At 39.6% G+C, this 71,152-nt stretch overlaps 6 protein-coding genes across 7 annotated transcripts; 4 read left to right on the forward strand and 2 right to left on the reverse strand.

Annotated features, from left to right (window-relative positions):
* Window positions 1-288: 288 nt before the first annotated feature.
* On the reverse strand, window positions 289-16,613 carry LOC146510277 (hexokinase-2-like). The gene is made up of 10 exons (XM_085175302.1): window positions 14,030-16,613; window positions 9,039-9,201; window positions 7,709-7,857; window positions 7,510-7,629; window positions 7,038-7,133; window positions 5,684-5,783; window positions 4,305-4,488; window positions 3,976-4,131; window positions 3,665-3,898; window positions 289-1,805 (listed from the first exon to the last, which is right to left on the reverse strand). Exons 1-10 carry the CDS (start codon window positions 14,087-14,089, stop codon window positions 1,667-1,669), a joined length of 1,401 nt encoding a protein of 466 aa, XP_085031428.1. The 5' UTR covers window positions 14,090-16,613; the 3' UTR covers window positions 289-1,666.
* A 2,667-nt stretch (window positions 16,614-19,280) lies between these two features.
* On the forward strand, window positions 19,281-24,981 carry LOC146510278 (tripartite motif-containing protein 16-like). The gene has a single exon (XM_085174120.1). It carries the CDS (start codon window positions 23,042-23,044, stop codon window positions 24,719-24,721), a length of 1,680 nt encoding a protein of 559 aa, XP_085030246.1. The 5' UTR covers window positions 19,281-23,041; the 3' UTR covers window positions 24,722-24,981.
* Window positions 24,982-25,116: 135 nt separating this feature from the next.
* On the forward strand, window positions 25,117-33,355 carry LOC146510279 (E3 ubiquitin/ISG15 ligase TRIM25-like). The gene has a single exon (XM_085174741.1). It carries the CDS (start codon window positions 31,088-31,090, stop codon window positions 32,768-32,770), a length of 1,683 nt encoding a protein of 560 aa, XP_085030867.1. The 5' UTR covers window positions 25,117-31,087; the 3' UTR covers window positions 32,771-33,355.
* Window positions 33,356-33,414: 59 nt separating this feature from the next.
* On the reverse strand, window positions 33,415-36,921 carry LOC146510280 (tripartite motif-containing protein 16-like). The gene has a single exon (XM_085174742.1). It carries the CDS (start codon window positions 36,565-36,567, stop codon window positions 34,903-34,905), a length of 1,665 nt encoding a protein of 554 aa, XP_085030868.1. The 5' UTR covers window positions 36,568-36,921; the 3' UTR covers window positions 33,415-34,902.
* A 767-nt stretch (window positions 36,922-37,688) lies between these two features.
* On the forward strand, window positions 37,689-41,198 carry txndc15 (thioredoxin domain containing 15). Of its 2 annotated transcripts, none has more exons than XM_085174743.1 (6): window positions 37,689-37,908; window positions 38,330-38,646; window positions 39,162-39,308; window positions 39,680-39,843; window positions 40,541-40,683; window positions 40,818-41,198. In XM_085174743.1, exons 1-6 carry the CDS (start codon window positions 37,818-37,820, stop codon window positions 41,012-41,014), a joined length of 1,059 nt encoding a protein of 352 aa, XP_085030869.1. In that variant the 5' UTR covers window positions 37,689-37,817; the 3' UTR covers window positions 41,015-41,198. The 2 variants fall into 2 exon arrangements, with proteins under 2 accessions (XP_085030869.1, XP_085030870.1); XM_085174744.1 differs by having other exon boundaries at window positions 37,692-37,908; window positions 40,541-40,671.
* Window positions 41,199-41,968: 770 nt separating this feature from the next.
* Window positions 41,969-57,911, forward strand: LOC146510282 (pterin-4-alpha-carbinolamine dehydratase 2). The gene is made up of 4 exons (XM_085174746.1): window positions 41,969-42,245; window positions 43,097-43,228; window positions 55,860-55,940; window positions 57,613-57,911. Exons 1-4 carry the CDS (start codon window positions 42,147-42,149, stop codon window positions 57,706-57,708), a joined length of 408 nt encoding a protein of 135 aa, XP_085030872.1. The 5' UTR covers window positions 41,969-42,146; the 3' UTR covers window positions 57,709-57,911.
* The last annotated feature ends 13,241 nt before the right edge of the window (window positions 57,912-71,152 follow it).

The following is a 71,152-nucleotide window of genomic DNA, read 5'->3' on the forward strand; positions in this document are numbered from 1 at the left end:
GCAGCGTGCTTTTAAAAACAGCAGATGAAAGTGTCTGAATGGCCTTCAGACAAAAAAAAGAAAAGCTAAAGCAAGTGCCTTTACTGTAGTAACTGAAACATAATCATTTTAATAATGAGAGGGAGAGCAGCAGAAACAGGTGGAAACCTATGCTGGAGTGTCTCAAACATAAAGCTGTGTTTTAAAAATGTTGAATGATTTTTCTCTCTGACGGATTCTTTGCTTCTTTCGTTTGCAGCAGTGTTTAGTGTTTGAGTGTACGTTTAGATGAGATGATCTTTCTGCTGACATCAACAACGTCCACCGTCTCTTTACTTAAGCAGTCTGTGCACTGTGGCATTTCCTCACATATTCTCTTTGGTTCATGATGTTACTTCATTGAGGTCAAAGGTCACTGATTTCACCTGTTCAATCATACCTACTGGCCAATTTTCCAGCCTCTTATTTGTCAGATAAGCATTAGCACAGCGAGGCTTCTTCGCAGTAGTTTCCTTCTCACCTTTTTATTTGTCATCAGCACCACAGCATCAGTAATGAAAACACACAGGCTTCACTCTGATTGGACGGTTTAACATTTTTATTTATTCACTGGCTTTAGTGCACATTGTGCTGCAGCTCTTCTTCTGTGGTTTTTTGTACATAAACTCTTTATTCCCCCTTTTTTTTTAAAAAGAGGAGGATTTTTGGCACCTTCAAAACACATTTCACAAATATTCTTGTCTCCCTCTTTTCTGCATCAGACTGAAGCATCTGTTATCTTTTACTTGGACACAAACAGATCACTGATGTTCAGGATGACTGGAAATCTCACCAAGCAGCAAATGATGCATTTCTCTGATAATTCTTAGTCTTTTGTTTTTTATTTATTGAGATTGAGGAAATTAAAAAAGGCAAATTATTTATTCCACTCTTTCTTGCCTTGTACCACCATATGTGCTGACAACTGTCACAGATTTATGTTAATAAAAAATAATCTTAAAAACGTGACATTTCTCAGGGAAGCTCTGAATTGTTCCTGTCCCTTTAGCCCGATTTTCATCAACATCATTTTCACACATTAAGGCTTGTAAACTGTCCATTTTTTTAACTTTAAAATATCCTGTTATACAATCAGAACATCAGCTTTCAGTGGTTATTATTATTATTATTATTATTATTTAACATTACTGAGTTATACTCACAGTGACACACTGAGGAGGAAAACACTGTCTTTAACCAGCAATAGGGGGCCCCTCAGCCCCCCCTGGAGTGTACGCCCCTTGCTGCAGTGATATAACAACCCTTATTTTTAGGAATTGTTGCCACCACAAATCCCCCCGAAGCTATTCCCCTTATTAATAAATAGGTTTTTAATGGATCAAAATCTCCATAGCGATCTATAAAATGACTTTAAATCGCCTCCTTTTGACACATCGTTTACTTTTTAATACCTTTTTCGGTGAGCCTTGTGTAAGTTTTTGTACTTTAAATACTCTGATCAACATATTTTTACTTCTTTTCTAATAAAATCTCAACATGATAAAATACCGGAAGATTCGCTCCACCTCTTCACATTATATGAACAGTTGCAGTTGCACTGAGGCATAGATTGGTCAAAAATACATTATTGACCCTCTTCCTTCTCCTCCTCCTCTTCATTGTCCTCACCGTCGCTCTCCTCTAGTAGTCAGGACTGGTGAGCCAGCCTCTGTGCCACAGCTGTTACCATGGCAGCGCCCTTCCCGCTGCTGTCCTCTGAGATGAGGAAGGTGATGTCACATTGAGGGGCGAGCAGGCACATCGCCTTCTGGAGCTTACTGCTGAAGCTGGAAAAGGAAGGAAAGAGAGAGGGAGGTGTTTAAAGGATAGAACTGCCAGATTTCGCCGTTTAATGAGTTGCAAAAAAACAAAAACAAAACAAGAAATGGATTTCACTAATCTACACAAGGTCAAAATTATAGCTACAGGCTCAAATCTATGCATACACCCAAATGTGGTCCTGAAGGTACTACAGTGTCTTTTAAGTCAAGGCCTATCGATATAGTGATAACAATTGGTAGTTTCTCTTTGCCAGAATAAAAAGGATTTGACAGCAGATACTGGATTGACCGATACTCAGAACAATGGGAAAGTCTATGAAAGTTAGGAAATCTAGGTTGGGATGTTCTCTTGGAGCCATTTCTAAATAACTGCAGATTCAGAGATCATCAGCTCAATGTGTCTCCACTTTGCTGAGGGTCTGAAACAATATGCAAACTGTCCCCCTCAGAAGAGGGAAACCTGGTCAGGATGTTCAGGAACAACCCAACAACCACCAAACTGCTGAAGCACCAGCGTCACTGTCCACAGTGAGGTCAATTTTATATGTCCATCAACTGAAAGGGTGTCGACCAAGAAAGAAGTTCCTCCTTCAAGCTTGACTGAAATTTGCAGCGTCCCACATGGACAAGCGCTTCATAATACAGCCTAGGACTACCCGTATCATTCCCCTGAAATTAAATGGAATTTTATTTTAAATTACAATTTAGCACAAATTCTATTCAAAGCAAAAAATAAAGAACTGCCCGGTAATATTCTGAGTATGTTTTTTTTTTGAAAGAAGGAAGTTATAATTTAAGGGGTTTTTGTAACTTCAAAACAGGGAAGGTACGTACTACAAGAAAAGGCTTTTGTGTTTCTGTTCATGGAGTGAAACTATGGAACAGTCTGAATATGGAATTAAAACAATGTCCAAACATAAAACTGTTCAAAAAGAGTTATAAAAATATGATCTCAAACTATAAAGAAAAGGAAAATATTGAAATTAAGTGAATGTCTCTATTTAAATTTTTTTTTTTTAAAAATTCATGATGTAATATTATAGTATATAGTATATCGGAAATCGGTTCAATATTTTTATTACAAATTATATCAGTAAGGAAGCTGACTAAATATTAACTGATAATTTATGGCAAAGGGGTGGGATTAAATAAGTGTTAACTTCTTCCCACTCCCTTTCAACATGTAAATTAATCAGAACGTTTTTTTTGTATGTATTTTGCATAGTATTTTTTTTCTCTCTTATTTTCTTTTCTAAACGTACCTGTATATTGTTCACATGTTGAAATAAATTACGAATCAATCAATCAAAAAAAAAAAATCGAATTATATTTACCTAAAGATATTTAAAGGTGGACATACACAATGTAAAATTACTTACATAGTACATATATTTATCCAAACACATCAAAATTGTTTACGGGATGAATAAAGGAGGCTAATATTAAACTTGTGGAAATGCCTTCCAAAAGCCCTGACGCCAACCCTACTGAAAATATGGACTATGCTTGAACTATGGACTATGAACTCTAACTCAAGAAAAGTGATCAAATATTCAACCAGAGTTATGGAAGAGGCTTGTTGACGGCTACTAAAAGTGTCTGATCAAAGTACAACTTGCTAAAGAAGACTTAACCTAGTATTAATGGGAGTGTATGAATATATCTGAACCTGAATGTACAGAATAGTGCACTCAGTTCTTGTTTTTAAAGTCATTAAAAGTGTACTCTGTACAATCTTTCCAAATAATGTTTAAGTATTAAAGAAAAGACTATTAGAAAAAGACTGGTTACTTAATATCAGTAAACCAAGTGAAGTTTGGTTAAATGTTCAAATGTCTTTGCTCTGTTCACCAAATGCCTCTTACGTGGGGTGTTTTCTGTACACTGTCCCGTCCACCCCGACAGTGGTCTTTAGATGGTCCAGTTTGCGGTTGTTACGGATGTGGTTGACGAGGGTTGCCAGGGCGGCAGCACAGAGATGGGCAGAGCGTGAGGAGATAGTGTAGCAGACCAGGCGCACCACAGACGCGTCGATCGGATCCCAATCCAGACCCAACTCAGTCAGAATCTTCATGGCGTTCTCCAAACCGCTGTCCGGCCTGAGCACCAGACAAAGTGGTTAGATAATAAAGACCAGGAGAGACTGCTAGAAACAAGGAAAAAGCAAAAGACTCACTCCTCAATCTCAGAGATAAACTTGGTCTCAAACTGTTCTCGGGTCCCCAATGCCTCCGATATCTGTCCTTTAAACAGCAGCTTGTCCTTGGTCATCTTCACCAGCACCAGTCGAACGATTTCTCCCAAATACATGCCGCTGATCATCTTCTCAAAGCTACAGGAGAACGCACATAATCAGGACAGAAACTCTCACAAACATTAGCTATCAGTTTCTAACTTCTGCTGTAGCCAAAAATTATTGTATAGAAGTTGTATGAAAGACTTATCTGAAGCTGATCACATGAACGGGAGAGGTGTGTTATGATTCTGAATAGTTGTGAAACATACATGTGCACGCCAGGGTTGATGGAGGTCTTGTCCACCTCCACGTCAAACTCAGTCAGGATGTCATCCAAGGATTTGTCATCCCCAAAGCCGCCCCACTCCGTGTTGATGCACATCCGTCCGTCCTCACCCTCAATACCCTTCACATTCGTCATTTCCTCCATGTAGCAGGCGTTGGTTCCTGTACCTGCAGGAAAATGTTGTTTAGATTATACCGCGAAGCATTTAGCAGCTTAGAAGAGTCAAAATCATAATAAAAGGGAATTATTTGCTACTCCAAATTGACCCCAAAATGTCATAAAATTAAAATATAATTTTATGATATTTTAAAATATAAAAATTTAAATCTAGGTCTTGGAGGAAGCCCTCCAGATATAGCAATGAATGTTTGGCCCAAATATTGCAAATATGTACATTTGTGGGCCACAGCGTTCTGTGACTCCTTCACCAATGGGCAGATGTCACTTGTCATTCAGACTACATCTGGCTCAGACAGCAGCTGCTGCATCTGTGTAAAAAACATTGTAGCTACTGTGACATCATTCTCTGTTGTTCGAGTAAATTTGGGGGCTTGTCTGGGATTCTGAGCCAAGAAGCATCATAACCAAAGCACAAATCATACTCTAATATCACTATTTCTGGGTCTAAAACTTGCTATTACAGTACTACAAATAACATCTACTTTATAATACTATAAAGTAGATCCGTGAACTGTAGCTTTTAATGTAAGCCTGGTACTTATTTTTTTCTTTAGGGACCATCATTTAGATAATTTTGTCTTCAGTGAGATTTAAAAATGGTGACTGAGAAGAAAAACCTTGTCAGGAAACTTTTTACTGAGGTGAAGGGGTCAAAGGGCCATCTTTTCAATGACTTTTATCCAATTTGCCTTCTTCGTAAAAACAAAGACATCTCCCCTTGCTGGTGATTAGAAGGACTGCAATTCTATTTTTAAAACCCAGAGGCTGAATCCATCTTGTGTAAAAAGACTTTCATGTTTTCATGTTTGTGTACTTCTTGCCTTCTTGTGACTGTGGCTCTTTAGGAGTAATTTTTTTCTGCTTTGCGTCTCTTTGTGGTTGTTTTGTGTATCTATATAGCTGCTTTTATGTCTTTGTTGTGGATGTTTTATCAATTCAGTAATTTATCTATGACCTCAATAAACCGACTACTCATCATCTTGTCAGTGTGTTCGGGGGGTGCAGGCAAACACAGCTCAGTCAGACAGATGTGAGGTTTATCTGAGGACCGTCCCACTCTATTTATAAAGCACAACAGCATGGCTGATTAAAGTGCTGTACAATAACGGCAAACAAAGACAAACACAGACAAACACAGACAAAGACATCCCAGAGTTCTTTACTTATTGAAATTATGGTTACCAATGATCATGCCGATTTCACAGCTCTGGTCCCTGTAGCCGCAGCTCATCATCGTTCCCACTGTATCGTTCACCATGGCAACCGAGCCAATATGATAGTCCTGCAGAGAAGAAGACAGGCAGACAGGTGCATTTATATCTCGCCTATTCACAAATATCCTGCCTACACAGAGAGAGAAAGTGCCACGCTGCTTTTAATCTGCACCTCAGCAGCATTCACAGAGAGATGAAGTGGGAAGAATTACTCGCCGATTCAAATATGAGGCCCACAAACAATTTAACATAACATTTTCTGTCAGCACATCAGCATGTGGTGCTACTGATTTTATCCCTTACAGTTAAGTCCACGTCTTTTTAGACAATGACAGATTTCTTTTGTAGCTTTGCTTCTGCACTCGTGGCTGGTATACAAGCTGCTAGTGATGGTAAATATGATTCTTTTTACTGAATCGAATCGGGTTTTTGAGTCATTTGATTCACTGAGTCAGTTGACCAGAGAGTGCAAAAAATGTACATTTTCACTCAAACTTAATTTGTTTCTCTTTTCATGTAAATCCTACTGCTAAGATGAGTGATTCTAAAAGAAAACAACTATTTTATAGAGCAAAAAATAGCAAAAACATTTCTAAAATTAAGCAATTTCCTATCAAAATTGCTTAATAAACATTTATTTTGTTTATTTTTATTTTATTAGTATTTTCCTTAAATGTGTCAAATATATATTTTCTCATCTAAATGTCCACTGAGCTGTGAGCCAGGGGGCGGTAATGCGCCTTAACATTGGTTGCCTACCAAGGAGAAGAAGAAGCTGTGAGCCAGGAGGGAGGGGGTGAGTAGCTCAAATGTGCTGTAGCATGTTAGCAGAGCGATTCTACTGTGAACCGAGGAGCTATTGTCTTGATGTGAGCTTCTACTCAGGGTTTTTTCTTCCAGTTCAGAGCAGAATTTTTTTTGTTAAGATACTGGATGTTGTGTTTTTCTCCACAATTTTAATTATAAGATAGATATATTGCTGCTAACAGCAACAGGGATGAGTCAGTGAGTCAGTTGGGCTTGTGAATCATGATTCACGAGTCAGTAAAGTGATTCTCGAGTATTGAACAATTCGTTCATGATTCGCGCATCACAACAAGCTGCAGTTATTCTGATGCTCGAACATCATGAGTGAGTTAGCATCAACTGAAACAGCAATGAGATACAAGTCTGCTCTGCACTGTATGCAGTGTCACCGAGTGTGTGTGTATAAAGAAACATTGTGCTGAAGGGTAAAACACTAAAACGCTGCAGCTGGAAGAACGGCTCTGCAGGCCAGAGCTGAAACACATGAATGTGATTTCTGGTGTTTTTGGACCGACCCCTCTCCTTTGAATGGCCTCTTTCAGTAACTGGACCACGTCTTTCCCCTCCACCCCGGAGCAGTTGAAGCCTTTGGTCCAGCGGATCAGAATGCTCTGTGCAGAAAAACACAATTTACAGAATCTATCAGTGACATCGCCGTGAACATGAGGACTGACTGCAGGAGGAGGCACAGAAACCCCGGGGAGAGTCCAGGGTCTCTAAGGGTCACCCTTCTTGGATCTCTGTGGTATTTTTTTAGGTTTTGTCTCTTTGTTTATGTTTTCTGCACTTTTGTGATAGTTTTCTGTCTCTGTGATTATTTCTGATAATTTTATTTTCCTTCTAAAAACTCATCTAAACCACCTTTAAAACCATGAACAGCCTAACCAGCTACAGGCTACACTGCTGATGTCTCCTCAAACAGCCAAAAACACACAGGTCACTGTTGTGTATTTACACTGTGTGTGTGTGTGTGTGTGTGTGAGAGACCTTGTCGATTTCCAGCTGTTCACAGGGGAAGGAGAAGGTGAAGCCCAGAGGAAGAGTTTGACCCTTCAGGTTATGAGATTCAAGGAAATCTCCGAGACAGGTGGCGATGTGGTCGAACAGCTGCACAGAGACAGACGTGAATTTTGGGGATTTGCACGCTTCGTTTGCTTTGATTTCCTTCAGTGTGTATTTGTGTCACCTGTTCTCCGGTTCCCAGCATCATGTCCTGTGGTATGGTGCAGATCTGACTGCCCATATTCAGAACCTCCTGCGCCTCCTCCTCCACACGGACGTGAAGCACACGGAAGTTTGTTCCTCCCAGATCCAACGCCAGGAAGTCGCCTTTCTCTGCCGACCGCATGATGAAGATTTAGTTACAGGAAGCCATCTTTAAAATATGATTATAGCCTTTATGATTATAATACTGTCCTTTTATTTCCCTGCACAGGTCTCTGACAATCTAAAGTGGAGGAAGTTGTGAATTACTCTGAGTGTTTTCATCATTGCTGCAGTGCCAATGCAGACATGCTGTCAGACCCCGTTCACCTCCCGGCCAACAACTGTTCGATCTGCGAATCACTGAAAACCCTCCCACAGCCATTTAAGCTTTAACCGCTTAGATTCACCACATCAGCAGCTAGCTGTCTAGGGTTCTTCTACTGTAGCCACGTGAAGACGACTGAAGCCTTAAACATTAATCTTTGCACTGATACAAAAACCCAATCACTGCATGTGGCAGTGGGGAGTCAGCTTTGTCCCAGTGTGCACATAAAACACAAATATGTAGGACTGCTTTTTTATCTGCACAATATCTAAATTAGAAACAGCCTGTCAAAAACTAGTTCATGCATTTATTACTTCTAAGCTGGACGACTGTAAAGCTTTATTATGAGGATAATAGTTCCTATAAAGCCTCCAAACGCAGCAGCAGGAGTACAAACAGGAACTATAAGATATCATCATTCTCTCATACTGGCTTCTCTTTACTAGCTCCATGTTAAATAGAGACTGAATTTAAAGTCAATCTCCTCGCATGTAAAGTCACAAATGTCTTAATTTTAAGAGAAACAGTCACAGAGCTTAATCATTAGGACACATCTGGACTGTAGCTCCAGGCCTCACGTGGTGTGAGCATGTGTAATAATGATAATAATAATGGATTGGATTTATATAGCGCTTTTCAAGGCACCCAAAGCGCTTTACAATGCCACTATTCATTCACTCTCGCATTCACACACTGGTGGAGGCAGCTACAGTTGTAGCCACAGCTGCCCTGGGGCAGACTGACAGAAGCGAGGCTGCCATATTGCGCCATCGGCCCTTCTGGCCAACACTAGTAGGGTAAAGTGTCTTGCCCAAGGACACAACGACCAGGACAGAGAGCCTGGGGATCGAACTGGTGACCTTCCGGTTGCAGAGGCGCTTCCCAACCCCCTGAGCCACGGTCGCCGGAGCAGCCGGAGGGTAAACCACACAGTTCTTTTTTTTATGTTTTATTGTTTTTGACTTTTATCTGAAAATGTCCTTACCCGTCCCATCAGGCGTGGCCCTGACAAAGGTGGGCAGCATCTTGACGGGCGCATTGTGGTGCGAGTGCTTCTCTAAACCTCGGATCAGATCCTTCTTGAGCCAAGCCGAAACCTCCTGCAGCGTCTCCGGAGACAGCTGGAAAGGCTGCAGGTACATCTCCACCTGCAGAGGGAGGCTGTGTCACGTGAACAGCATAAAGACATAAAGGTGTTCAGGGTGTCAACACCGCCCACACGTCAGTGCCCTCGAGGGAAACCCAAACGAGGCAACTGCGTCGTTGAACCACGTTTAACCACAAGATGGCGACAGCCCTGCCGATGCAGCTCCGTCCTGACGAGATGAAACAAATTCTGAATTATCAGACCCTCAGTCGGAGTTCCTGAAGCTACGTGACAAACAAAGAGGTTCTCAGATAAATGTGATCATAGTGGTTCTGAGTTTTATGTTTGTTACTTTAAGAAACTTTTAAAGGTCTAAAGCAGTAATCAATCTGTGTGGCTGTGTAGAAGTTTAACTTTACGTTTAGAGCTCATCTTCTCTGCTGTATCAAACGGTTATCAGTGTTTAAATGATTGATTCACAGTAAGAAATGAATCTGATATAAACCTAAACAGCAGCCACGGTTGGAGATTCTCTTTCTCTGAGTTAAACTTTGTCCCAGGATCAGATGCTGCCATGAAACAGGGATACAAACGTGTCTGCCTCCTCTTTGTCTGTGACAAAGTTTATTCTCCTCCACTGTCCTCGTGCCTTCACATGCTCGTTTCTGGGTTCCCCCCTCCCAACAGACGAGGCTGACTTCATTCCTCCATCGAGACTCTGACAAGTAAATGTTTAGCCGGGAGGACATTCAACATTTGGAAGTGAAACTAAAGTTTTATGTGCTTCATTCAATTTAAAATAAACTTGAAACCACTGTGGTTCAAAAGTAACCGGACACCTCCTAGCTTAATATTTCTTCTGTAGCCTCAACACTGGCTTCTCACAGCTGTGCCACAGGAAGTGATGAAGATGAAACCAGTCGCTGGCACTGTGGCTGCACAGCGAGTCAGGAAGGAACGATAAGAGATAAGATAAGATAAAACTTTATTAATCCCTCGGGTGGGTTCCTCTGGGAAATTTGGTTTCCAAAAAAGCACAGCACTGACAGAAGTTACAGAGTTACAGAATATTATATATATATATATAAATACAAAGACATATATAGATAAAATATACAAAGGGGATAAATAGAATAAATAGGAATAAAAATAAAAATACAAGTGAATTGCACATTTCGAGTATGGAGTCTATTGCACCGCTGATTATTAACAAAAAGTATTGCACAAAAGGTAATTGCACAGTGAAGTGAAGAGGCACTACAGCTTAGTTGTTAAGTTGTTGTTAGCTAAGGTGTTTCCTGTCGTAAAATGGCTCAGGGTGTTTCGGGTTTGGCTACCACTTTTGTGGCAGTCGAGGAAATTCAGCGCTCAGAGGAAGCGGAGAAGCCAAGCCAACACCACGATGACTGAGTTAAACATATTTTCACTCGGCGATTCATGTGTTCAATTCATCGTGTGGCTCAGGTACAGCTATTATAGCTATTATACGTTTTTGCTTTGCTGATTTTCTCGGTGCCTTTCTATTCTCTCACATAGAGCCTACGTGTCTGTGTAACAGCGTTTGTGCTGTATGTATGTATGTAGAGCGCATACATGTTCTGGACAGGTTCTGCATACTTTGAAGCTTCAGTGAGACACGGCAGTGAGACCTGCTGGTTGACATGGAGGCCTTTTGAAGCCAAAAGTGTGGATTAAACGTTGGAGTCAAAGCTGTGCCGAGTAACAGACTAATTAATGTGTGAATTTTACTCACTGAAACTGAAGCACGAACTTCAGAATGGTCTGAAACAGTAATATTAGTCAGAGAATCTATTAAAAATGCCCCAAACATCGTAAGCGATGAAGGCTAGAAGCTACATGTGGACATGTTTATTTCTGACAAAAGGTTTTAACACGGCAGTTTCTGACTGACTGCTGGAGCCTGACATGGACGGTAGAGGAACTGCAGCACTCCTTTATTCAGCTCCAGAGGTTGAGCCGTGGTCGTTCTGATAATTATTGATAAAACAAATGATTCTGCAAAAACAAAGCTCCGTAAGTAAAGTAAACGCTCCGGAAAAAAGGAACGCATTCCTGGAAGATGAAATCCTCGACTTGGAGACATCGTTGTGAGTTAACAACCTGAGGGTGGATGTGTTCATGACTTTGCTCTTAGTTCATGTTTAACATTGGAGCCATATTTTTTCTGTGGCGCTGGTCTCAGAGTTTCCCTCATTTCTGTATTTCCTGACTGAGAATTTAAATCTTCTCGGAGGTCTTCCTTTCCTCTCCATCTTATCTTTAAGACTTTGTGGCACCACATCACCCCAACAGGGCGCTCCTTTAGGCTTCCCACAATGCACTGAGTGTTTGTTCTATACACCAGTCCGAATTTAATTATTAGTTCTTATTAATATCTGGCTCTCTTCTCTTCTTTTCAGTCATGTTTTCCTCCCCTCCCTGAGCCTGGTTCTGCTGGAGGTTTCTTCCTGTTAAAAGCGTTAAAAAGAGTTTTTCCTTCCCACTGTCACCAAAGCACTCGCTCAGTGGGTTTTCTCTCTACCTTATATATAATATAAAGCACCCCAAGGTGACTGTTGTTGTGATTTGGTGCTATACAAGTAAAACTGAATTGAACTGAGTAACAATTCAGAGAAATTCCCTCAAATTTTCAAGAGTTTGGAGTCACACTTTTGCTGTGGTCTTAGAGTTTCCTTTATTTCATTGTTTTCTGACTGTGAACTTAAACTTTTTCCTTAGATGTCCGTTATGGTCCCGAAATACTATTTCTAATATTCTTTTAACTCCTCATCTGGTGAATACTCAGATTTTTCTTCTGGCACAGATACTTTAGAGGATCAATTCAACTTTACTGGCTGACTGATTTCATCCTGGAACAAACCGGTGTTTTTTATATTAGTTTAGTCACGTTTGGTTTGTTTTGCTTATTATTGTCAGGGATCAGTCGCCAGCATCGTGGACCAGTAAACCGAAGGTTGCTGAAACCTTTAGTCTTGGTGACTGTCTTTGGCGATCATCGTGGGAGTCATCAGAGCCTCGCCCTTAAAAACCTCATAAAAAGAAACAAACTCACAACAGCGATTGTGCTGCTTGTCACGAACACAAGTGAGATGGAAGTTTTGTGGAAATTAGGAGGTTTGGCTCTGATTTCTTATTCATGAAGTTGCAGCTGAAAAACGGAAAGTTGTCACTTTAAAAATGATGAAATACATAAAGTCATGATTAAAGTTAGTAAACCAATGACTGACCATAAATCTGACAAATGAAAAAATATGATTCTTTGTTCCTGTTTTTTCCTGACCTCTGTCAAGATTTCACTCAGCTGTAAAGAGGACTTCACTAATGGTCTGCGGCAGCTTGCAGCTACTTTCTGTTCTTTGTGTGCTTTAAATATTCACCTGCTCTGTTTACGTCTGTGTAACGAGTGTTTCGTGCTTTCGTGTGAAGATTATTATACTGCTGTTTGCCACTCAGGGAGACGGGAATGTTGGTTTTTCATGTGATTTTAGCCCCATTTTTATGCCCATTTTCATTTTTTACACTGCTGTAGACAAACACAGATATTTAAGCACACATACTTTATGGACTCTCCTTTCTTCAATGTCCAAGATACTTGGTACCAGGCTGTACGAGTCTTTGAGTGGTCCTGAGAGCGCTGGCTTCATTTTCCAGCCCTGAAGCCTGATGCTGAACCTCACTGAGCAATGCTAGCAGCTGTGGTAATGTGTAAGACTACAGCTGGATCATTTTTCACCGAAAGAAGAATCCCTGTGACTTAAGCTAGCCTGAATTTTCTGATGAATTCTCAATAAACTTTGGTAGCTTTGCTCAGCACATTTAAAGTGTTAAATTCTTTAGTTTCTGACAAGTTATCTGCAAAGACAAGATATCATCATCATCATCATGTGATTCAAGCTTTTGGATTTTCCCTTCTGAATAGTGCAATAAGAGGCTAAAACCATAACGTCAGACTGAGCAAACATGCAGGAACCTTTAAGGTGATATTTACTTTAAAAGGTATTTTATAATTACTGTTAATAACCAATAAAATACATTTAATTGGTTTTGTATCTGCACAGGGACTTTTTAATGCTGTATTCTCATTAATTAGCATGCCAACATGCAGAAATAAAACATATATCCTGTGTTCACTGAACCTTATCATGTTGATCGTAGTGTATATATATGCAAGTGTATCTTCCAAAACTCATCTTAGATGTGTGACTAAATCGCAATCAAATGTACTAAATAAATTGCCTAGACCAGGATTATCAAGCTCTATATAACTAATCTCAAAATGAATGGTGACATGTACGTTACATGTACATGTCGCCTCTGTCAGTGCGCCCCAGGGTGGCTGTGGCTACAATGTAGCTTGCCATCACCAGTGTGTGAATGTGTGCGTGAATGGGTGGATGACTGGATATGTAAAGTGCTTTGGGGGTCCTTAGGGACTATTAAAAGCGCTATATAAATACAGGCCATTTACCATTTACCATTTACATTGTTGTGCAGTGGGACTTTGGGATCACTGGAATGTGTGGTCACATAATTAAATAAATGTTCATGAGACAGCAAAGCTAAAAGTGCCTGTAATTATTATGTTGTTGTATAAAATAAATATCTAGCTTGCAAAGAAAAACTATAAAATATGTATTCATGATTTATGTGTTTGGTGTTTATGGCGTGTGACTTTATAAAGTGATATAAAGAATATAAAAAAACAACAACATGATAAATTAAAACAGACTTCTGTGTTTTAAACGTGTACGAGACGAACATATGCTGCAGGCCTGGCAACAACTGCCTGCAGGTTGGGTTTTTGCTAGTTATCTATCGAATACTGTCTCTACCACAAAAAAACATACATACAACAAGGTGACACATACCTTACTGAGCACGTCCGGAGGGATGCCGTCCAGGTGCAGGGTGGCGGTGTCGCCGCTCATTTTGGCTTTCTTGGTTATCTGAATGTTGGACTCGCCATTTGCTTGTGTGATAAAATTAAAGAAATAAAGATAATATGACGTCTTCTGAGACTTTGCCCCGTTGTTGCCCTGACAGGTTTAAAAAAAAAAAATCAATCAATGATTTTTAAGTTGCAGACTAATTTTCCCAGAGTCAACGCTACAGCATCTCACGTGCCCGTGAGTTTATGGTACGTGTTGGTGGTCTGCATTTATTTGAGCCGTGCCATAACCACAATGATTGTTCGTGAAACCTGACTGGTCTTTTTCTGTGGTTACTGTTCATATAAAATGGGAAAGTAAGGATGGACTCTTTGCCTCTGAAAACAACTTTGCTGCATGTCTAATTTGTACAACACTAAAAACATAAATGAGAGGATATCAGGGCTGTAACAACCACAGCCTCAACTGTTGGACCACAGTTTTCGTTGATACAGTTTTGGGGATTTTTTAAAAAGGGAATTAAAACACTGGGGGGAAAAAAGTATTTTTACCACACTCACAATCAACTGATCAAGTGGACGCTTGTTGCTATCCAGCACCCAAAATATGTGTAAATTTCTACTTACTGAGGAGCAAGTTGAAATTTTGAGATACTTTTCTTTCAGTTGCATGAAGAAGCTTGCAGATGAATCAAATAATCATTAAAATAAACTCCATGGCTGAAACATGTTACCTGAATGATCTGTTTAGATTAAATCTAGCATGCTAACTTTTCATTAGCAGCTCCACGGGTCATGTCACAGGCAGATTATGTTTATTTTATTTCACAGAGGTAATACACAGTAATGAACACGAACACTGAAGTTAATTATGTAAATATGCCAAAAAAATCTGTTTCAGTTTAGAGTCAGATGGCAACCTCACGCTAATTTGGACAATGTATATTCTGCTGTGGTTTGCTAGGTGTTGATAGGCAGAATTGATCTCAGAAATGGTGCTGCGGTAAAAATGCAAAAAGTTGCACCTTTTGAAACATTGTGGTTTCAGCAGTTAGACACAGCTTTTCATTTAACAGTGAACTGTTTCTGTTTGTATTGCACTTTTTCCAGGTTTACTGCGCTCGGAGGTTAGTTCATGATTTTTAAGGTAACACCTTTATCTCTTTCACCTAGCATGAGCCTCAGTGATCCTTTCACGAGGGGAAAAATATGTTGTTCCCCGAGAGGTATCAGCAATCGATTTCACAGCAACTGCCTGCAACTACTTACAATTTTACAGTAAAAGTCAGAAAAGTAAAATTTTGCTCACTGTGATAACCCTCAGAAGTCATTATTAATAAACCTAACACTTCGCTATTAGAAAACATACATCTTATCCTTTTTATAAAAAAAAATCTCCCAAGTCTTGGAAATCAGCAGACAAAGTAATCACACTGTCAGTCCAACATCCAATGAGGTTTATTGTAATAGTCATTCATTCATTAAGATATTTTTATCTGTTTTTATTATGTTATTCTTTTATAATTAGCTCTTTATAGTGCTTTTTCTGGTCTCGATGGCCGTCTGCGTCCAGAATTGTTTGAATTCGCTCCTTCAATTCAGCAAGGTGAGGGAGTCTTTTGGCCCGTGTTGACCTGAGAACGTCACACAGGTGCTGCAGACGCGTCCTCTGGACATCCTGTTTTACTGACATTTGACCTATACGATTCTCTGTGCACCCCACAGACTCAGAGCCAACAACCACATCACGTTCACGTTCCTTCCACACTCTGATGCGTGGGGTGAACTTCAGCAGGCCGAGTCTACGTGTCTGAATGCTCAGAGTTGCTGTCCTGTGACTGGCTGATGGTTTTGTGGTTTTTTTTATTTGCTTCCTGCCTCTTTCTCTTACAGCATCCAGAAATTGAGTAAATCAGCAAAGCACTGAGTTACACTACAGCAGGGATTACTCTAGTGACCTCCTGACTCCTCTGGATTAGGGTTTTTGGGTGGAGTAGCCTCTGAGACCACATTACAAAGTTAAAAAACAAAAACAAAAAAACAGCTCCCAGGTAAACCTGCAATGCTTCACTGCTCTTCACACCTGTCAATTCTTAAACGACGCCCCATATTTTTCAGGTGACACATCATCAGTGACATAAGAATGTCACTGATGGCTAACCAGCTAAACAGACTTGTTCAGTTAGAACAAGTCTGACTAGTTCTAACTGAGCCAAAGGTCCCAAGCAGCGCAAACCCCGTCAGAGTGACAGGGGCTAGCGAAAAAACACAAAACAGCAGCTCGGGGTCCTTTACCAGGACGCAGGGGGTCTCAGGGGGAGTGGATGGGCAGTGAAGTCACCAACCAGCTGCTCGCAATGATGCAGATACTGGTGGAAACTCCTCATCCTCTCTGCGTAAAAGCCACGAACAGTGAAGCGAACTCAGACTCACCTCTGCGTCTCACTCCGCGCCCTCAGGCTCACAGCTTTGAACTTCCTCAATGAATGAGAGGCAGAGAGAGCGCGTGAGCTCATTTTGGAAACCGTTTACACCCACTTCGTGACGAAACACGGCGACCTCCCGCTGCTTTACGAGCAGATTTACAGCTGCATAAAAATCCTGGGGTTGTGCCAGAGAGTTTCCGATGTTTCTGTGTGTTAGATGTGGAACATCTTTGCTGATGTCAGTGAACCCACTGTAGTGATCTGGAAATATGACGGAGACATATATAAAGACTAAAAAACAGCAGTTTCTGAAGTTTCTGAAGTTCTTCAATCAGTCACTAAAGTGAAGGTGAAGCCGATGTGGATACACACACAGAGAAATTATTAATTATGTAAATATGCCAAAAAAAAGCTGTTTCAGTTTAGAGTTAGATGGCAACCTCATGCTAATTTGGGCACTGGGGGAAATTTCACCTATTTTTAAGGTAACACCTTTATAAAGGTTTCTGACTTTCATGATGTTTAAGGTAACACCTTTATAAAGGTGTTACATTGTTCAAATGTGCAAAGTATATTGTACTAACATGATAGTATATTGTTAGAACAATAAACTTTTCACGTTATAACGTGATATACTTCTATTTTTCTTTTGCCTGAGTGGCAGCTCTACGCTTCCGTACCAAATAAACGAGAACAAAGTAATATTATATTTGAGAAAAGACACCTGCTATCTTGATGATGGAGGCTTCATAGACCGGTGTCGTGCCAAAGTAGTGTCACGGCCCAGCGGCACGAGGTAACAGAGATGGACACAAGTGCAGAAACCAAACCGGAAGCGAGACGGTAAGTGAACACAAGGTTTATTTCCCCCCACAGTTAAACACCAGCAAAACAACATGACGCCACCACACTAGAGGCGCGCAGTAAAACTAAGTTAACTAAGTGTGACCTAGACAACTCTAGGGTGCAGCTGAACAGCTGAGGCAGTGGAGAGGTTGAAACTGGGCTATGAAGTGGCCGGGGCACTGTAATGAGAGGAGATCACAGTCAACGGGATCCAGCAGGCAATCGGCGATCCTCCACAGTTAAACTGAGTTGCCTTACTTGGTTTCAGGTGGAGGGGACAGGTGGGGCGGAAAGCCCGGATGCGGTCGAGGCGTGGAGAGACAGGCAAGTGAGTGGCGGGCCAGTTGGCAACGTCGTACCAGCAGCAGGTGGCCCAGGTCCAGGAAGGCGGGGATGAGGGAGGCAAGACCTCCACTCCAGGAGCTACCTCTGAGGACAAGAAAAACAGGTAAGTTGTCACACGGGTTCTGGACAAAGCAATTACTTGACTTGACCACTTGACTAACATGGGAATAGCAGATACTCAGGCGATGAACGGTTCAGTGTTGCCAACTCCTCAGTAAGGAAAATCGCTATTGGCTGTCCTAAAAGTCGCCAAATGACGTCATCACCTAATTTGCATAATTTGTCATGCTAATGTAATTGTAACCTACTTTGTTGGAGAGAGAAATAACATCGTGGAAGAGACATAAAGTGAGTAATAAACGTCCTAAATGCAGTTAGAATTTATATTTAGAACTACAAATTAAATTTCTTTTAGCAATTATTTTTTTTTGATGTCACAATTCCAACCCTGCTCCTTTATCCCGGCCTGGACCGGCAAAAGTGACCCGAAATAGGCACTCTGATGGAGTTACTTTGTGTGTGAGAGTGTGTGTTTATAAGTAGTTTTAAACCTTGTCATCCACAAAACAGCATAACAGTAAAGGAAGAACTGACTGCGTTACAGTCAGTGCGGGAGCAGCGGCTTCGCTCATGCGCGATTCATTTGCCGTTTGGACGCACAGGTGTGAACGTCTCCTGCCCTGATAGCAGCTGGGGGAGGACTATCCTCCGCTTGTGAGCGCTTTGGCACGGGTGAGGCGCCCACGGCAGCTGCTGCTTGTTGAGAGTATCGCTTTTCACTTTTTGACGTGAAAAGCGATACGCGTTTTCACGTCAAAAAGTCGTCATAAATAAGTCTCCAGTAACACCAGAAAAAGTCCACAGATTTGTCGCTAGTCGCTTTTTAGAAAAAAAGTCGCTAAGGGGTCTGAAAACTCGCTAAATATAGCGACAAAGTCGTTAAGTTGGCAACACTGGAACGGTTGAGTGCGCAGGTCTTATATGCTGCCGGAATAATTGCCTACAGGTGATCAGCCAGGGAGGAGCAACTGATCTCCGCCTAAAGGAGGAGGAGCCGCTGTTTGAGACCTGCAGGTACCCACCCAGACCATAACAAGTAGTTACCCCCGGCAAAAATTGTTTCCCCATCTACGAGAGCGCGCAAAGTAGGAGGAGCCACTTGCCCAGCTCCGTTCTGTACGCTACTTGTCACTGATCTGCAGTCGACGAAATAAAGAGTAAAAGCTGGAAAACAGCAGACTTGATGAATTTAATATTAGTTTTGTGACATTGTAATGTACTGTGTGAAGACAATTTACCTTAAACTGTACACTGAAATAGCCTGCTGGGGAGGGGTACCGATTTTATCAGGCTGTGTGGCATCAGCTGCCAGAATGTGTGACTCCCCCATCTGTAATCCACATTGGCGTTGATATCACGAAGGGTATATTTGCAAAATCAATCACAGTATAACCAATAACTACAGTAACTTTGGAGAGGATTTCTTCTTCACAGCAAAAGTTATGGAGGGGTACAAAAATTATCAGGCTGGTTGGCATCGGCTGCCAGAATGTGTGACCCCTCCTCAATAATGCACATTGGCGTTGCTATCACGAAGGGTATATTTGCAAAATCAATCACAGTATAACCAATAACTACAGTAACATTGGAGACCATTTTCTTTTTTTTTCGACTTCTTAATTTAACATCTACAAATATATATGTAGATATGTGTGTTCTCAAAAATGTGTGCCATAAGAACACTAGCTGCGGACCTTTAGTGTCAACGATGTACCAGCGAAACAAATAAACACGTCTTCTGGTGGTGGGCTTTTCACACAGAGCTGGTGGAACCACCGCAAACACATCTCACACTGAATCTGTAAAAAACTAAATAAATACAAATTCCAATATTAAAATATCATCTATGGGAATTGATCATAACATTTAGCAGTCTTTCTTGATGTCATTACCCATTTATTGTCAGTTTCATGCTCTTCTTCCCCGCGGAAATGACAGATGTTTGTCAGATCATCTGTTTCAAAAAATAAAAAAAAATAGCACACAGAGTATACTACCTACTGCACCTATTACTTCATTCAAACAACTATATGGTTTGTTTCTACAGCCATCATGATGAAAATGAGAGTGGTGGCAATTTGTAGCCTGTGTGTGTTTATGGCCTTTTTTTTGTAGACGGAAAGTCTATTGACTCTTTTTGCAAGATCTTTTCAGCAAACTGAAAAAGAGATTCTAAGATGACTAAATAGGCTAATATCGTAAATGTTATTTCATAGAATTTTTTTTTCTGTGAATCAATTTCTTTATTCTATTGTAATAATAATAATGTATTGCATTTATATAGCTTTTTGGGGCCCTCAAAGCGCTTTACAATTCCACTATTCATTCACTCTCACATTCACACACTGGTGGAGGCAAGCTACAGTTGTAGCCAACGCTGCCCTGGGGCAGACTGACAGAAGCGAGGCTGCCATATCGCGCCATCGGCCCCTCTGGCCATCACCAGTAGGCGGTAGGTGAAGTGTCTTGCCCAAGGACACAACGACCGAGACTGTCCGAGCCGGGCTCGAACCGGCAACCTTCCAGTTACAGGACGAACTGTCTTTGAGCCACGATCGCCCATGTGTAATTATCTTATATTCCTTTTCTTGTCATTAACATTTATTACAACACAACATTTCCAGTATACTCGTATATATGTATGTATTGCGGTTAGGACTCGTATTTTCAATGCAAAGACTCCACATGAGGTAGCGTCCACTTGTTTTGGGTGTTTGACTGTGTCACAAATCCACCTTGAGACGTTGCATCCTTTTATTCGCATAAATGTCCTGAAGGACAAGTACAATTAAAACAAATAACATGTTTTTAAATTTTGGTGACACAGAAAGGCGAACAGTATGGAGAGCTTAAATGTCTGTTGAACATCAAGTTAAGAACACTGACCACACTGTTTTGTTAAAATCATAACTTTTTAAATGTCTACAACGCACTGTAGACATTTAACATTGTCCCATGGACAATTACTTGTGGTTTTGTTTTCCTGTCTCCATGATATAGAAATCACTCACTCACACAGTACACTTGGAAGGGATGTGGAGGAGGAGCAAAGGGGGAGCAGAAGCTTCTTTTAATTTTTAACAATCCGCAAACCCTTTTGTTGAGCTGCACAAGCAAGTAATATACACTGACTATAAGCACATTACAATAAGAATTTAAATAAAAAGCTGTCATACTAATATCTGAAAAATTGATTTATAAAGACCAGAAATTGAACAGTTTTCAAAAAATTCTTCAAATATGAGTTCACATATTTTTGCCAAAGACTAAAGTACTTATAGAATTGACAAATTCTTTGCCTTGGTCAGTAAGAATCCTTTTCGGGGCTTCGAACTGGTGGACAAATTTTATGAGACAGTTTGTCACTTCCCCGGCTGATTTTGACTTTAAAGGGTATGCTTGTGGCCATTTTGTAAAATAATCACTAAAAACACATATGTATTGATGTCCGTTGTTGGTTTCAGTAAGTTTCCCAATAAGGTCCATCCTAACCAGTTCAAATGGCTGAGAGACCTTAAAAACAAAATCATAGTTAAGTTAATAATACTGAAATTACACAGAGTGCTAGTCTACTGCTCTAATTTTTTCAAGTATATAATCAGTAGGTTTCTAAGTAATGAAAACATTCTGTGATTAAATGTGATTATTTGCTATGGTCGAACCTAACCTTTATCGGAATGTGTTCCGCTGGTTTTTTAATTGTTGCAGCACATGCCTGGCAAAGTGCGCACTGGGAAACCTAATCAAAAACAAAAGCAATTCGCTAAGAAACTCAACAGTTCATGATCAAGGTTTACATAACTTAATTTGAGAGATACAGAAACATTGCAGTGTTCATCTTAAAATAAGTTAACTGTAGTAGAATTACATAAAGTTTGTTTTGGATACCCACCCAATTATTTATGTCCACTGACATCCCTGGCTAGTAGAACCGCTTTGAAATGGTTTCTCTTGTTTTTGTTTGCCCGCAATGGGCCCCAGTAGGACTGGCATGAAAATCTGAAAAAATTGTGTTTGCCTCATCAGCCCCACAGACTACTTTTGTCCTCTATATTCACCTTCTCTGGCTGATGTCTACCTATTTGGCTGGTTGACAGGATATTTATACCCATGATGACTTCATGTCAGGTCAGTTCAGTTCAGTTCAGTTTTATTCACATTTAGTTCAGTCACTATGAGGAAGCACTTGGCAACAGCAGGGAGATAAAAGGAGGAAGTTTCCAAGAGAACCAAGTTCTGGGAGGAGCAGCTCTCCACCATGACTAGCTGGGGGTGAGGAGAAAGAAAAGAGAGGAGAGAAACAAGACAAAAGGCAAACTACCGAAGAGAGTTTAATAACTGCTAAGTGTTAAAAATAGTAGTGGTGCAGAAACCCAAAAGGAGTGAAGAAGAAATGCTCAGTGCATCATAGGAAACCTACCTAATTTTAAGGTGTGGAGAAATATGACATGAAGGGTCCCTACACTAGTATAATTCATTTGTAGTTGTTTGCATTTTATAATGAGGAATGTGTGGCTGTCTACGCCTGTGATGGATGTGTCCCTATGAAACCCAGTTATGATTTCTAGAAAGAACAGCACTTTAAAAAACAGTTTTAATTGTTATGGGATAACAAAGCATCTTTTAACCATAATACATTTACCTAAACAGAGATGTGAAAGTTGCATTCTAATAAGGAATTAGGTCCATATTTGTTATTTACATGTTAAATGCTTGACCTGTAATCTGTATGTTCTGTATGTTTCAAGCCAGACTTAAAAGAACTCTTCAGCATTAGTGATGTCTCACATCAACTGTTAAGCTTATTCTAAACTTGTATTGGCTCCAGTCTATTCTGATCCATTGCTAGTATTCATAATTTTATAATGGACACTAAATGTACTAAAATTCTTATTCTTTGACAATTACAAGTCCATTTTTCCTACAAATTTGAGTCAATTTAATATTTCTCTAAAAAGGTATAAACAGGATCAACGTTGAATGTTACTAATATTTAGTATTGCTAATTGTATTCCTAGTGAATTCTTAAGTAACAGTTTCCAATGTAAACGTACAATTACAATTCTGTTTTCATCTGAAACACTTTCAGTTTCACACCAACCTGAATACTTCCTTTCCTGGAATGAAGCACACCTTTTTAAGCTCCTCCCTGTTTATAGACTATTTACTTCAGACTTTACTGATCTGCCGGTCATGTGATAAGATGCAAAACAAAAAAATTTGCAAAGAATTTTCATCTGCTCAGGTCAGTGTCTCTGCATGAAACAGCTTTTTTCTGGAAACAGAAAGTAAGACGTCGTTTGAGCGGAGGAGACATGGCGCAGCAAGTAATTGAGCTGTATCGAGAGAAACTGAGGTGTTCCATCTGTCTACAACTTCTAAAGGATCCAGTCACTATTCCCTGTGGGCACAGCTACTGCATGACTTGTATCGAAACCTGCTGGGATGAGAAGGAAACACACAGCTGTCCTCAGTGCAGGCAGACTTTCACATCGCAGCCTGTCCTGGTAAAAAACATCATTTTAGGTGAGCTAGTGGAAGATCTAAAAGCAGGACTCACATCTGCTTCATCTGGTTATGCCTATGCTGGACCTGGGGACATGGCCTGTGATTTCTGTTCTGGGAGGAAGCGGAAAGCCTCCAAGTCCTGCCTGGTGTGTATGGCCTCTTATTGTGAGCATCACCTTCAGCCTCACTACAACGTAGCTCCATTAAAGAAACACAAACTCATCAATGATGCTTCAAAGCTGCAGGAGAACATCTGCCCTCGCCATGATGAGGTGATGAAGATCTTCTGCCGCACTGATCAGCAGTGTATCTGTTTTCTTTGTTTAATGGATGAACACAAAGACCATGTCACAGTGTCAGCTGCAGTAGAAAGAGCTGAGAAACAGAAAGATCTTGAAACAAATCGACAAAATGTCCAACAGAGAATACAGAACAGAGAGAAAGATGTGAAGGTGCTCCAAGAGGAAGTTGAGGCTATCAGTCTTTCTACTGATAAAGCTTTGAGGCAAAGTGCGAAGATGTTCAAAGATTTGATCAGTCTCATTCAGAAAAAAAGCTCTGAGGTGAAGCAGCAGATCAGATCCAAGCAAAAAGCTGAACAGAACAGAGTCAAAGAGCTTCAGGAGAAAATGGAGCAGGAAATCAGAGATCTGAGGAGGAGAGACACTGAACTGCAGCAGCTCTCACTGACTGAGGATCACCTCCATTTTCTGAAAAGCTACTCCTCACTGTCAGATCTGAGTGCATCTACAAACGTACCCACCTACAACAATCTTACTCTGCAGTACTTTGAGGATGTGACTGCATCTGTGTCACGGACCAGAGATAAAGTGAAGGCTCTTCTCAGTGATGAATGGCCAAAAATCTCAGTTGGAACGACCAAAGCTGATATTTTACTGCCTCAAGGAGAACCCAAAACCAGAGACCAATTTTTGAAATATTCTTGTCAGATCACTCTCGATCCAAATACAGCACACACACTGTTGTCACTGAGTGACAGCAACAGAAAAGTGACACTGATGAGTAGAAACCAGTCATATCCAAGTCATCCAGACAAATTCCTTGATTGCTGGCAGGTCCTGAGCAGAGAGGGTCTGACTGGACGCTGTTACTGGGAGGTGAAGTGCAACGGGATGGTTGGAGTAGCTGTTGCATACAAGGATATCGGCCGTAGAGGGACCAGAGAGGAATGTGGATTTGGATTGAATGACAAATCCTGGGCATTAACAGTTTCAGACAGGAGTTGTGAATTCAAACACAACAATATTTCCACTCCCATCCCAGGCCCCCTGTCCTCCAGAATAGGAGTATATTTGGATCACAGGGCAGGAACTCTTTCTTTCTACAGCATCACTGAGACCATGAATCTTCTCCACAGAGTCCAGACCAGGTTCACTCAGCCTCTCCATGTTGGACTGTGGCTTGCACAAAGTGCTGGACACAGTGCTGAGGTGTGTGAGCTCAAGAAGAGAATAAACACAAAATAGTGAAATTTGATGCTCTGCCTTTTGCCGTATGTTACTTGTTGAGATGTGTTTATCTATCCTGCACCTGCTAAAGATGAATCTTTATGGATATAAGTGTATTCTTTAATTCCTTTGATTTTCTTGTTTTCACCAGCTATTCAGGTAAAGCCGGTCATTTGGCAAAACAATATTCATTTCTTATATATTTTATATTTAACCACTGTTTTGTTGTAACATTAGCAGAAAAAACTCCCATAAATATAAATTCATATGAAAATAACTTCAGTGTATTTAAAATTACAGAAAAAAAATGATGTTTGCATTTTTGACTTACTTTTTATTTCTATACTTAAGTTGGTGGATTGTAAAATGTTTAATTTCAGTTATGTTTTCATGAGGATTTTTTATTTACTGCTTTTTGTGAAATAAAGTGAGCAATGTACACTAAAGTTTCCTGTTCCAAGAAATAAAATATCACTAACATGATGAATGGAAGTTTTTGTAAAGAGACATTTAAAGTGAAGCATTCAACAATTTCAAATAATGATGAAATTAAAAAAAAGTATAACCTTAAAAATGTACAGACAATACCAAGCCCAGAGGGTATCGAGACCAAGACAAGACCAACACAAAAAAGTCTATAAACTGCAGCCAGATGCTGCTTCGTTTACAGGTGTCAGGCATATTTATGTGTTTTTGCGATGCACTCGCACAGCCGTCCTCACCGCTGTCTACTGTCTCACTCACTTACTAAGAAGACAGACGCATGCTCCACTTGACTGTCGCGTCTCTCACCCTCTCTGTTTTTCACATATTGATATTATCCTATATCCTCGCACGTGATTGGCCACAATATGGAGGGATTGGAGCATAGCTGAGCCACGTGTGAGAGCTGAGCAGCGAAAGGAAATTAAGTGAGAAGCCGGCTCTCGCTCAATGAGAGTCGACTCTTCTGATTCACTACAAAGCACTCTCTAAGCACGGCTCTTAGAGCTGATGCTTTTGTGCATGACACATTATTGAACGTTACGTTGTGTGTCATGGATACTGTTGACTCCAAATCTCCTTACCACTATGTAGATCTGAGACAGCAAGACCGAGACAGCAAGACCAAGATAAGACCAAGGGATCCGAGACCAAGACAAGACAGAGACCAAAGTCCGTCTAGACCAAGACAAGACCAAGACCATGTAAAAGTCTCGAGACCAAGACCGGTCTTGAGACATCCAAATCTAACTGTAGGTCTACACTAATTTAAGTGGAAGAATATGGATGTGTCATAATCCTGGGTTTTTTGACCCAGCATTTTGAGTTTTAGCTTATTTTGATGTTTGTGGTTTATGTTTAAGTACTTTAGGTTCTCTAAGTTCATTTCCACTAAACCTAAGTTTCCATTATAGTTTATTGTTTTTCAGATTCTCCTTGTGTCTTCTGCCCTTGTGTTTAAGTTTCCCTCACCCTTTGTGTTTTATGTTTGTGTGTCTTATGCTGTCAAGGTTGTTTTGTCATGTCTGCATTCCATTCTGCTTCCTGTTTTACTGTGAAAGTCTCTGTCCAGTATGCACTGTGTCTAGATTTCTTCCCCTTGTCTGGTTAGGTCTGATTTGCCCCAGCTGTGTTTCCACCTGTTCCCCATCCTCTCATTATATTTCTGTGTATTTAAGTCCTCTGTCCTCCTTTTTTCAGTGTCAGCTTGTCTTTTGTGCCATGTCTCCATGGTCCAGGGCTCTTTGTATCTATACCAAGTTTCATGTTTAGTTTTTCATGTTTATTTATTTTTTCCCCAGTTTCGGTTATTGTTTATTCTCGTCTTTGTTTGCCTTGTGCATTACTTTGTATTTCTCCATCAGCCACTTTAAACAGCTCGCTTTTTGTCTGTCAAGTTACATTCCATGTTCCATTTTGTTTGCACTTGGGTCTACTATTCATACTTCACACAGTCAGCTACTCAGCTAGACTGTAACAAGTGGTGCTTGTGTTTTATAATTCACATGCAATACTGGGTCCGTGGCGCTGCTGGAGACCACGTGATCGGACAAGGTGTTTGCTGTCAGTCCCACTTCGACAAGCTGATGTGAAACCTGCGCTGCCAGTATTTAGTTGGATTGCGCTCTTGAACATCCGCTCCATCGCAAACAAATCCTTCTCTCTGAATAAGCTCTTCACAGGAAAAAAAAACAACTGGATTTTCTGTTTCTCACTGAAACATGGCACAGGGATGGCAAGTCTATTCACCTAAACAAACTGCGCCCTGCTGGCTGCTCTTACTTGGGCGCCCCCCATTTACGTCGCCGTGGTGGAGGACTTGCTGTCGTCTTTAAGGACAGTTACATATGCAGAGGTATGCAAACTGAAAACTGTTCTTCTTTTGAGTCGAAACAACTAAGGTTGGCTCTACGAACATATTTTATCTTTGACAGTTTGACATGACAGTTTCAGTCTATCACCCTCCTGTCTCTGCTACTGTGTTCTTAAAGGATTTTACAAACTTCTAATCTTCTATTATCCAGCTGGAGAAAGTTTTGATTCTTGGGGATTTTAACATTCATATTGACGATGCCTCATCAAACTCTGCAGCTGAACTTTTATCTGTATCTAATTCTTTTGACTTTGTCCAACATGTCTCTGGTCCAACCCATTTAAAAGGCCATACCTTGGACCTTGTCTTTTCCTTGGGCCTCAACATTGGCAACGTGTTTGTCGAGGACGTACTTTTGAGTGTTCATAATTGTCTTTTTTGAACTCAACTTTAGTTCTAAACAAACACCTTGGAAGTTAAAAACTCAGACGCATAATAAATGAGACTACTACTGGCAGGTTCTCCATCATATTTGACAGTTCTCTACTTTTTACTGGAAATGATGTAAATATTCTTATTCAGTCCTATAGATGTTGTAAAGACTCACCTTTCAGTACACTCACTTCACCCGATGCACCTAGTTTCTTTTCCTCACCTTTGATTGGGTGTGGTGCTTGCCCTTAATTGCACTCACCTACAGCTAACTCCTTCTTCACTCCCACGTGGGGCGGCAGCTGAGGTGAGTTTCTGTTCGAGTTTCCTGAGTTCATGTATTGTGAGTTACTGAATGACTTAAATCACACTTTATTTCCTTTCAGAGTTAGCAGTCCATGTGCGTCTTTCCTTTTAGAATAGAAGAATAGAATAACCCTTTAATTGTCCCACAAGGGGAAATTTGGTTGTAACAGCAGCCAGAAAGACACATATACAACAAACAGGACAGAAACATACACAATTTTTCTTACATATTTACATTAAGGACAATGGTTACTATAAACAGAGTACTGTACAGTTATCAAATTAAATAAAAATTACTACAGATAAGAGGCAAAGCAGGTTGTAGTGCAAATCGGTTGATTCAATTATTGCAGTTACAGCGAAGATGTAAACATCTGTTTGTTGGGAGCAGTTCTGATTGTACAGTCTGACAGCTGCAGGGAGGAAGGACCTGCGGAAACGCTCCTTCATGCATCTAGGATGCAGCAGTCTGTCACTGAAGGAGCTCTGCAGTTCAGCAACATTTACATGCATGGGGTGGGAGACTCTATCCATCAGAGATGTTATTTTGGCCAGAGTCCTTCTGTCTCCCACCACCTGCACTGGGTCCAGGGTGCATCCCAGAACAGAGCTGGCCTTCCTGATGAATTTATCCATCCGCTTCCTCTCAGCTGCTGATAAACTGCTGCTCCAACATACCACACTGTAAAAAATGACAGATGCCACCACAGAGTCATAGAAGGTCTTTAAAAGCGCTCCCTGTACTCCAAATGACCTCAGCAGGTAGAGTCTGCTCTGACCCTTCCTGTAAAGAGCATCAGTGTTGTGGCTCCAGTCCAGTGTATTATTCAGGTGAACACCCAGGTACCTATAAGAGTCCACTATCTCAATGTTCACCGGTGTCAGTGTGGTGTGTCTGCGTCTTCTCGCTCGTAGACCGCGAAGGCCGGGTACTCCGAAGTGTGCAGCCCCTGAATTGGGACACAGCTCGAGTCTTGTTAGACTTTACCTCAGCCCTTGACACAGTTAATCATACCGTCCTGATAAATTAACTGAGAGACCTGGTTGGGATGTCTGGCTCTGTTCTAGACTGGTTTTCATTCTACATGCCATGTCGGAATCTACAGAGCTGCTGTGTGGAGTTCCTCAGGGCTCCGTGCTGGGACTTATTCTGTTTTTAATATACATTCTTCCTTTAAGCCAGATAACACGGCAGTTTCCTGATGTATCTTATCATCTTTTTGCTGATGATATTCAGCTATTCTACTCATTTAAGCCTTCTGAAGTTTATAAGCTCTCCGATCTGACTGTTTAACCAACATTAAACAATGGTTGAACAATAATTCCTTACAGCTAAACCCAGAGAAAACAGAAACTTGGATTATTGCACCAGACAGTGCAATAACTGATATTAAACAGCGACTAGGTGATTTAGGTTCCTTATAGAAGAATAACCTTAGAAATCTAGGTGTTATTTTTGATCAAGCATTTTCTTTGGAGGGACATTTAAATCAGTAAGAACCTGCTTTTTCCACTTGAGGAACATTTCCAAACTTGGATCCATCGTGTCAACAAGTGAACTCGAGATGATAATTCCATACTTTTGTCTCTACAAGACTTGACTACTGTGACAGCCTGTTTACTTGTCTAAATGAGAAAGGGCTAGCTCGTCTACAGGTTGTTCAAAACTCTGCAGGGAGGCTACTGACCTGCTCGAACAAGGGAGCTCATATGACCCCTGTTTTAAAGTTGCTCCAAACGCTACCGATCAGACTTAGGTTCCATTTTAAAATTCTAGTTTTAACTTTTTAGAGCATTACAGGGACAGACCCCTCCCTACATTGCTGATTTGATTCGTACACATACCTCTTCTCGTAACCTGAGGTCATCGAATCAAAACCTTTTAGTGGTCCCTCACACTCGTTTTAGAACTTTAGGGGACCGATCTTTCCAAGCGGTTGCATCCAGACTGTGGAATGCACTTTCTCAATTTTTATGATGTCTGGACTCTGTGGAGACCTTCAAAAAGCTTTATATAGACCATGGTTTTTATGATGTATTTATGACTGTATTGTGTTTTCTTACCTTTCTTGTAAAGCACTTTGTGACCATGTCTGTGAAAGGTGCTATATAAATTAACTTTACTTGCTTACTTACTTACATCATGTCAATCAAATGTGTGGCTGTCTACGCCTGTGATCGATACGTCCCTTGTGAAACCCAGTTATGATTCCTAGAAAGGACAGCACTTTAAAAAAAAAACTGTTTTAATTGTTACTGGGATAACAAAGAATTAACGTTGAATGATACTAATATTTAGTATTACTAATCCAGTCCTTCTGAATTGTCCAGTAACAGTTTCCACTGTAAACATTCGATTACATTTCTGTTTTTATCTGAAACACTTTCAGTTTCACATCAATCTGAATACTACCTTTCCTGGAATGAAGCACACCTTTCTAAGATCCTCCCAGATTACTGATCTGCCAGTCGTGTAATAAGATGCAAAACAGAACATTTCCATATGCTTTAGATCAGTGTCTTTGCATCAAGGAGACAAAAACACGTTTTTATCTTGAAACAGAAAGTAAGACGTGATTTGAGGGCAAGAGAAATGGTGCAACAAGTAATTGAGCTGCATCGAGAAAAACGGGGCTGTTCCATCTGTCAGGAACTACTAAATCCAGTCACTATTCCCTGTGCGCACAGCTATTGCATGAGCTCTATTAAAACCTACTATAAAAACGAAAGTAAAATAGCAAAAACTACTATAAAAACTGACTGCCATTATTCATATGTGGTGTCTGGTAAAATGAGCTCAGGACAGAGCACAAAATATATTTAAAGGTCCTTTATTATTCTTTGTTATTTTGAACAAATTGAATTCTTAAAAAAACAATTAAAACCTTACAGTGAAAATGATCCTCTATATGAGTCCATCAACAGTTATAGTGGGGTGGTTTCCTGTTTAAATTAAAATCCATAACTCACATTAACTAGCAGAAAACTCATAACCCCTGTACTTATTAGATAGAAAATATACACAATACCCACTAACAAATGCACAGCTGAAATGGTCAGAACAGTACTGTATCAAATTACAAGACCAATCTGTCTACTCCCTTTCCTGGAATAAAGCACACGTGTCTAAGCCCCACTCAGTTTATATACTGCTCACCTCAGACATTAGTCACACCCTACGCTCAGGTCAGTGTCTACATCAAAGAAACGAAAGCAGCTTTTTTCTGGTAACTGAAAGTGAGATGTCACAGACTTCCCTCAAAAGGACCTTGAGTTCAAATTTCAGTGCATATTTGCATCCGGTAACAGAAAGGAAATCTTTTAGACATTTACAGTCGTGGTGAGGAGACATGGCGCAGCAACTGATTCAGCTGGATCAAGAAAAGCTGAGCTGTTCCATCTGTCTGGACCTCCTTAAGGATCCAGTCACTATTCCCTGTGGGCACAACTACTGCATGGACTGTATCAGAAAATGCTGGGATGAGAAGGAAGTACAAAGCTGCCCTCTGTGCGGGCAGATTTTCATACCGAAACCTGACCTGGTGAAAAACAGAATGCTTGCTGATTTAGTGGAAGACGTAAAGAAAGCAGGACTTCCAGCTGTTTCGCCTGATCATGCCTATGCTGGACCTGGAGATGTGGCCTGTGATTTCTGTTCTGTGAGGAAGCGGAAAGCCTCAAAGTCCTGCCTGGTGTGTATGGCCTCTTATTGTGAGCATCACCTTCAGCCTCACTACAACGTAGCTCCAATAAAGAAACACAAACTCATCAAAGCCACTTCAAAGCTGCAGGAGAACATCTGCCCTCGCCATGATGAGGTGATGAAGATCTTCTGCCGCACTGATCAGCAGTGTATCTGTTATCTCTGCTTAATGGATGATCACAAAGACCATGTCACAGTGTCAGCTGCAGCAGAAAGAGCTGAGAGGCAGAAAGGACTTGGAAGAAATCGACAAAAATTTCTTCAAAGAATTCAGGAAAGAGAGAAAGATGTGAAGATGCTTCATGAAAGAGTGGAGGCTATCAATCTTTCTGCTGATAAAGCGTTAATGCAAACTGAGAAGATGTTCAAAGATTTGATCAGTCTTATTCAGAAAAAAAGCTCTGAGGTGAAGCAGAAGATCAGGTCCAAGCAAACATTTGAACAGAACAGAGTCAAAGAGCTTCAGGAGAAAATAGAGCAGGAGATCAGAGATCTGAGGAGGAGAAACACTGAACTGCAGCAGCTCTCACTGACAGAGGATCACCTCCATTTTCTGAAAAGCTACTCCTCACTGTCACATCTGAGTGCATCTACAAACGTACCCACCTACAACAATCTTACTCTGCAGTACTTTGAGAATGTGACTGCATCTGTGTCACAGATCAGAGATAAAGTGAAGGCTCTTCTCAGTGATGAATGGCCCAAAATCTCAGTTGGAACGACTAAAGCTGATATTTTACTGCCTCAAGGAGAACCCAAAACCAGAGACGAATTTTTGAAATATTCTTGTCAGATCACTCTCGATCCAAATACAGCACACACACTGTTGTCACTGAGTGACAGCAACAGAAAAGTGACACTGATGAGTAGAAACCAGTCATATCCAAGTCATCCAGACAAATTCCTTGATTGCCGGCAGGTCCTGAGCAGAGAGGGTCTGACTGGACGCTGTTACTGGGAGGTGAAGTGCAACGGGATGGTTGGAGTAGCTGTTGCATACAAGGATATCGGCCGTAGAGGGACCAGAGAGGAATGTGGATTTGGATTGAATGACAAATCCTGGGCATTAACAGTTTCAGGCAGCGGTTATGACTTCAAACACAACAACATTCCCACTCTCATCCCAGGCCCTCAGTCCTCGAGAATAGGAGTATATTTGGATCACAGGGCAGGAACTCTTTCTTTCTACAGCATCACTGAGACCATGAATCTCCTCCACAGAGTCCAGAAAAGGTTCACTCAGCCTCTCTATGCTGGACTGTGGCTTCCACAAAGTGCTGGACACACTGCTGAGGTGTGTGAGCTCAAGAAGAGAATAAACACAAAATAGTGAAATTTGATGCTCTGCCTTTTGCCGTGTGTTACTTGTTGAAATGTGTTTATCTATCCTGCACCTGTTAAAGATGAATCCTTATGGATATAAGTGTATTCTTTAATTTCTTTGATTGTGTTGTTTTCAATAGGTATGTGGGTAAAATTGTTTATTTCAAACAATATTCATTCAACCACTGTTTTGTTGTAACATTAGAAAAAAAAAACAAACAAACAAAAAAAACAAATATAAATTCATATAAAAATAACTTCAGTATATTTAAAATTAAAGAAAAAAAGTAATTATGTATCAGATATGTTGGAATCACAGTTATTATGTCTTGATGCATGCGCAATCATCCAGGTAAGGAAATCCTAAAAAGCTGATTCTGTTCATCTGGACGTAACGTTTTCAGTAGGAGAAATGCTCATGACAATTTGCATATTATTGATAAAGAAACTGACCTCACATACTATTATTCATTCAGTGGGCTAGTTTCAGTTATTGTGAAAATGTACTGTTTATAAGGTTGGGGGAAACTGCAGTCAGCTGAGACTAAAGAAGTCACTTGGATGACTGATGTAACGTTTCTCCCACTGGAAACCTTTAGATGAACAGAATATATTTTTTGGCACTTTTATTATAATTGTTGCTTTTTCTACTTTGATTGTATTTCTATACTTAAGTTGGTGGATTGTAAAATGTTTAATTTCAGTTATGTTTTCATGAACCTTTTTTTTATTTACTGCTGTTTGTGAAATAAAGTGAGCAATGTACACTAAAGTTTCTTGTTTCAAGAAATAAAATATCACTAACATTATGAATGGAAACTTTTGTTAAGAGACATTTAAAGTAGAGCATTAATGATGAAATTAAAAAAGTAAAATCTTAAAAACGGTCAAGGATGCCGGGGCAAGCCATTTGGTGTTGGTGGAAAAGGACACAAAATGCAGGCAAAAGACTGATGATATGAGTGAATGTTTATTTACAAAGTGGCAAAGTGAGAAAAAGAGGCTATGAGGCACGAGAAGCTATTGGGGGTGCCGGGGTGAAGGGCAGAGAGACACAGACCAAAGAAGAAAACACCATGAAACAGAGACGAGCCGACAAAGAGCACAGACCGACACACACACACACGCACGGTTATCAGGCAATGACACACAGATAATCCTAATTCACAAGATGACGGGAGGATACTAGCTGAACACAGTGATAACAGACACAGACCTTCAAAGTAAAACAGGAAATTCATAAAACAAATTCATGGATGACACAGGAAATAAACTTTAGGACTAAAAACGATGAGAATGAAACCTACATACTAATAACCATGAAGAAATGAACATCAAATCAGATAAAATAATAAACATAAAGATAAATACAAAACGCTGGGTCAACCACCCAGCACCATGACAAAAACGTACATACTGTAGGTCTACACTAATTTAAGTAGGAGTATAACAGTTGAAAATTGTTTTCATAATAAGGCAAAATTAAAAGCAGGAAGTAAACTAGCAAAGTGAAAATAAAAATGAGATATTTCAATATACCCATTATTATTATTTCAAGATATAGTAATTTTGCTGTAGGGGCTTTGGATTGATTGAGGATTTTACACTTATATTTTGGGATTTTCCAAGGTTACTTCATTTCTGGAGTGATTTTCAAAAAACAAATGTAACAGCTTTTGGGAACTGATGATCATTTAGATCCATTACTCTATACTACCCATATGTCTGTATGATATACCAGATGGAAACTGATATATTTGTCCAGAATTCTGCTCCATTTTGCTCCATATTGACAATATGGAGAGTTGCCTGCTTAGGTAAGTTGAGGGGTTTAAATAATGCTCAGTTGGTATTACAGGGCCCAAAGTGTGCCGAGAACATAATCACCACACCATTACATCATCAGCAATCTGAACCATTGATAAAAGGCAGGACTGAGTCATACTTTCATGTTGTTGTATCTATTATCAGTAACTCCCTGCACAATATTTACATACATACTTTAGTTATTAAATTATTGGAAAATGATTTTGTAAACAGAAAAAATAAGGTACAAATCATAACATACATAAAGATCTTTGATAGTGTACATACATACATCTTAACAAATACTGTATTGCACAGTTCAATATCTCTTATCTACTTGAAGTCAAACAGCTCAGCAGTGTGTCCAGCAATTTGTGGAAGCCAAAATCCAGCATGGAGAGGCTGAGTGAACCTGGTCTGGACTCTGTGGAGGAGATTCATGGTCACAGTGATGCTGTAGAAAGAAAGAGTTCCTGCCCTGTGATCCAAATATACTCCTATTCTGGAGGACTGAGGGCCTGGGATGGGAGTGGAAATGTTGTTGTGTTTGAATTCATAACCATTGTTTGAACATCTTAATAACCAGGATTTGTCATTCAATCCAAATCCACATTCCTCTCTGGTCCCTCTACGGCCGATATCCTTGTATGCAACAGCTACTCCAACCATCCCGTTGCACTTCACCTCCCAGTAACAGCGTCCAGTCAGACCCTCTCTGCTCAGAACCTGCCACCTTTCAATGAATTTGTCTGGATGACTTGGATATGACTGGTTTATACTCATCAGTGTCACTTTTCTGTTGCTGTCACTCAATGATAAACGTGTGTTCGCTGTATCTATATCCAGTGTTATCTGACAAGAATATTTCAAAAATTCGTCTCTGGTTTTGGGTTCTCCTTGAGGCAGTAAAATATCTGCTTTGGTCGTTCCAACTGAGATTTTTGGCCATTCATCACTGAGAAGAGCCTTCACTTTATCTCTGGTCCGTGACACAGATGCAGTCACATCCTCAAAGTACTGCAGAGTAAGATTGTTGTAGGTGGGTACGTTTGTAGATGCACTCAGATGTGACTGCGACGAGTAGTTTTTCAGAAAATGGAGGTGATCCTCTGTCAGTGAGAGCTGCTGCAGTTCAGTGTTTCTCCTCCTCAGATCTCTGATCTCCTGCTCCATTTTCTCCTGAAGCTCTTTGACTCTGTTCTGTTCAGATTTTTGCTTGGATCTGATCTGCTGCTTCACCTCAGAGCTTTTTTTCTCAATGAGACTGATCAAATTTTTGAAAGCCTTATCACATTCTCTGAAAGCTTTATCAGCAGAAAGATTGATAGCCTCAACTTGCTCTTGGAGCACCTTCGCATCTTTCTCTCTGTTCTGGATTATCTGTTGGACATTTTGCCAATTTGTTTCAAGCCCTTTCTGTTTCTCAGCTCTTTCTGCTACAGCTGACACTGTGACATGGTCTTTGTGTTCATCCATTAAACAAAGATAACAGATACACTGCTGATCAGTGCGGCAGAAGATCTTCATCACCTCATCATGGCGAGGGCAGATGTTCTCCTGAAGCTTTGAAGTGGCTTTGATGAGTTTGTGTTTCTTTAATGGAGCTATGTTGTAGTGAGGCTGAAGGTGATGCTCACAATAAGAGGCCATACACACCAGGCAGGACTTGGAGGCTTTCAGTTTCCTCTCAGAACAGAAATCACAGGCCACATCTCCAGGTCCAGCAAAGGTATGATCAGATGAAGCTGTTGAATGTTCTGCTTTCTTTAAGTCTTCCACTAACTCACCTAAAATCATGTTCTTCACCAGGACAGGCCTCGGTGTGAAAGTCTGTCTGCACTGAGGACAGCTGTGTGTTTCCTTCTCATCCCAGCAGTTTTTGATACAGTCCATGCAGTAGCTGTGGCCACAGGGAATAGTGACGGGATCCTTAAGGAGGTCCAGACAGATGGAACAACTCAGTTTTTCTTGATCCAGCTGAATCAGTTGCTGCGCCATTTTGTCCAGTCAAATGAAGTTTCACTTTCAGCTACTAGAGAAAAGCTGCATTCATTGCCTCCTTACACACTAATCTGTGGTGTATGGTCTTTTCAGCGCTTGCATTTGATCACATGGTGTTTAGATTCATATTTTAACTGGCTGAGGAGTAGAAGGGGAGGGAATAAACGGACTTTGTACCACTTTGAGACACGCAGTCAAGCCAGCCCCCACCTTAGTTTGCATTACGTGTATGTGCTACACATTACGGTACGGGAAACCTAGACCTGAATTCAAAATAAAAGCGATCTAGCGATCTAGTTGTGAATGTAATTTTAACATTAACCAACGTGAGTCGGTGATCAATGATATAATATACCATGAGATAAATATCAATACAGAAATAAACATTAAATACAAATTAAAAATTGCCAAAGGCAGAAATATTCAAGTATGACATACTTATGCATAACCACATTTAGAAATTACAATTTCAAAAGAAGTGTACAGCCATTGCAAGTAAATTCAGTTTCCACAGACTAATTTTGACACCATTACTCAGGCAGTATAGGGTAAGTAAGTGACTCTGATTTTGGATATCAGCGTTTTGACATCACTTTATACAAACCATTTTCCCCCTCTCAAATCACCTGTACATATCTTGAAGTCTTAATTTTCTAATTTGGTTAAGCGAGTTTACGTATGTGTGTTTGCCATATTTGACTATTTTTGTCATTTAAAAGTTATTTTTCATTTCTATATTGGTATGCTTTTTTATTCCATTATTTATTATATTGTCAATGGCAGACTAAAAGATTAGGGTAACGTTGAAATCACGTTCCATTGACGATCGCGTTTATTTTGAAATCGGTTCTCGGTTTCCCTTACCGTAATACGTAGTATGGACACATACGCAAAACAAAAGGTGGAGCTGTGCAGTAAACTTCAGGAAGTGAGGTGACGATGTCTTAAACCCTGTTTGATATACCTGAGTACCCAAACTGGAAACCAGTGTTCCCCGTAAAAGGCACCAATAACAGCACAAAAATGGCCAAGGAATGGTCTAGAAATATCTGGGATGGATTTCCTAGAAAAAAATAAATGTATGGGTTAAATAAGCATCCCGGAAGCCACGTTTTCATGTGCATCGTCTATTTTCTTCCGCCACAGATCCGACCACTCGTTCCTATGAGTCCAGCAGCATCTCTTCACGGCTCAAAATGTCGTGACAGCGTTTCATAATCGTGTTTGGCTCGTTACATTTCAAAAACATGAGGGGGATTTTAAATAAGCTTCAATTACGGTTTGTCTTATTGTTTTTGCTGCATCATGAGGATGTTTTCAAGTTTTCGTCTGGTCAAGGTAAGAGACTGACAGCTGCAGCTAGCCTCAATGCTAACAGTACAAACCTTTATCTAATATAATGTTTGTATTTAGGTTGATCATTAACAGTAACACAGGATATTCTCTCTGTGTAATATTCTATTAGTCAGTTAGTCCTTCAAAGAGATTTAGATGACTGAAATAATGTGAGAGACGCTGTTTATTCTAATCAGATGCCTATGAATCCGAAACAATTACGTGTCATAAATGTGCAAAAAACCATGAAATCGGGAAATTAACAAATACTTTTCACAGGAGTGTAACTGTCAGCTTATGGCAAGAAATATGATTGTCTTTAGATAAACTTCTGCAGTGATTCACTATTAAAAGTCAGATGGAATGGAAAACAATTACAAATATGTTATATGTACTGAGTTTAATTATTATTTTTGTCCCTTAGAGTATGACGACTCACTGGAGCTCATTTTGTCAGAGGACACTTTGTCCGACTTGGAGAACAGCCCCAAGTTTGTAGAGTCCGGAGACATGGACTCTCTGCCGAAGAGGCAGTTCAAGACGGCTGAGATCGCGGATGCTGTGATGGGCACTGAAACTCCCATCGATCCATCTGACATCGAGTCTCTCTTCCCCAAAAATGTGAAAGACTTTCAGTCAGGCTTCTCCCCGCCCTGTGATGACAGCAGTGCCCAGTGTAGTTCACCGGCTCCAGCTGAGAATGGCGCATCACAGGAGGAGGATGCTGAATCATCACAGCAGGTTAGTAAGATGAAACTGTGAGACATAAAAAGGAACTGCTGTTAGACTGCAGCCTTAAAGGGTTACCACCTCAGTTACCACAGTGACTGACATCTAAATTGATATATAAATTCCAAAAGAAACCTAAAATATAAAGGTAATCACAAATTAGTAAATGATTTATCATTAAGGTAAAATTTGCACTTGTGAAGATTTGCAGATTTGTCTTCTAAGATGATTAAGTGAGACAATGGTTCTCAAATGTCTTCCTGGACAAATTTACTTTAAGATATTAACACTGGTTGTTATAAACCAACTGACTTAAACCGCTGTGGGATCAATAAAGTCTTCTCCTATCTTAAAAATGAATTGATAAAAAAAAAAATTAATAACAAGGTTCATTTAATTTCATCCTCAGCTTAGCTTTTATGTTTTGACGTATGCTTGATAAAGTCTCAGTGAAGATTAGCTCAAATATGCATAGCTATAAATGCTATTTTGCTGAAGCTAACTTCTCCTTGAATGTTTCCCTGCAGCTCACGCTTGACATTGTGCGTGCGGAGGTCATAACGGTTGAGGAGCACAACACCACGGAGACCGCCAAGACGTACAAAGTCAACTGTGATAAACGGAACATCACAGGAATGGAGAACTTCACTGTGCAGGTCCTCAATGCCTCACAGGTACTCACTCCATCCTCTGAGGCACATGTTTACACTCTGCGTAAAGTGTGTAAAAAGTGTGCCACCAATTTCCCAAACATTTACACCAGCTACCATATACAAGATTAATTTATCAACTTTTCTAATGCATCTATTTATATCTTTTTTTGTGTGTATAAACCTTTTTGTAAATCAGTTTTGTTTTATTTCATCATAGCATGACTCATTGTTTGTATCGTGAGCATTGTTGTTTGTTGCACCTTTCATTTTTGAGTGAATTTACCAGAATCCAGGTTCTGTTTGTATCCCTCTTATAAAATTCCATGCAGGAGAATTTCCTGTTTCTCTCCTGGATTAAAAAAACACTAAACCCATCCCTTCTTTTCTTTCAGGATCTAATGGAGTTCCTCAATGCTAACAGCACAGAGTGCTCTGTGGTGCTGTTCTTCACCGCCTGGTGCCAGTTCTCAGCCAACCTGGCACCTCACTTCAACGCCCTTCCCCGGGTTTTTCCTAACATGAATTTCTTGGCACTGGATGCCTCACAGCACAGCAGGTAAATGATCACCTTTGTTCTGGTTTTAACTGTGTAATCTCACTGTGAAAACCCCTCTTAGAATACTTTTTAAAGCTGTTGTCGTCTGTGGCTCACTACACCTTAGCATCTATATAGAAGCAGAATATAGCTCATGTTTATTAGCGAACAGTTAATTGGATAATTAGCGTAGTTGATAAAAGTTCTTTTGTGTTTGTGTTGAAAATGATAAAAATACAAATGTAGAATGAAGTCTTTTTTGTGACTTTGGTTTTATAACAACATTTGAGGCAAAGTAAGTAAGTTAAAGACCAGAATTTTGAAAAGCTGAAAATCATTTTGTTGCAACAAATGTTTGGACTCTATTTTGTGTAAACATCCAAGAATTGATTGATTATGTTCTTATAAAGGGTGCTTATAATAATCTGTATCCCTGTACATTATACATGACATTGTGCAAGTATAATGTACACAGAGGGTTGGTGTGACAGAGGAGAATACTTGGTACAGGATTAGATGGAGGCAGATGATCCACTGTGGTTACCTTTAAAGGGAACAGCTGAAAGAAGAAAAATTGACTAACTGCAGACTCAAAAATTGTTTTGAATGCATCTATCATGTATATTCAAAAGATTTTTCTGTAGGTTATTTTGTTGACCAGTGAATATTTAAATCTATTGCGTGTTATTTTGTAATGCATGTCTCCATCTTCCACCAGCCTCTCCACGAGGTTTGGGACTGTGGCAGTGCCCAACATCCTGCTGTTCCAAGGGGCAAAACCGATGGCTCGTTTCAACCACACTGACAGAACGCTGGACACGCTCACATCTTTTCTTGTTAATCAGACAGGTACAAATGCAGGTTATGTGTTACATTATATAGAGCTTACTGGTTTGGGCTCAAAAGGGTCAGAATTGGGTGGTTGGAAGATCATTTTGAATCATGTAAAATGAATCTGAAAGACCACTCAAAAGATCCAACTCTGTGTGTTCCAGGTTTTGAAGCCAGCCCTGATAAAAATGTGACAGACGCAGACCGCCTCGGTCCCCTCCCTAGCGTTCCCGTGAAGAGCATCGACTGGCTGCTGGTCTTCTCCATCCTCTTCATCACAAGCTTCACTCTGTATGCCATCCTGCGGACCGACAGCATACGCTGGCTCATACCCGGACAAGAGCACGAGCATCAAGAGTGAAACCTCACAGACTGTTCGTGAAGAATGATGTAAAGAATTGTTTGTTAAACAGTTTAGTTTATTAAAATGGCTAATGTGTTCATGCTTTAAGTGTTTGAGTGAAATAAAACATTTGAGCTCTTCCGATTTAGAATAAAGATTTGGATTAAAAGTAACATTTTGAGGCTGTGTGCGAGAAGACAAACTGTGCTGTCATTTTTTTTTTTTTTTTTTTTTTTGGTGCCTTTTAGTTGATGTTCAGCCGAACACAAGTCCAAAGTACAAAAAAACAAAATAGTTGACATGTCTGTACAAACACTGCTCCTCCCATGCAGGCACGCTTTGCTCCTCTTCCTCCTCCTGGCTCTACTGTGTTTTGTTGTCTTGCAGTCCCCTGATTCAGTTGCACTGAACAAACATGTAGGCTGCAGTGAGTGAAAGAGAGGAACATCCTGTGGAGATATTTTACAGCTGTAAATGAAAACATTGCAAACAGCGATGTGTGTAGGAAGGAAATTCTCTGTTGTGGCAGCAAAATGAGAAGAAAAAAAGAGGAATCAAGGAAGAGATCAAAGAATATTCCGTTAGCTTATACAGTGGTGAAAATAACGTTTCAATCATATATCAGATGTTCAGTAGTAGTGTTAATTAATTGAAGAGAAATTCGTCATTATAGTTGTTACTTTAGCAGACTGATATATTTATATAATTAACCTAATGAAACGTGTTCAGTAAGTAATTTTATTTGAAGTGAAAAAAACACCTCAAACATAAAATATCTGGCTATAGCAACTCTTTTGGGTTATTTTTATTTATATAAGCTATTTATATAAGCACATTTTAACAACAGAAATTGCATCCAAATCCAGTTTGAAAAACACATGAAGACGACTTTTGTCATGTTAGATAATTAGCAGTGGAAAGCAAAAATCACATCATTTACTTGTCCTTAAAAAGCATTCACAAATCCATGGCTCTCGGCTATATTTGCAGTATCATACCACTGCTTCTCAGTAGATAACCAGACTCCATTGGAAATATGCATGATTTTAATCAGGCACTACGTTAAACAGCTATGGCAAAGTATGAGAGGGCAGTAGAGGAAGAGAAGAGGCATTGGTAGGGAGAGAGGACAGCTGACAGCTTACTGATAATGTTTAGGTTAATGTTTAGCCTGAGGACAGGCAGCCTTCTACACCTGCCGAGCAGCTTGAGGGCGCCTCCGTTCTGCAGCAACAACTCATCTAAAATGGTGAGTAATGCAGTGACAGGCTTTAGCATTAGCATTAAAAACAGAAGAAACACAAATTCCACGTGAGGAAAGTCTCTTTTTGAACACAGCTAAGTGTGTGGGTGCACTCCCACGTGACAAGCCAAGCACCGTTCCGACGTGTAGCCTCCAAAGTATCCAGCTCGCGTCGTTCTATCACGTGAGAAACCGTACGCTGAACTCTCCCAGGAAAAATGTAAATAAAAACTTTAAGGCGTCCATTTACGTTAAGGCGCAAGCGATTAAAGTGTGTTAAACGATTAACAGTTTTATGAATTGCTCTGATGCTGTTCCTTAATTCGGCGTTAGTAGTTTTTTAGATTTCTCAGTTAATTTGGTCCTTTTACGTTGGCATTTGGCTCATGTGCAATAGAAATGTGAGCGGGGCGAGGTTGGTATTCATATTATTGCGAAGTTGAGATTAACTGTATATTAAAAGTTAACCATCACATTTATTTATTATTTTAGCCTGTGAAATGCCTGCATTTTGTACGCTTTGTTAGGGCTTGGTTGAGACTTTTGGAGTAGGGCGGGGCTTGAGTGGAGTCCCAACCAAATCAGTTATTTAAACCAATCAAGTATGCAGGTTACACCCAGGTAAGCCTGACCTGTGGTCCTGGAAAGGACGGCGTTAACGTTCATTTTTGGGTCTAGACCGCCACCTTTTGGACGAAGCGTAAATAGCAGTCAGAGAACTCCTAATACTAGACTAAGCATGTGTGTGTTGAATCAGCACTTTTCATTATAGTGCAAGAAAAACAAATACAAAAAACGTGATTTGTCCTTTATAATTCCAGGGCTAAAGAGTTTAACCGTAATATGATTTTGTCCAGTCATCAGACTCACATTGGCTCTCCCCTGAAGACCGGGAGCAGCTATTGGTCGAGCTCAGGGCCACAGGCTGGATGGAGGTGGAGGACCGTGATGCCATCTTCAAAGAGCTTCACTTTAAAACCTTTAATCAGGTGTGTGTATTTATGTTAATATAGTAATTAGCTTTGTTGAAGTCTTAGATCTAATTTTGGATCTATGAGTTAGAATTTTATTTTTTTTTATATTGCTGTTATTTTTTTCATCACTTCCTTTGATTTGAGTTTAGACCTAATTTAGATTATGTTTATGTAAGGCTAGCCATTCGTGATCAGGTGCAGTTAGGTATATCTAACGTCTTCTCCCCTTTCCCTGTCATGCATGTGTGTACTTTTTTCAAAATATGCATAGGTCCTATTCTTGATTTACCACGTATAGTTGAGTTGTGGCGGACTGGTCCACAAATTGCAGGGATGGCGATTCTATCACTGTCTTCTTCTGTCCACATTCCCTTGAGCAAAACCCTGAAACTGTAATTGCTTCCAAAGGACAGGCAGGCGCCCCTCTCTGCCACGATTAGTATGCATTTATGCGTGCAAAAGATTGAACGACAGGCAAAAATCAACAGCTAATTCGACATCTAGGCACCATTGCATATGGCGATTGAAACTGAAGTGTCTGTTGTCATTAAATCAAGCGCAGGATGTAAGATGCTAAAGGTGTAATAAAAGAAAAGTGCCTCAAAATAACAGTTTTATATAAGTGCTGGGATCACAATATCAGACCACACCAGCCATGCCTGCACAGCTGGATGGTGTGTAAATGGTGTTTCTTTGAATTTGACATAAAGGGGGGGAAAAAAAGAAACATGCACATCTGTTTCTGTCTTAGTGGTATTTTTTTATTCCAGGTGGCCAGTAGAGTCTGTGATGAAGCAGTCACTTTTCCAGTTTCTGTAGCCGTGAAAATCTGTTCACCTATAGGAGGGTTGTTGCACGCTGCCAGATGCATGCCCAAAGTGTCGATTGGAAACTCATAATTTCAGCTATGATTCTGGTAGCATACTGAGCATAAAATTGTGATATTGAAATCAGTAGTCAGACATGTCTCCACAGGTTATAACTGTGTCAAGTTTCAGCATTTTTTCTGAAGTACTTATGAATGACCTAAGACACCAAATATGCAGGATAATAACATCTAGGGCTTGGTATTGTTTAAAAACAATACTGTGATTAGCGTTCTTCGTGTCAGTGTCATCGTGTCATCAATGAACTATTGTTTGGTTGTTATGCAATATCTCTGACTTGGTTTATGTGAGACTGAATTATACACATTTTGTGGTTCAAGAAAAGACCTGAAGTTGCAGGAAAAAGTTAGTGATTTAAATAATATTACGTCCCCGGCCTGGGGTAACCTGGATGTAACATGAGGTGCAGCTACCCACACCAACCACACCGAAGAAAAGGCCACAAACAAACAAAAGACAAATCTCCAACCTAAACTCATAACCAATAAACAAGACAAAAATGGTTCAACAAAAAAGTTTTCTTACTCCTGCTACTGCTGCAGTGCTCAATATATACAGTGTAATAGTCACAATTATCTATTTACAAAACTATTTATGAACAAACTGGTTTGTAGCTGCAATAATACAAAGCACACTGCTCAGTCCAGTCTACTCACTAACAGACATTCAGATCAGATTCCTCATACTTAGCATACTTATTTTTAAAAAAAAATGTATTTAAATTAAAACACTTTTCCCTGCAATTATATTGTGTTTTCGCGCCATATTCTCTGCTTTTTCGTTTTCTCAACAAAAACTACAATTTTAAATAGAAGCAGTGCCTGTGTTCTTATAATTCCACCAAACTTGCCAAATGTCTCAGTGCATCTGTGTTTAATATTTACTGAAAAAGGGAAGCTGAAGAAAACCTTGCCTTAAAAACTGTTATGATTCCCATTGGGGAATATTATTCAAAGAATAACTAAAACGGACCATGAATCCAAACAAGCCCTGAATGCCAGATTGTTACTTTAGTCTAGAGACACTTTGAGGCAGTCCTCAGGACGTTCAGTGACACCAGGATAATTTGATTGCACGTGTTGCAGAGGTCTGTTCTTTATATAATTTGTGCCACTATCCATAAAAACCAGCATGCATCCTTTGAATATTTATCACAAAGTGTTTAAATTTTAAGTGCTTCTAAAGCCACACAAGGACACAGTGCAAGGATGCTTTGGGATCCTAATCAGAGTCAACAGTAAAGTATGGTAATATTTGAGTATGGCGAATATGCCGGGCGGCGGAGTAATCCTTTATTTATCCAGATAAAAGTATCATTAAGATACCCAACCATGAGGGCATCTGAAGTTACACCAAATACAATGCATAACAATATAATGCATAAAGAAACAAATACACCTAATATTCCATACAGACAAGTGAACCTGATCATGTGAACCATGTGCAATAACAGGATGGCGGTTAGCACTGTTGCCTCACAGTAAGAAGGTCTGGGTTCAAATCCAGCTTGGTCTCTTACTGTTTGCATTTCGCATTCTCTCCTCGTGTCTGTCTGCATGGGTTGTCTCTGGGAAATTCCTGCTTCCTCCCACAGTCCAAAGACATGCATGGGGTTAGATTAACTGGTGTTTCTAACTAAAATTACTTTAGGTGTATAAGTGGGCATGACAGCCTGAGATGCTGAATTGGATAAGTGGAAGAAAATGGATGGATGGAAAAATATGCAGGTACTGTATGAGGTACTTAGATGAAATGGACAGGTGCACATTGGTGGTACAGTTTAGCTCTGAATTTTCAGGATTGCACTGAAAGTAAGTGTTTCATTTAAAATGAATTATGGCAATTTATCAGAAAGTTATTTATAATATTGGGCAAGTTACTTGTTGGTGACTGTGTCTACTGTAACAGTTCATGAGAGCTGCCTGGCAGCTGAAACTAGTTCTCTTGCTTCCTGGGGTAAAACAAACATTAAATATTCTTTTCAAAAGTTTTTTGGCACGTCTTGTAAGCAGCTGCTCCGTTCGCTCACTCTGTGCGGGGCGAAGTAAACTGCAGCATCTCAAGGCCACTTAGCGGACTTCCTCTAATCCCATCGTTAGTTGTTTTAGTCCCTAAAATAGTCTGTTTTTACACTTCCCCATGTTTGAAGTCGGAGGGTGAGCGCTGACCTCCCCCATCTACTCCTCCTGGCTCTAAAGCCTCTCCTCTTACCCCGACACGTCAGGCTGCATTACTCTGAGACTCGCCAGGAGGCCAGTTGGCAGCAATTAGGGTTTTGATCAGAATGATTTCTTTCACAAACAATCAAATTGGTTAAAATGTTTCATCTGGTTCACAAACCACTAACAACCCCATCATTCCTTCTGCTGTGCATCGCTTTCTCTCTTCTTTTTCTCTTCTTCTTTTTTAAAAATTCTTACTTGTTGCCACCCTCCTTTCCCCTATCTCTGCCTTTCAGTCTTTGTCTGTCTCTCATTCCCATTCTGTGCCCCATGTTATTGGGGAATGAGCTCATGTTGTTCCAATTTTACATGCTGGCAGCTCGCTCTGTCTGTCTGTCTCTCTATCCTTCTTTTTCACCCTCTTTTATTCTCTCCAGACACCACTCAAACTCTCTGATGCATTTTCACAAACTCTCCAGCTCGTTTTTCATGGCTGCTCTTAAAGGGCTTTTACCGAAGGGGAATGGAGATGAGGAGCGACATGCTGGCTGATTTCCATTCGCCACTTATCTCCAAGTGATGGGCTTGAGGAAATCAGATCCCCAAGAGTTTATAATGAGAATAACAAATCCCCTTCCTGTGTATCGAAACACTTCCTCTCCTGATCTCTAGGGGGCGGTAGAGCCGTACTCATGCATTGAAGTGAGTACAGCAAGTTGAGGTTGAGCGAATTCACGAGATGCTCAAGAGCTGCAAATGAATTTAAAGGAAACATGGCAGCTGGATTTGCTTCTTTGAGTTTATTTTTCTTTGATTACAGCAAGTGGAAAGTGTTATGATGCCTTTATAAATGGCTCAGGAGTTTAGCTGCGGCATGTGGGTATACAGTGTGATGTTTGTGGCATTAGTCTGAGGAGTAACTGTGAGTTATTTTTCCTGTCAAGTCCAGTCTGTTTAATGTGCTTTGAGAGGTGAAATCCTCTTTCTGGAGTCGCTTTGGTCAGTGGGAGTTATTGCAATCACATATAGACGTACGTGTGTGTGTGTGTGTGTGTGTGTGTGTGTGTGTGTGTGTGTGTGTGTGTGTTTAATACTGTAAATCTGGGCTGGAATTGAGTGTGTTCTAAGTTGCGGTCGCTGATATTGTTTACACATCAAGCTTTATGTTATGTATGTTTACAGATGACCATCTGCTATACATTTCGGTTGATGAAGTGGAAACTTTCATGCGACACAAGTGAAACGGGTAGCTTTCGGGTGCAGCTTGTATAAGAGAGGGTGAGCTGTGCATGCTCAACTGTTGTGTTGTGTTAGCTGAGGTTGACATCGATGGCATTCCTCCTTCTCCCACAAATATTCAGTCAAGCAGCCCTGGGAAAAAAAAAAATCACTCAAAAGCTACATTTAGGATGGAGGGGAAAAATGGCCGGTTATTATCTTCAGTCTTTCTTGTAAAGTAAACAAGGGCAGTCTTAACCTAAGGAGGGAAATTTTTAATGGTTAAATATCTGCATCCATAGCATGCTCCACTGTTTTTATTAGAGGGATTAAAAAGCAAATGGGTATGTGCACCAATGAAGAGGTTATTAAATTTATCAGTGATAGTATTGTTGGCAATTAATGTTATTTTTGGACAATTTTCAATCATTTTGAAGTTTTCATTCATAAATTATTTAAAAAATAAAAGTATTTATTTTTCATTTATTTAAACAGGTAATCCCATCAAAGATTGAATGTCTCATTTACAAGAGAGACCTGTTTCAGACGAGCATGATAAAATTACAACAGTTAAATAGAAACAGTAAAATAGTAAAAAAATTGCTCAATGTTTACGCAATCATATTATAAATCTGGTTCATTTCTGTTTTCCACACAAAACATTGCCTTGAATGTTCATTTTAATTGTGCAACATGTTTGTTTGTAATGGTGCAATCATTGATGATTCGGGTCAATTTGTTTTATTTATATGGCTCCAAATCATCATCATCATCATCATCTTTACTTATGAAGCACTTTAAAACAACCACAGCCGACACAAAGTGCTGTACATTTGAACTAAATAATAAAAATACATAATAAATAAAAACCAAATGAAAGAAAAAAGTAAAACCATTAATTAATCATTTATTTAATTACAAGAAAAACTAAGTCACAACAATAGTATTATTAAAACATTTCAATTCCAAGACCATACGATGATATTATTATATGAAATGATAACATATAGCAAATATACACATTAAGATAAAGCATTTAAAAACATTTCCTAACATGTGCTGTATTAAAATATATATGGATTCTGACAGTTTCAGTTAATAGTAAAAGTTAATAGTAAAATTTATTTAATTGCTGTATTTTTAACTATTTTAAAGGGATTACATATTTACATTATTCACTCACTAGCTATCTTATATCACTGCTATCGTGTTCTTATGGACACCCCCCCCCCCCCATATATTGGGATATAATACAAACATATTTCACTGGCTAGCTTAAAGTATAAACACTGCATCCACTCCTGCGTCCATCGGTTGCAGATAGTACGCTTATTTTTTCACATTTCACTTCAGCCAAGAAATGAAAAAGTAATCCTATCTTGAACACATAACATTAGTGGAACTGTAAATGTGAAATAAGTACAATTTTACTCAAATGCATCAGTAATTACCTGGATTTCATTCCATACATTATTTTTAAAATAATTTTGAAAGGTTGAAAAGACTCTCCTCCTACTCTTGTAACTCTTTTCCTCGGAAACAACTTCAAGCTGGTGTGGAAAATATTTTAAAATTAATTTATTGTTATTTTGAAAAATAGTCACTTCAAATAAAAAAAAAAACCAAAATAAAATAAATTCAGAACATTTTAGTTTTATTTGTGTGAAATAATTTTTAAGTATCCGGCTTACACTAACAACCTCCCAAGGTTGCGGTTTGCCGCAAACAATAACTACATCACAAGCTCTGGGGAAAAAGCTTCTGGACTTAACTTCCAATTTCGAGTCTGAGGTAGCGACTCTGATTTTTACTGAAGAGAGCAATGCTGTGTTCAGACAGCTGCCTCTGCTCCTGCTCTGCTCTTGGAGGCTGATCCCCCCCATCCCCCATCCCTTTTTTATATTCAGTCAGAGGCTCCCTCTCCTCCAAATCTCCTTCAAGCCTCTGCCTCTCGTTATGGGACTTGGTCTACTTGTGTTGAATAAGTTGTCCTACAACTAAAACTGAGCCCCTGGGTAAACCAAACTCCCAAAGCCATCCTCCTCCAGCTTCACACACACACGCACATGTTTTCGCATACAGGTTAGACTGATGAATTCATTTGCTCATGCTCCATACCAAACAAGCAGGGCCTCTTCTCCCAGGCAAATAGTTGAGCAATCAGATTGGACAGTCTGTTGGGTTGATTTGTCAATTTCCCAGTCAGTCAATATCAATCAGTGAATTTATTTCTTTTTGAAATGAACGTTAATTCCTTTTGTCATGTGTGCTGTATTTATGTAGCACTTTGAGTCTTACTGACCACTTTACACTGCAAGCCACACCTATTTATACAGCCCTTAATGTTTTTATAACCTCAGCGTCTTCCTGTTACAGATAATATAATATATATGGGCAGTTATGACGCTTTGGGGTCTTGCCCAAGGACATTTAAACTGGCGGATTGGTTGAACAGCGAATCAAATCACTGACCTGCCAGTCGACCTTCTAGACCTTCCAGATACCAAAAGATAATCGGTTTCCACTTCAGTCCTTACATCCAAGAAGCTGGAACTAGTGAATGGTTGGCACTTTTCCTTGATACATTGGTGATCTATTATTTTAGCCACCTTTAAGTGGACTCGGAGTATCCCACATTTCTTGACTATTGTTTGGACGCGATGATTCAGGGATTTGCCACCCTTCAAAGAGTTTAGGCAGTGTTTTACATTCCACCGGATGGGGAGAAAAAAGGAAAGCTAACAAGAAAATGTTATAATTTGTTCAAATGTTTAGAGGTATGCACACAGATTTGCATATACAACTCCTACACTTGTCCTCAGACGAGCGAGAAGCCAATTAATTGGCTCAGCGGTGTTCAGTTCCCACCTTCAATCTCCAAAGTGAAACTTTCCCTGGGAACCAGAGGCATCCTGCGTTCATCCCATCCTGTGAGAATAGCTGGAGGGAAGCCACAAGGTGTGGCACCCAAGCGGAGGTGGTTAGATAATCTGGCTATCAGACCTTGGGTAAAGTAAGATGGCCCTGACGTCTGCCGTCTGTTGACAAGCCCAATGCCTTTTTGAGCCCTCGCTACTAACCCCCGCAGTTAATGAAGGGTTTGCATAAGTTGGCCTTAACGCCATACCTGAGCGTTACGTGACACTCGTTACAAAAAGGAGCTGAGTTGTGTGTGAAGAGTTGTAACACATGATATTAGTCACTAAATGAGCGTCAACACTGGCAGAGAGTCAGACTGAAACCCTGCTCTGCATTTCTCAACTTTAAGAATCTTAATTTGAGAAGATTAATACCGCTGATGTTACACTTGCCCAGCAGAGCTCTCTCTCCCTGACTACATGAAAGAACTTCACAGCTGGCAGCTTTGCTTCATAATTATTTGATATTTTGCTTTAAGTTACATGTCAACTCAGCGGGCAGCCCATGTCTGGCCAGCTGGAAGCTCGTGAAGAGCTGTTTGGGGAAAGAAGAGAAATGAGGTGTGGTCATCATCATTATCATCACCACCACAACCACCGCCATCGAAATCACAGCTTTCTTCGCTTGCAGAGGAGCGAAGGTTTTCCAGGGGGCTAACGCTGACGCGGGTGATGATGGGGCTAGCGGAGTAATCATCGGGTAGTCACGGCGGTGTGTAATGGAGGAGAGCGGCTCGTCTTCCTGCGCGTGCGTGTCGGCGAATACTCGCGCATATGCCGAGGAGGCTTGTGTGTGTGTACATTTGTGCATGCACCAGTGTGAAAGTGTGTGTCTGTCAGAGGCTAGTAAGGGTGGGCACAATCTGCATGCACTTAGTCCTGGCAAAGCAGTGCAGGCGTTTCTAAGCCCTTGGACCGCGGGGTGGTGGAAAGCCGATCTGTAAATAACAGACACATGTGTTTGAAACTGAGTCCTGTATTCCAGCCCAGAGCCGCAATGAGAGGGAGAACACCACTCCGCTCCGACGTCAAATTGTCTCATCCAGTGTTGTATGACAATCATGCTGTAATAGCACCAAAATGGCTCCTCAAAAGAGTGTGTGTGTGTGTGTGTGGAGGGGAGAGGGGCATAGTGGCGGTCTGCTGTCGGGTGTTTCTGATTATTTGAGATGGGGGCCTGCATAATGTCACGTCAAATTATGTGACTCTGACAGCTACAGCTTGTTGGGCCAGTTGGAGAGAACTGCTGGCTGGCTGAGAGGATGGATAGCCGACTAGCTGGCTGACCTGTTGGCTCGAGAAGTGTGGCCCGTACAATACAAATGGGATAAACAAAGCACTTTGAGAGGCCAAGCCCTTGACCTCTGCTGACACGAGACCTCATCTGGGAGTTGAGGATTGGTTTTAATTTCTGTTTGGCCCAAGTGGAGGGTGTTGAGATGACCTACAGATGACGGACAGGCACAGCACTGTCACTTTGCCTGTATTGTTTCCTCATGCTCTGTTTACTGCCCCCAAGGGAGCACTGTCTGTTGAGAAAAGGCTGATGTAGGGCAGGATTTATTTTCTGGATTTACTATTTCAGGTTATTTTGACATTCAACTCCAATTCATTGGTAGCGAGAGATTGCTGCTTTTATTTAATTGTTTTTTCTTGTTTCTCTCCATTTTTCTTTCTTTTATCAGACTTCATGTTACTTAACGGTCATCTTATGTTTCCCATTCCCTCCAAATGCTCTGTGGTTCATTTGCACATCAGTGACAGCTGAATGGGGACAGGAAATATCTTGGAAAGTGTGACAATACTTATGATAAAAGCAGTGCAGCTTCCATGTTATACAGCTCTTTTCAAGCTTGGGTTATCAATATAAACTAGTCCGGTTCAAAATACAAATATGAATACAACATTGTTCTTGATCATTGGCAAACGTCATGATACTGTTTAGCTGTTGCAGGATTAAAGTTATGAAATCTGCATTTACATTTGATGATTAAAATCCTTGAATTTACTAAACAAGAAAAAATAAATACTTGCAGAGGGATTCATTCCTATTTTTTATAATCATTTTAGGCTGTTGGAAACAATGCTAACATGACAAACCTTTCTTTTTAAGAAGTTGCTTAATTGCATGTTCAGCACCAGTGAAACCATTTGTCATGCTTTAAATTTTTTGTTAGCTTGTCACATTTTTACACATTTGCAAATAAATTGATCGTTTCTATGTATTTTATGTCAGCCTTCAGTGAAAATAAGACTGCTAATATTTGTGGTTAGCAATAACTTTAGCATAGGATTGATGAAGCGCAGGCGGCGAGCATGATCAGTAAACGCACACCTACATATCGTAGCTGTCTGCCGCCAAATGGGGACGGTGTCAAAGATATGTGGAACAGCTGGAAATGTAAGCTACTCGTGTTTGTGTTTGTCCTGCTGTTGATCCTTTAGCTTAGCCCCTGCTATAGAGAAGACGGAAGTCACACAAAGAACTCTTTTTTTCTCTACTTGGTGAACACTGTTCTGAGTAGTGTCCTGTTGGACACTGCGGTGTTGTGTAGTTTTAGTGAAAAGCTGCCTGAAGGCACTAGAGGACATTGTAGTTTTATGTACAAGTTGTGGCAGTGCACAGGGAGAAGAGGAAGAAAGATGAGCTGAAGCTTCTCCAGCTTGTATTTTTTACTTTTATTTAAAAGCGTAGGATGCTATACATGCATGCTTGCCTCTTTACGGTACCAGCATGGTACTGGGTTGGTAGCCTATAGGTGCTCCAAAAAGCTTTACAGATCCACGTGTATATATTTGTAGCTGTGTACTGTCATTTGGCCTGTTGTTGTTCATGTTTGTGCTGTTGTTGGGCTTTTAGCTTAGCACCTACTGCAAAGAAGACAGAAGTCATTTTAGACAACAAAACTTATATTTATTGGAGTAAAATTGAGTGTTAAAAAAGTTCATTGCCCATGCCAGCCTTTGATTCTGCTTCTCATTTGTGTGTGTGTGTGTGTGTGTGTATATATTGAATTATTTTGGTGTTTCTGTTGAAGCTAGCTTTTTAGCCAACTAAGACAGCATTGTTGAGTTTTTAGAGTGTACATCAGTGTGTTCTTGTAGCCTTGCTGTTGAATGTCTGTATAGCAAAGTGCTATGCTAATGGACACAAACATTCATAAGCATAGTTTTAAAAGCTGTATAGACTGAATTTCTGTCATCTTTCTCTCTTTGAAACAAAAGAGCTGAAAAACCCAGCTACAGTATAAGTGTACAGTATAAGCTAGTTCCTACCATAAAAGATTTACGTAGCCACTGTAATGTACATATTGTTACTATACACTGTGTTTCCATCAGTTTTCTAATGCCACACATTACCACTCTTGAATGAGAGTGTCAGCTAACACTAGCAAATTTGGTTACCATTCTTAAGTTGTATTTTTGTAAGGCACAAATTGAAATCTGCCAGTTATTGTGAAGTAGCTAAATAGCAAAATACCAGAACTTCATTTAGCAAAACTCAAGTAGAAACCATTTTTTGTCAAATAAATGCATTAAAACTGCTTTATGAGGTCCCTACAACACAAATGCAGTGGAGCAGATTTAAATGACCAAAGGTGAGGTGTGACAGCAGTTGTCTGTCTTAAAGTCGCCACACCCCCAAATCTAGTTTCCAGATAGATGATTTAGAGAAACTGTCTATAGAGCCCTAAACACTTTCTATACTAGGCTGTGAATGTCTACTCTTAAATTCTGCTGTAAAATTGGGCTCTTTAACATTGGATTGTATGGGGATCAATTTACTTTTGGAGCAAGCCTCTAGTGGGCACCAGAGGAACTGCAGTATTTGGCACTTTGCATGGTCTCAGCCAACATCTTGTGTAGTGGAAACCCTAATACCAATGATGGTGTCAAAAAAGAAGGAAAAAAATGTTAGCCTGAAGAATGAGTTATAAACATTCATAGACCATGTTTAATCAGTCAGAAGTATCTTAAAATACCACAAGATGACTTTTTTGTTCTATAACAAGGGACAGATTAGAAAGGGAGTTTCTGAAAAAGCACAGTGTTTTGAACTGGGACATTGTGCAGGAACCAAAAGTGTTAACACAGAATCCTTTTACCTGTCACTTAATGTTCCTCAGTGGTATATTAACCTGAAGTCAGCCCTTACAGGGAGAAGACATGTTTGGACAACACCTGACATGACAGGCTGCTTAGCAATCTCCATTAAAGCCAATGAAAACTGAGAAAAAGCAGACCGCCCGGCTCTCTAAATTGGTGCCAGTGAGGTCAAGTTGCAGGAATATGTCAATTACTTAAATTGATCGGGAGACGGTTTCCTTGATAACCAATTTGATCAAGCTCCTGATCGTGTTACATGCATAGCACTACACGTGAATTGAGCAGGCTGTCTCAGAAATTGGTTACAACACACTAAAAAGGCTAAACGCAATTTCCTCTTTGAGGCTAATTCTGTTTCGTCATGTCAGGTGGTGGATGGGGCCACAGCTATAGCATGTAAACAATGGCATTTCAGTTGATTTAATTAGGCAGAGAGGAAGCATTTAGGGGCTTAATTGAGATTGCAGTGGGAAATTGCTCTGAAATAGGTCTACCTGATTCTTTTTTTCTTCTTTTTTTCCTCTCCTCACAGAGAGCATGACGAGGGATTTCACTCTCCTCTTTGTAGATAATTAGAATAACCGTAATCACTCCCTGGATGGCCTGTGATTGGAGCGAGTCACATGCCAAACTTATGAAGAGTGTGTATGTTTCTCGGTGTGTGCATGCATGCTCTAAAGTCCTTTTGTGGTTGTGGAAATTGAACACATGCATCCAAGAGGACCTTCTATATTCAGAAATCCGTCTTGTACTTCTCCCCACCTCAGATGGCAGTATTGCACTTTATTAAGCTTTGGATTGACATTATTTTATTTATATAGAATTAAACTTTTTTATTCTGTCCTAACATGGTTGTCTATTGACATTGTGTTTTAATTGTTGTACCACATTTTGTGACCTTTATGTCAGTGAATGTGCTATACAAATAAACTTTACTTACTTTGTTTATTATTTATGAAACTTCACATTTAACTTATTAAATTCGGTGACAGAGCCCTTTAAACAGGCCCGCTATATTTTCTAATCAATAGTTCTGTTGAAGTGTTACAATTTTGCAAGATTACCTACGGAATTATTTGTTTTCACTAATTATGTGTATACTGTTAACATTTATTTATTTTAATTTAGATTTTGACCATTAAAAATGCAGGAGTTCTTTTCTGTTTGTTATTCTGATGACTTTGCTTTTAGCAGAATTTGTACATCTGAACATTTATTTTTTATTATTCATTTATTTATTTATAAAAAGTGGATCAAATTTAATGCAGTGTATTAATCATTTTGTGCTTAAAAACATGCACTTTGAAGCATGCTCGCAATAAATTCAGCCATCATTTTATTTTCCCCCTAACAGGCATTTGGCTTCATGTCACGGGTGGCTCTGCAGGCAGAGAAGATGAACCATCACCCAGAATGGTTCAATGTTTATAATAAGGTAACAGGGACTGGAGATTCATTTACAGTGCTGCGTTTATTTACTATAAAGTAAGCGCATCTTGCAAAATCAATAGTGGTTTGTTTGATTTGTTGCCATATTTACAGTTTTGTGGTTTGTTAATAACAAATTAGACACACTGCAACTGATCTTGTATTAATCAGGTTCACACTTTACTACCATAGTTTTTTTGGGGTTTTTTTGTGAAAAGCTCTGCAAATATGTCTGCCTTCCTTCACAGCCCCAGCACTCACACAGGCTCTCTCACTTTCCCTGCCTCACAAATAAAGTAGTGGTTGATATGACAAACCCAGTCCCTGAAAATCTCTCAGCATTAGGCTGTAGCCACTGAGTTACTGTGTGGCGGACCGGGCCGCTCTGGGAGGAATGCTGCTCCTAATCCACTCTTTATTAAAGTCTCTGTACAATGGTGCTACAGGTCTCTGGGCCCCCACAGCACTTTCCACCAGACACTTACACACAAATCCCACACTGACTGAGGTACAGCCTCGACAAAACAGAAGCTGTATGCTGAGCTGCTGCTAATATTCTCTAAAATTCACTCTAAACCTTCTGTTCTGTTTTGGTGGTTGTCAGTTTTAAGGGTATTTACAAAAAATGTTTTTGGAAGCAGGGGGGGTCAAATTGCTGCAGGAAAGGAGTAGTTATCACAGTTTATGTCAAATAAAACTATAATGTGTATCACAATATGTACAAAGTTTCACATTTTGTAAAGTATGATTAGAGAGTGGTTTTTAGGAGAGTATTGTTTGACAACAGCTGGAAGGCTCAGCGCCTGTGGGCAGTTTGCTTGAGTTTGTCATCACAGAAATGTCACACAGAGACCAAAAACCAAAACCTGTTCTCACTGGCTGCATGTGGCAAACCACAGCACAGCTGGGAGCACTGCACGCTGTAGTTACACCTACCAATACACAGGAAGGTCACATTATACTTCCACCAGAATGTGCAAGAGCTGTCACAGAACTAGGTTATAGTGTTAATCTTTTTTTCCAAGTTTGCACAACATCACTGGATGCGACACATAATGCACTGAAAGCTGTGTCTAGATGGCCACACATATGCTATCTGATTTGTACCTTGCACTCTTGAATACAGACTGGAAATCAAAGGTGGACATAATTACTCTAACATTCCCCCCTTTAGACTGTGACCAGCATTTTGACTTGAGCCTAATAGCTTATACAACTGGAGCCAGACGTGCCCATATTTGGAAAACGGGGTGATTCTAAGTGGATTAGTATATTTTTACAGGTAAAACATGGTATTTAATTTGACAAAACTGCATATTGGTTCAGTTAACCACAGAGCAAGCCATATTATTTGTCCCATAACTGATGACTTGAAATTGATCCAAAAGGCGCCACCAAAACAAACAGTTGCGAGAGCTTCTATTTAGTCTCTCGAATGAATAAAGGCGAAGCCTGGTGATGCAAATAGGCGCCGGCACCTACCTGTCAAAGTGACCACAGTCCTAATAGTGCAAAACTTTGAGCTATACCACAATTTAAAAGAATAGAAGGTTTTCTGAAATAACAAAGAATGTAATTTTATTGGATTTATTAAACTCTTAAAAGTTGTTTTTAGGAAAATATTTTGATCATGTTGTCATTGCCTTGTGATTGACACTAACGTGTATATGTCTTCACAGGTCCAAATTACACTGTCTACACATGACTGTGGAGGGCTGTCAAAACGGGACATCAAAATGGCCAAATTTATTGACAAAATTTCACTTTCCATGTAGTTTTTTTTTTTTCTTTAGTCTGCAATCTGTCACAGCCTTTGTAGATAAACTGATTTTAGTTTCAACTCTTTAAAAAGACGACTGCACTACAGAGTTAAATGTATTTAGTCTTTCACATGTGCATATTCTGCTTCTGATTTCTGTCCCAAATAAGATCTGTCAAAATAAAATAAACATTTTACACTGTTTACAAGTGTTCGAAATCTTTCTGTGACAGTTTAACTTGTTTCATCTCTAATTGTTTTAAAATGATGCAGTGTCTCTTGAATTAACACTGTGTATGAAAGCTCTTTGGTTTAGATTTCCCCAAAAGTCAGAGACTGGAACGGTATCACTGAGTGATTTTCACATATGGAATTAAAATGGATCGTGATTGGTCAGCAGTACTCTGTCAACTTCTCACCAGTGAGCTTTTACATGTGAGTCCATCAGATCACATGCTCTCCTTTTGTCACTTGATCGTGTAAGGGGTCAAAGTCAGTAGGAAGGGAATTAATTTGAGTTGCGATTTGGTAAAGGATGAACTAAATTCAGTGCCATCTACCTCTCATGTGTTTAGTTGTAGTTTTTTTGGGGAAAATCTAAGTTTATAAACGTAAATATGCATAAATAAAGCATAAATATGCTTCCTTGGTCTTTCCTGATCATAGTGAGTTTAAAAAATCCTGTAAATTCTCATTTTATCGCCAAACTAAATTCAGAGTCAGCTCAAACAGATTTGCTACCATTTTAAATGAGGAACCTGACAACACTTCAAGTACAAGTCAGTGTCTGCTGGTTAAGCATAGAAAGTAAAAATGGGCAGCATGAACTGTCTGAATGTTACAAAATCCATTCAACAGTGACTCGTTTAACATGTTCCATCCCATTTGTTTAATTTCTACAAAATAGGTGAGATGTTGGAGCTTGACACATCCTCAGGACAATGCAAACATTGGAGGTCTCCTGCCCTGCTCACATTTTAATTTTCTATTACTTAAATCTGATCACAGTCAGTCATAAGTGCAATACCTAAAAAAAACCTAAATCTTGTTCACAGTTCTGGATTGAGGGATTCATGCTATGGAAACAAAGTAAACACTGAATGAATGGAATAATCAGAGACAGGGCAGGTTCTGTAATATCAATTTTCTCATTTAATCATATTTCTAAATGTCAAATAGTTTATTTATTGCATCAACTTGAATGCAGCTGGATTTTCATTCATCACTGACCATGTGGTATGTGATTGTAATAAGCCAAACAGAAGCTAATTGCAGTCGTACTGATGCTTGGACTGGATTTTAAGTAACTATCAGCAATTGTTCTAGTTAAAGAGTAAGGTTAAAATGTGGGGTGATGGACTGGGTGTGCTTCTTCTCACAATTAGTGGTAATTAATTACATGCTGACAAGCCTGGATGACTATATTAGTAATTAGAAAGGCTTTTAGCGCAAAGCATCAGGTAATGACTTTGATGAGGTTTTTCTGGTCACAAACGAGTGACATAAAAAAACCCAAAGCAAAATATGAATTGTCTGTCAGAACAGCTTCAGTGTACTTTGACACTGACTCTACATGTCTCTGAACCTCTGCTGGAGGGACTCTTACATGTTATTCTTTCATTTGGTATTTAAATGACAGAGGAGAGCGCTAACTTGTCAGCCAGAAATCTTCCAGAAGTCAACTGGATTGCAATTTAGTGACTGGAAAGCCCATACCATATAATTCATATAATTTTAATACTCATCAAGCCATCCATAATCCCTTTGTCCTGTTTGAATGGAACCTTCTCATGTTGGAAGAGTCCATTCCCATCAGGATCAGAAAATTCACTCCCTAAACCCCGCCAGCAAAATGACCCCCATGGCATATAACATAACTCTGTACTGTGTAATGCTTTTTTCAGATGGCATTGCTGGATCGCGGGATGCTGCTGCTAAATTCAGTTTTCTCATTGCTGCTAGGCCTCCACTTACAGGGTAACTTGAATATACATATTGTATAATTTGTCAAATTTTCACATTGTATCGCCAAGGCCATCTAAGCCCACACACGCTGGTGAGGTTAAAGCACATGCTGAAAGTCATATATATATATATATATATATATATATATATATATATATATATATATATCATATTACAAAGATTATTTGTGAGCACTAAAGTAGCCCCAGTTCATTCATCTGTACGGGGAAGTTCTCACCAAAATAAGACGACGGTTGCATCTGTTGTGTGTTACATTGCACAACAGTGACCCAGGCAGCCACCCTTCAAACTGCTTTTTGTGCAGGAGGACAACTTTGAGGCTGGAAACAATAGCAGTGAATTCAAGTGTTTTCAATGTTGCTAATAGAGACCACATTGCCTCTGTTTGCACTCTAACGCGTGTGTCATCTGTATTGTCTCAAAGTGAATGCACTAGCTCTTTTTTAACAAATTTCTGTGGAGGTGTGCATTGTTCTGTGGTTAGAAAACTGAGGTTGAAAACAATAATAGAAGACAGAGGAATAAAAAGCAAAGCTCTTTTTCTCCTTCAGAATTATATTTTTCTATTTTTAAATAACCCAACAGAGGAGGGATCTTCCTCCCCTGTTGGATTTATGCCTCCTTGCAACTCCTGCCTCTGTTCCACTAACTCGCTGGCTCTTTCTGCACTGACTGCAGAGACCAACCTGCAATCAATACTCTAGAAAAGTGCTGAGAAGACAGCAAACAAGCTGACCACATACTGTGAAATCAGTAACTGTGGTTTAATTAAGAGTTTCCAACTGTAACCCAATCACAAAAACAGTTACTAAAGAAATTAAAAACTTAATAACCCTTTATGGACCATGTCTTGGAGCCTCGTGTTTCAGAACTTGAACTAGCAAATGCTTCTTGCTTTTCCATGATAAATCTCTTAACTGGTTAAAAATCCACTCATTCATTCATTTCTCTTTATCCCCCTTTGGATTAATCAGTATATTTTATCACTTCAACACTTTATTTTCTCTGAGGAGAAGGAGGAGGGACACTTTTTAAGTGACCGGACGGACCTTGCTACAAGGCCAAGCTGGACCAGGCCAGGCCAGATGTGGCTCCTTCAGATAATTGACCTCAGCTGATGGCCAGAAGCAGCAGCAGCAGCAGACAACCGAGACAGACCTCCCATTAGTGAAGTCCCTGGATTCTGGCTCCTTAATCCATTTCACCTACTAATTCTGTGCTGCCAGCAGTCCCGCCAGAGGAAGACAGACAAACAGGAGAGGGAACGAGGAAGAAAAGAGAAGCAGAGAAAGCGGGGAGGGCAGTTAATGGGAGATTGCAGAGGTGGAAGGGAGTGAATGACAAACAGAGAGAGCGGGTAGAAAGGGACAGAGTCGAGAATGGATGAGTAGGACGGGCAGGTGGGGCAGGCCTATGTTTTGTGAAGACCTTGAGATGGAAAAATAATAATTCTCCCTTGCATAAATGTCTCCTGCCCCTGAGAGGAGAAGAGAGACATGGAGTTGGGGGGGAGGGGTGGGGCAGCAAGTGAGAAAAGAAACCACAAGCAGGAGAGAGGCTTTCTGGGATTTTTCCAAGTAGCTGCAGTGCGTGATAGCGGCTCATATTTTTCCTCTCGTGTGTGAACTGCATTTTCACTCCCTGGCTGTGGAGGGGTGGTTTGAGGCGAGGGGGACTGGTAGTGGCAATCGGATCCCGGCAAATAAAGATAAAGAGGTCATTGAAAGTCAGTCTTGACTTAAGTCTGCTTTTGGAGCCTCCAGGGGGAGTGCACAGGCCAGCGTTTAGCATGTGGGCTTGTCTGTAGCGGGACTCATTGCAGACACAGTGTGATAGTAATCACAGTGTGCGCTCGATGCCAAAAACAACCAGCAGCCTAACATTTGCACAGACATTTGTATGGCAGTTGTTTTTTGATCAAATGCACCCCCGGTTGTACATTTCCCATGTGGTGCAGCAGTAACTACTGAACAACCACTGGCTGTTCTTATCTGTGTGAACAGAAACATCTTGTTGTCTATTTTACTGATAAATGGCAGTTTCACACTGTCTTCTTCGATTTAAAAGACAAACCGTCTGTAAAAAGGAAAATCCATTTTACAGACTGCAGAAATGGATATCGTGCCGATTCCAGAGAGACGAAAAGTATCAGCAACAGAAGGTCCTAAATAAACTCACATCTGTTACCAGTGTCACTGTACTGTTAAAGCTAACTACAAAAATGTAACTTTGTATGAACCAATACAAACACATTTTTTGAAGCCTTGTCACAATGCCATATTGTATGGAAAATAGGAGAGATCTATCATTTTTAGCATATAAATATTTCAGTAACTCCTTATCATTCCCTCTATAGCACATACCTTTTATAATTAGTGTTAGCATAGCTGGAAATCCAGGTACATAATGGACTCTGTTGATGAAAGAGTGCTCTGAACTGACGTGAAACAAACTCTTCTCTCTAGAAAGCCAAACAAGTTTAACTTTCCTCATAACTGATGCTGTGCTTGGAGAACGGATCTTCCTGTGACTCTGTAAGGAAATCACCTCTCAGTGACATCAACCAGACCCCAGAGTAGAAAAAAATGTTAGAAACTGAGAGTTTGGAGTGATTTAAACCTAAGCGGGCTGGCTCATTTGTCATTATGTGTAACTTTGGCTCATAAAAAACAAATAAAAAGTGCATTTTAAGTAGTGACTTGCTACTTCTCATGAAATTATCATCAAACCCAACAAAGAGAAAGCAGCAGTTTTGCTCATTTCCTTCCATTTTGATCCATCTCTCTCAGTGTAACTTTGCACACACTTCTTTGATGGAGGTATATAGGTCAAGAAGTCAGATAACTGGTGGTCTTTTAAAATAAATAATGTTTATATCTTTCATATAATGTGCTTCATTCTTTGCTCAGCCACCCACAGCTTTCTCTGACTAGGCTGTGAAGTCCTAGCAGCTCGACTCAGCATAGTCACTAATCCCAAAATGACAGTCATGTGTCAGTTTTGTTAGAATTATTGCGGTACAGAAACAGAGTCCTGGAGGTAATAACATAATTTTCTCAGGACACATATAATTATAGTAATTCATGCTGTTGTACTTGGGCTTGCAACCATATTCTCGTATTGGCCAAATGCTCTTTTTGATTGTGTGAGCCAATATTTTGTAATAAATCTTCAGCTCCATAAATCAAAGTGTAATTTGCAGCACAGCATGAACTTTGGCTTGTTATGTCACTTAATGTTACAAGCAGCATGTTGACTTTGGCTTGATTAAAATAATTAATTAAGATAACGTATTGGGCTTTGAGTGTATCCTGAATATACATCGAGCTCTTCAGACGCTGGCTATGGCGTTAACGTGGGAAACACAAGGAAATACTCGTGTGCTGGTGTCTGAGTCAAGAAGTTTTTGTTGCCACCTCAGTGAGCCTCTACATATACCATCAACTTTTCCATACTTTTTCAGCCAGCATGTCCACATAGCAGCTTTTTAAAAAAAGTGTTTTCTTTAACCATGACTTTAGTCTAGAAATATTCAACATATGAAAGTTCTCTCCAAAAAATATACCTTGGGTCACATTAAAAAAAGCAACATTTTTTCTGCTGCTTTCAAGCTTTCCTACTCTGGTTGTAACTTTCAGCCACAATCGGTTTAGTGAAGTAGATACACTTCATTAAGTACAACTAGTTCAGGTTCAGCTGCTTGCTAATGCAAATATCTAATCAGCCAATCACATGGCAGCAAATCCATTCATTTAAGAATGTAGACATGGCCAACATGACCTGCAGAAGTTCAAACTGAGCATCAGATTGGGGAATAAAAGGTTGATTCTAGTTGTTTAGCTGTTGATATATTGGATTTTTCCTGCACAACCATCTCTAAGGTTTAGAGAGAATGATCTGCAACCTGCAGACTTGGTTAGAAACTATTTGTTTTTAGAACTAAAGAAGCCTCTTGCATGAGAGGGAAACAGCTTCACAAACCTAAAGAAGTCCAGTTGCTTTCTTTTTTCAAGCTGCAAAAGACTGTACAAAAGAGTGGCACTTCCCGAGCCAAATGTGTTATGGATGTCAGAGGTCACGGAAGAATGACCAGTTAGCTTCAAGTTAAAAGGAAATAAACAGTAACAAAATAACTGCTTGCTACAGCCAAGTTATCCTGAAGATCATCTCTGAATATGAAGCATGTTAAACCTTGAAGCAGATGAGCAACAGCAGCAGAGGACCACCCCAATTGGCCCTCATGCTAGCTTAGAATGCAAAAGTAAGGCTACAGTTTGTACTGGCTCACCAAAATCAGATAATACAAGATAAGAGAATCAGGATCAGCATATGACGTAAACAACACGAAAGCATAACTCCATCTTGCCATGCATCAACAGTTCAGGCTGCTGCTGGTGTAATGGTGTGGAGGATATTTTCTTGGCAAACTCTGACACCTTAGTACCAACTGAGCAGTGTTTAAACCCCACATGATGCCTGAGTATTGTTGTCTCTGAATCTGCAGCATCTGTATGATATCATGTCAATATAAACAAAAATCTCTGAGGAGTGTTTCCAGCACCTTGTTGGCATTAAAATGAAAGAAAAACCAAATGGGGTCCAACCTAATACTAGTATGCCTTACATAATGAATATTTAAATCACTTGATACAGTTGAAAAAGTCTAACAACTGTCTGAAGGTGATATACACTGAATGTCTTTCAGCACCTGAATGTATCACTGTAATAAACCCACAGCAGACCCGGGTGCACCTTCATGCTATGCAGCATCTCACACACTTTATTCTTACAATATTCACACGGCAGCTGGCTACACTCAACTTAGTCAGCTGCAGCTCCGCAGCTCACAGCCCGACTCACATCAACAACAAAACAATTCCAGGACCCAGTACCATATTTAAGTAGGCAGGGCATGATTGCGGATGCCGTGCAGGTGTGTCCGTCTTCCATGCACGGCATCCGCAAGCCACGCCCCACCACAATAACCTAGCTCTCTTCTTGGTGAAATGTATTCCTTTGCTTTTTGTGACCCTTTGTAACAGCACATTTTGTTCAGGATAGCGTTGCGCAAACTACTTCTCACCTAGTTTGCTACAAACTTTTATATCAGCACCAATATTTCCTTTTTTGCCCTTTTCCCTTAATTAATTCATCCTGATTGGGTTGAAGAAAAATAAACCCAGATACTTACTGGATATATCCATTTTAAAGCTTGTCACAGGACTCAGACTCCGCTACTATGGCACACAACAAACCCTAATATATTACTCTAAGCATCTCTTAATTGGAGTCAAGTATCAAACTCCTAGTGTCGTGATGTTGAGTGTTTGTTTATCCACTTTCTGTTATATTTTGTCAATCATAGTCATTTTAGACAGTTGTCAATTTCCCTCCTTTGTGTGTGTGTGTACATATACTTCTTTGACTTGTACCCCTTGCAGTCAAGTGTTCTGACATCCCTTGGTTTTGTCCCCCATTTTGTTGTTATTTCTCACCCTGTGTGTGACTTTTTGGACTATTCTTGGATTTGCCTGTTGACTATGCCTTGCTGGATATGTTTGGTCCACTGAGTGATCATCTGTTAATGACCTCAGCCTGTTTTCTGATTAAAGATTTGGACTGTGGAGCATTAATCTACCTCTTAGTGTCCTGCTGGGTAAGCACACAAACACATAAATATCCCAAAACATAAATAACAACAAAAACAGTTTTGTTCTCAACTTCCCAAAGTAATGATAGCACCAAATAGCATTGAAATCATCAATGTTAAAGAAGCATATTAGATTAAAAAACAAACAAACAAAAACAACCCCAAACTATAGAGACAGGTCCCTACAGTTATCAGCGTTTAGGTTTTTTCCCCCCTGTCACTCATTTATTTTCATCCTTTGTGCAGTTCTCGTTTTCTTCCATAACTGTCACAAACTGTAGACTCGTGAATCTGACGATCTTATTCAAAAACTAATGGATACATGGCATGAAATTTTCCCTCTGTAGATAAAAACCACCATCATTCATTGTCTGCAATAAAGCAATCATAGGCTTCCTCGTCGAGCAAGCAAAGGTTTTTATAGATGCATTTGACATGTTGAGAACATTTCAAGTTGTGGTTTATTTTTTGGCCAATTGTTTTATTATAGCAGTACACTCACATTCATAAACCTGATACCTGAAAAACTCGTGTTCACCCTCTGATATCAAGTGACGATGAAATCTGTGAATGAACAGTTTATGGAAACTTCCTTTTTGCAACGGCATGCAGGTTTCTGTTCGAGGGAAGTTGTACTAAGGGCAAAGCTGTTTTTCCCTCATATGTCATGCAGGCTGTACACAACTCATTGCATGATGTGCTTTGTTTGTTACCTCTGAAACATCAGAGTCTTTTTGACATTGGAGCCGTTTTGCTGAATTTAAAAATACCTCCTTACGTTGATCGTGTGCACATGAAACACACATGAATCAGATACATGTCACTCAACATCAGGCTGCAACATCAGGCTGATGATGATGATAAGATCTGAAAATGGAAAGTCCTTTTCCCGATGCTGACAAGGCAGGGAGCTTGTGCTTTATGTTCTCTCGTGGTAAATGTCACTGGCAGCATTGGAGGCTTTGTCCGTTTGTCAGTATCATGACATCACTTGCTTTTAAGGCAGATATAAAATTTGTGGATCTTCTGTCATAAGATCATTATACATTAAAATACAAATAACACTTGAACATTACTGAATGATAAAATCATCATTCTTTTGTTTTTGATATTTGCTTCTTTTTCTCCACTTAAGCCATTAGTAATAGTGTTGTGGGTCACAGTCAGCATTTTAGTCTTTAAAATGTCTTTATGGAGACAGGAAAGAGAGCTTTGTTTTACTATTCCATACTGGAAGCTTGCGAATGTCTTTCATATAATGGTGAGAATGCAAAAAGTTATAAAGTGCTCAATAGAATGCAAAGCAAAAGTAAAATAAAAAAACAAAACAAAATGAATACAAATAATAATAATAATAATAATAATAATAATAATAATAATAATAATAATAATAATAATAATAATAATAATAATAATAATAATAATACAAAATGAAGACATGGAAAACAAGACAAATATCATAGTAAATAAATATAGAGCTAGAAATAGTGAAAGATCAGCGCTGATCTAATGTTATATGATGAATTTAGTTTTGGATATACGTTCAGTTTCACAATGTAAATTTGTTGATTGTTATTGTTATTATTAGTATTAGTATTAGTTGATTTCCAAATATTCTGAATTTTGTGTTACTTCGATTTAGTGACAGCCTATTTATAGCAAACCATTGCTCGACTGTATCAAATTATTTGTTGACAGTATCCAGCAGTTAATCCAGATTTTCTTCACAACCAAACAAAGCAGTAACATCAGCAAACAATATGCATTTTAAATTCACAAATACTTTACATAAATCATTTATATATAAAAATAAAGGACCAAGTACCAAGCCTTGTGGAACACCACATGTAACTCTTTATAATTATGGCCTTGTGTTACTTATACTGACATACTGGCACCGATCTTTTAAATAACTGGTTAACCAGTTCTGTGGCATCCCTCTTATTCCCTACTTTTCTAACTATTTTAATAATAATATTTGGTCACTGGTTTAAAATGCTTTTTGTAAGTCCAGAAATATTTCAACTGCAATGTCTATACAGTCAAATATTTTTTTCTATAAAAATCTAGAGCCAGTGTTCCTTTTTTCCCCTGTAACTGTACTGTTCATGCAAAAGTTGTTGTTTATTTAGGAATTCAGTCAACCTTTCATGCAACCTATGAATCATGAATTAGATGTTATGTTCGTGAAATAAAAATGATACGCTTTAACAAGGTCTTGTAGGTGCATAAAGCTGAAAACAGGTCCTTTCAGCCTTTTGTTAGGTGGTTGCTAGGCAATTTGATCTTGTCATAATATTTTATATAGAAAGGAAACCTTCAGGAGCATTAAATATGCCTATGTGTCAAGTTTGGTTGCTCAAGTTAATGGGTAGGAGGTTACTGATCCATCCATCGCACTTATCCAGTTCGAGGCCTGGCTGTTTTGGGGAGAGAGGCAGGGTACATCCAGGACAGATTGTGAGTCTACAACAACAGTGGTCTTCCCTTTTAACTATATATTATGCAAAAAGATGTCAAATCTGAACATTTGGCAGATATAAACTAGATTTTATGTTTAAAATGAGTGTGAACCAAAAAAGTAACTGATGGTTCGCATTTCTTAAATGGTGTTTTAGAACGCACTTCAAGGCCGCTTCCATAAGGAAAGAAACAAATCCTGAAAATGTGACTTACAAACTGCTTGCATTTGAATATTTGAACCCGGGACAATGGCAGCAACAGGGGCAGCTGCTGCAAGTTTATCATTCATGACAGTTTGGCTGAGCTGCGGTTAGCTTGCTCAATAATGACACATAACACAGAACAGAAAACTAAACAGTGGCTTAAATTGTGTGTGCGCTGTGGAGGTTCCTCTTCACTGAGATCTCAAACCCAAAGTGTTTGAAATGAGCCAAAGCACAAAACATGCAGCATCTTGAGCTACTATTTGTGATACATGTTTCATGGCAACAGTAATCCAGAAGCAATCTGATGTGAGCAGCAATTCAGGATTCAGCCTGTTGGTTTACTTTGCTATGAATGTCGGTTATTGTTCTCATAGTTATTTGAAATGTAAAAAAAAAAGAACTACACGTCTGAGAGAAGAATGAGAATAAATACTTCATTGTAAACCTTTTCCTACTTCCCAGACAGTCCTTGCTTTAGATTAATTTGAGTGTGGTTTCAAAATCAAAGTGCAGGGATTTAAACACAGTTGGAATGGGGCTATAAAAATGTTATCTGTCACTGTCAGTATCTGCTTTTATTGATTGATTTGAAGCCCGTTATTGTCAACAATTTGCTGATATGCTGATAATAGATGCAGACGAGACATTGATTAGGATGGATGGCACCCTACTCAGGTCTTTGAGGTGTTTGAAATTGGATTTTAATGGCTTCCTAATACACTGAAATATGTTTACTACTGCTCAAAATCAACATAATGCCACGGAAAGCCATCATTACTTATGTTTCATTTGGGGTTTTATAGTAGTATCCTTACACCCAGAAATGAATGTTGATCTCCTTGTGAGAACAAGTCTATGGGGCCATATTAGACCAAAGCTGCTTTTTTATTTAAATTAAAGTTTTGGATCTAAACGGAGACTTGGCATGTTTACAGGATGCAGCAGCTGTAGTACAGATTTCAGGATCATGTGAACTGCTGCAGGGACCTGGTGGCAGCAGAAGGAGAAAACAAACAGAAGCTGAGCAGCATTAGTGTAAGTTGAGGGGGAGGCCTTGGTTTAGCAGAGATTGTTTTGTTTCTAGATGGGCTGGATTGCAAATGTCAGTCACACAATAAGTAGAATATCCCTGTAACAGCTTTAAATGCAAGTTTTGGACTCCTTCACCATAGTGCTGTATATTCGACTTGTCAAATACTAATAACTGCGCCACACTCATGAAGCCTTTGTTTACATTTGTTAATGTTGCTTCCTCCTTTATGCAGTTGTGTCAGCAAATGCCGTTTCAGTCTGGTCTTCTGGTTGCTTGAAAAGATTTCCTCCATAGCCCACTATGGTGAAACTTCAGCCATGGCCACATTAACCTCTTACAGGGCCCAAGGGTGGAAATGATGCTGTCGGGCCCCCACTGATCCCAACGCAGAATGCTGTTTGGGTAGCTTTATCATGTGATCAGAGACACTGGGATGGACCTGTGCTACTGTGGAACATCACCTGCAACATTTTCAGTAGAATTTGACTAATTAAATACAGCTTTATAAAAGAATGAGCACCATCTCATATAGAACAATGCACTGCAGTGGAAAAAATTCACAACTATGACTGATAATCTGCTTCTTTGTAATGATGTCGTCTAGTGTGTGTATGTGAGGTGGGGATTGGGTGTATTTTAAAGCTTTTTCATAAACAATTATTTATATATATATATAATAATTATATATTTATATTATATATATATAGTATTTTTTATAATATCACTGTAGATTTTATAATAAAACTACTAATAAAGTTTTGCTTACAAATTAAACTTAGATTTTCTTGTGTTTATTTGTTTCCATGTTAGCATCGGCTTTAAGGCTTTAGCCATTTTAAAAGCTTAGCTATGAGTTATCATGCCACTGTTCAGAAACAGTCCTTGAAATCGTTTTGAAATCCAGCAAAATTTCTTTGTGATACTGGAGTCCTATATTCTGCTGTGGTCTCAAGTTGCTGGGCTTCCACTAAGGTTTTATTTAGGTATTTTCCACCCCACCCCCTCCATCTGATTTGCAGAAAACCATTAAAAACTGCTAGCATTTCTTTTTCTTTTTTGTGGAGTTCAAAGGATGCCTTTAAATGTCTTGTTTTCTTCAGCAACCAGAGAGATGCACTTAATCTTCACAAATGAGGAACAGCAGTCAGTTGGATTGTTTTTTTTTGTAATTCTTCACAATTATTATCAATATAGTTGATCAATTAATGTCTTGTCTAACATGTTCTGTGTGTTTTTTTCTTTTCTTTTATTACATCTGGTCTGTGTTTCAACTCTGTAATGTGGGTAAAAGAAGGGGTTCAAAATGGGTAAAACACAGCACATTATCATTATTTATTGCTGGCTCGGTTGCAGTAGTCACACTTGCTTTCTTGTGTGTCACATTTCCTCTTTGTGTAGTCTGCAGAATGCAATGTGGGAATTTAGCAGAACTCACTCAAGTATATTTCGAGCACTGAGGGAGAAATAGTATGCAATTAACAGGATATTTAAAAAAAAAACATGCGGTCATTGTATATAAGGAAAGAAGATTTTAAATGCTTTATCTCATAAGTGATGACCTATTGTTTTTATTAATCCCGCACCAGGTGTAGTTTGTTTGTATCTGGATGGATGTCTGGTCATGAAATGTTGGCCAGATTTAGTTGCAGAATTTGGAGAAGTGAAAATAAGTGTTGGTTATGTGCTGTGAATGTGTTGGAGTTTTTCCCAAGTGGGGCACACCTCCGTGGAACCTGCAGACCCAAACGTGCAGAAAGTACCGGTGATACAGTGAACATACACCTGGTTTACTTTTTATTCTATTATGGTAAATGGTAAATGGTCTGAATTTGTATAGCGCTTTACTATTCTATTCTATTCTATTCTATTCTATTCTATTCTTGTATCTCCAACAATTCAGGAGCAGTGGGGATTTCCTCAACAGAGATACTTTAGTTCAAATATTTACCGGCTATAATGCAGCGTGTTGAACTTTGCCCTCCAGGTTCGGGCGCATTCACATCTTTATTTTCGACTGGAAACGGGTATTATGGGAAAGGTTTACGACGGCCTGCGCGCTTTGTTTTTGTTACGAATCACCATGAGCCTTTGGCTGCGCTTTGTCCTCTCGTCAAATATTTCT

The sequence above is a fragment of the Neolamprologus multifasciatus genome, chromosome 10 (assembly GCF_963576455.1).
Source record: "Neolamprologus multifasciatus chromosome 10, fNeoMul1.2, whole genome shotgun sequence".
NCBI classification, from domain to species: Eukaryota; Metazoa; Chordata; class Actinopteri; order Cichliformes; family Cichlidae; genus Neolamprologus; species Neolamprologus multifasciatus.

Coding starts and splice junctions, on each gene's coding strand:
- LOC146510277 (XM_085175302.1), bottom strand. CDS start 14,089: ATGAGCGGCGACACCGCCACCCTGCACCTGGACGGCATCCCTCCGGAC. Junction 7,134..7,509: donor AACAGCTGGAAATCGACAAG/GTCTCTCACACA, acceptor TTTTCTGCACAG/AGCATTCTGATCCGCTGGAC. Junction 4,132..4,304: donor ATCAACCCTGGCGTGCACAT/GTATGTTTCACA, acceptor GTTCTCCTGTAG/CTTTGAGAAGATGATCAGCG.
- LOC146510278 (XM_085174120.1), top strand. CDS start 23,042: ATGGCGCAGCAAGTAATTGAGCTGTATCGAGAGAAACTGAGGTGTTCC.
- LOC146510279 (XM_085174741.1), top strand. CDS start 31,088: ATGGCGCAGCAACTGATTCAGCTGGATCAAGAAAAGCTGAGCTGTTCC.
- LOC146510280 (XM_085174742.1), bottom strand. CDS start 36,567: ATGGCGCAGCAACTGATTCAGCTGGATCAAGAAAAACTGAGTTGTTCC.
- txndc15 (XM_085174743.1), top strand. CDS start 37,818: ATGAGGGGGATTTTAAATAAGCTTCAATTACGGTTTGTCTTATTGTTT. Junction 38,647..39,161: donor ATGCTGAATCATCACAGCAG/GTTAGTAAGATG, acceptor GTTTCCCTGCAG/CTCACGCTTGACATTGTGCG. Junction 39,844..40,540: donor GATGCCTCACAGCACAGCAG/GTAAATGATCAC, acceptor ATCTTCCACCAG/CCTCTCCACGAGGTTTGGGA.
- LOC146510282 (XM_085174746.1), top strand. CDS start 42,147: ATGTTTAGGTTAATGTTTAGCCTGAGGACAGGCAGCCTTCTACACCTG. Junction 42,246..43,096: donor GCAACAACTCATCTAAAATG/GTGAGTAATGCA, acceptor GATTTTGTCCAG/TCATCAGACTCACATTGGCT. Junction 55,941..57,612: donor GGTTCAATGTTTATAATAAG/GTAACAGGGACT, acceptor ATGTCTTCACAG/GTCCAAATTACACTGTCTAC.